The sequence below is a fragment of the Misgurnus anguillicaudatus genome, chromosome 8 (assembly GCF_027580225.2).
Source record: "Misgurnus anguillicaudatus chromosome 8, ASM2758022v2, whole genome shotgun sequence".
Taxonomy (NCBI): Eukaryota; Metazoa; Chordata; class Actinopteri; order Cypriniformes; family Cobitidae; genus Misgurnus; species Misgurnus anguillicaudatus.
In genome coordinates this window covers 44,733,367-44,805,455 of record NC_073344.2, presented here as the reverse complement: position 1 = coordinate 44,805,455, position 72,089 = coordinate 44,733,367, and positions in this window count along the sequence as shown.

Genomic DNA, 72,089 nt, shown 5'->3' with positions numbered 1-72,089 from the left:
GTGATTTTAATATTATAACAGTAAAGAGTTCTATTAATATTAGACTTAGTTAAAGAGTAATCATCATCTGTGTTTTCTGTGAGTGCTAATGTCAGCCAGTGATTGATCCTTTTCTGCCATCTAGTGGACAGTGTAGAGAAAATTGCACTGCACTGGCTTTACTGTTGTTGAGTGTAAGAACTGAAACATAACCAGTTACGTTATCTGAATGGTGGATGGTGTTATTAAATCGTGTCAATAACAAATATCATTTAATTTAGCAGATTCATGTTCATGTCCTTTAATCGAGTACCATGAAGGCTTTAATTTTTAATTAGGTAAATAAAGTAAAGTATGCCAGTTATTAAACCTTATTTATATTATTTATGGACAAAATGAACATGATAGCAGCTAGAAATAACTATAACTAGCTCACATAACCGTTTTAACATATAAACACAAACATGCTCTGCACATTTTGTATGTTTCTCTCATCTAAAACAGTCATTTTAGTTCATAGAGATCTATTCTGTAGGTCTTACTAAATTGTTGCTATGGTACTTTTATTTGATATTACTTCCACTGATGTTACTCTGAAGGCTGCTTACCAGTTTGAATCATTTAAATCAATCTTAAAGAATAAGCTACCACACACACACACACACGCACACACACACACACACACACACACACACACACACACACACACACACACACACACACACACACACACACACACACACACACACACACACACACACACACACACACACACAAACAAACAAACAAACACATACAAGTCATGTACATGCATACATGGACAGAATCATGGACCAGTTGCATACATCAAATCTTCACATACTATGCATGACACTCAGTTGCTAAGGATATACATAGCATCGACTATACCATATAAGGTTGCAGACAAGGCACAGTATGTTACTAATTGTTTAGCCCTCTTTTTGGGCATCCTAAGTTGTTGTAGCCCTGATACAACCAGCGTGTGTACATGACCTAAAACACACACAAACACACACACACATTTACAAAATCAATCAGAAATCGCAGTGTTGGACAATAAGGCTTAATACTCACATACAACAATATACACAGGAATAACATTGAGAACCACTGATCTAGGGGACAGTTAAGGTGACACCCGTTGTTCTAGATGCAAATATTTCCGGATTGGTGAGCCAAAAATCTTCACAGACACTTGAGATCATAAGACAAACAGGCCCATCAGTTTAGTTGTAATTACACACCATTATGCTTGACTCGTACATGGTTAATGCTGATTGACTGTTGGTCGCCATGTTTTCTTATATATGTAAATATCCTAATAGACCATTAAAAGAATCTGAAAGCAGATGTTATGTGCAAAATAACAAGTAGGTCGGAAAAATATTATCTGTCGTATACATATGCGATAGTCATCGTTCTTTGTTTTTAGGTTATAGTGCCACCTAGTGGACAATCTCTGCAATTTTTTGCATGTGACCTCGGCCTAGGTCTATACATATGTGTACCAAGTTTCGTGTTGATATCTCATTCCTATCATAAATGATAGCCATTGTAGTATTTGTGGCACCGCCTCTTCGTACTTTTGACCGTAGTGTTGCGACGATGAGTGCAAAGTTCAACTTTTTTTGATAGTTATTGATATTCAGTATCTAAGGAATATTCCAGCACTGGATCGGTTCAGATCGGTCAAAAAACCTAGCACTAGTTCGCAAAAGTAGGTTTAAAAGAAAATGATGAATATCTAACAAACGATTCGACTGAGACAAGTGCTGCTTGAGGAAAAGTTGTTCATTTTAAGTACCTCTATTAAATGATATGAGGACCTTGTTGATATCTGAAACACTGCATAATACACAATCACTTTAACAATGAAAAAACGTGATAGCGCCCCCCAGAGGCCGAATTTTTTCTTACTCTGCACAGACCTTCATGGCCAAGAGACAAACAGGCCCACCGCATTTCGTTTCGATCGGCCTCCGTTAACCCTGTCTAATAGCTGCTTTTTCTTGATTGGCCAATGGCGGCCATGTTTTTTGAGTTACGCAAAATTCCTTTTAAAAATAGAAAGTACCCCAGACCAGGAGCACACGTGCCAAATGTCAAGTTGATCGGTCCCATATTTCCGTAGTTACAGCCCTTTAAAGTTGAGGTGGTGTTATAGCGCCAACTAGTGGTTGCAATTTTTTGCACCTGACCTCAGAATAGTCCCCTGTATATGTGTACCAAATTTGGTGTCAATACCTCCTTCCATTCCTAAGTTATAGCCATTTAAGTGCAAGAGGCTCCGCCCATTGGGGGCGTTTTGGGCGTGGCTTGACGACGGTGAGTCGAAAGTTCACATTTTTTTTGATAACTTTTGATATTCACACTCCAAGGAATATTATGGCACTAGAACGGTTCCGATCGGATGAAAAACCTAGGACGAGTTCGTTTTTAATTTTTTCGACAAAATCGAAAATAGCGAAAAAAATTTCATGACGGAAATAAAATCGGAGATATACGTTTTGTTCGTCTTGACGCAAGGATTCTACTGATATAAGACACTTGACATTTGGCTAAGATTTGTGGAAGTTATGAGCATCAACGCGTTTGTTATCGTTATAGCGCCACCTATAGGCCAATCGGGTTGATACTCTATCAACCTCTCCCCAAATTGGGTCCTACCATTTGGCCAAGTTTCAAGTCTCTAGGCCTTACGGTTTGGTCTGCACGTTCCGTTTTAGTGCAAAATAATAATAATAACTAATAAATATAGCTGCAAGCAGCGATTACCGGGGTTCAAGCTATTTGGGATCACAAGATGTTTAAGGATATAGCCATATAGATATTCTGCATTGTACTAAGTACATGATTAAAAACAAGTTACCTACACACACACACACACACACGTTTACACGAGAAAGGAGAAACAACACAGTTAAATAATAAGACTTAATGTTGACATGCTTCTTACACACTCATTTGGTATGTCGTTTTGTTTTTATAAAAAACAAAAAATATCATTCTTACTGCAAATGTTGTGTAAGTGCCTCCAAAATGATGTTCACGTTTCACAGCTATCATGAAGTGACATGAGTGTTAAAACTGATAACTCAGAACAATTGAAGGGTAGTCTTTTACTAAATGTAATTTTAAAATTATAACAGTAAAATCATAAATGTAAACAGAGTTCTATTGATAGTAGACTTAGTTAAAGAGTAATCATCTTATGTGTTTTCTGTGATAGCAAATGTCAGCCAGTGATTGATCCTCTTCTGACATCTAGTGGACATAACGGAAAATTGCACCTAAAAACCACAATAAGGATTTGAGTATATTGCCTGATCTCAATAATACTTTGTATGCTTTGTCATGAGCATACAAATTCTCTACATTATACAGTGTAGATAAAATTGTTTTGGACTGGCTTTACTGTTGTTGAGTTTAAGAACTGAAACAATTTAATTAACCAGATATGTTATCTGAATGGTAAATCGTGTCAATAACAAATATCATTTCATTTAGCAGATTCATGTTTATGTCTTTTAATCGAGTACCATGAAGGCTTTCTGTTTTAATTAGGTAAATAAAGTGAGGTATGCAAGTTATTAAACCTTATATATATTTTTTATGGACAATAGGAACCTGACAGCTGCTACAAATGAAATAACATTATAATTGGCTTACATAACCGTTTAAACATATAAACACAAACATGCTCTGCACATTTTATTCATGTATTTGATACATATTTTGTTAAACAGGGTCCAGAAAAGTGTACTGCACTGGCTTGACAGTTGTTGAGTGTAAGAACTAGGACAATTTAATAAAACATAAATAAAGATATAAAATGTAAACATCTAAAGACTAGTTTTACTTGACTTATGTGGTTCTGGAGAAGATGTTGCTTAAAGAGCGGGACTCAAAATCTAAAAATTTGCATCAAGTCAGATTTATTTCAGTTAACTGAGAATTATACTTGCAATAAAGTTAGAATAATACTCAACATTATAATTGTTACTATTCTAAAATAAGAAAGTGTGTATGATTTCAGCAAATTGTATGTGACTTCCGAAGGATGCAAACTACAGTTTGAAAAATGTACATCTGTTTCATTTATACTTTGAGACAGTTCTGCTGAAAAAGACAATAAAACTATAACAGAAATTCTAATGGTTTCCATTAGAATACCAATAGGAACCATTCGCTTTTACTATTAAAACCACTACAAAATTCTTTTCTGTAGTTTGTTTTTGGACATATTCCATTAGGATTTAATGGCTCCACCAATAGAACTCAACAAATACTAGCAGAGACCAACAGAGACAAAAAGAGACCATTATTGTTTCTAATACAACAAATAAAATTCCCATTAAAACCATTATATCCAATAGACTTTCTGTCATGGTTTCTATTTTTTTTAACACTAAAGTAAATTCAGTTTCAAATGTATGAGACTTAGAATCATCACAATGGCAATTTTGGCTTTTCATGAAACTCCTAAGTGAAGTGTCTGCTTAAAAACGAGTACAAGCTGTATTAGTTAAACTATTGGTTTGGCTTTGGTTGTTTTGTTTTTAAATAGCATAGGTGATGTAACACGATAATGAATAATGAAGAGGATTTTTCTCAGTAGCCATTAAAACTTTTAACGTGCATGAATTTAAAAACAAGTATGAGTATAGTAATTATGAGTAAGTAAAACTAAAGAAAAGTCACTGTATAGCAGCAACCCATTGTGGTGTTGTTGCTCTGTTTGTTGCTGTGCTGTACAACGTAATACTAAACTTTGCTGGTGGAGTTAAAAGGAATTTTAAGATTAGTAATTTCTAAATTGGATGTGTTCAACGTTGTGGCAATGTAAGAATTGACATGCAAATGATGTCAAGTAAGTACATAGGGAGGGATTTGATATATTAGACTGACGTTTGATTTTTTTATTTGTTCTTGCGGTACTTTGATGTCATCTGTCTGTCAGTTATTTTAGCCCCGCATAAGTCGAACAAGCCTATTGCTAATTAAATGTAGATAAATTAAGCAGTTGAAGTAAGCAAAGTGTGAGCCATATGCAAGAGAAAGATTTAAATTATTTCAAACATTAAGAGAAATGGAAATGGAAGTCTTTTTATTGAACCATTATTAGATAATGTCCCAAAGTAATTTAAAATATAAGGTAGTTTTTTATAAGATATCATTTATTTGACAAGGTTTATGTCACTATTACTATAAACTTATTCACACTCCAATCCAGTAGGTGGCGGGAATGCACCATTTAGGTTTGCTTTGCAAACCACTTTTAAAATTTATTTTGCATTTAATTAATTACTTATTTATTCCTGAATTTATTTATTTCTACATGTATTTATTTATTTATATATGCATTTAAGTATTGATTCATGTATTTATTTATATACACTTAAGTCATTGGTAACACTTTATTATAATGTTCATTAATTAACATTAGTTAACTACATTAGTTAACATGAACTAATGATGAACTGCACTTGTGCAGCATTTATTAATCTTTATTAATGTTAATTTCAACAATTACTAATACTTTATTAAAATTTGGTTAACGTTAGTTAATGCACCGTGAACTAACATGAACAAACAATGAACAGCTTTATTTCTATTAACTAACATTAACAAAGATGAATAAATACTGTAACAAATGTATTGCTCATGGTTTGTTCATGTTAGTTAATACATTAACTAATGTTAAATCATGAACATTATAATAAAGTGTTACCAAGTCATTTGTTGCCTCCAAACATTTCCATATCAATTATGTAAATTCATAAATAACCTCCTCACTCTTTCCCTTACCCCTAGATAATATGACATGAATTTCAAATTATAATAAATATGTCTGCAAATACATTGTCATTATTGAGCTAGAAATCTTAACATATATTACTAAAGTGACAATGAGGCAAGGTTACAGTAAATAGGTATAAGATGTTACTCCTGCCTGCAATATCTAATAGTCATGTGCATTCAGCCTGACCCACAGAATAACACAGGTGAAGCTCAGGCATGATTTAACACTGACCCACATAATGACACAGGTGAAGCACAGGCATGATTTAAAACTGAGCCACAGAATAACATAGGTGAAACACAGCCATGATTTAACCTGACCCACAGAGTGACACAGGTGAAGCACAGACTTCATTTGGTGACACCCATTGAAACACAGACATGGCAGAGTGGTCAGAGATTTCCTATTATCAGTTTGAACCAGGTACATATTGAAATATAATTATAAATATATATTTCATAGTATCATTTTTATTTCTTAAACATGCACTTCATCCATCGTCTTCACCATATATGATGGCTACCTATAATGGTTAACAAGGCACAGTATTTTGTTACACAGGAATAACATTGAGAGTCACTGATCTAGGGAAAAGTTTACAGGACACTTGTTGTTCTAGATGCAAATATTTCCTGAATGATGAGCTAAAAATCCTCACAGACACTTGGGAACATGAGACAAACAGGCCCATCAGTTTAGTTGTAATCGCACACCATTACGCTTGACTCGTACATGGTTAATTCTAGTTAGCTGTTGGTTGGCATGTTTTCTAAGACATGTAATTATTCTAAAAGACCATTACAAGCATCTAAAAGTTGATATTATATGCAAAATAACAATTAGGTCAGACTAATACTTATATACTATATACATATGCTATAGGCATCATTCGTTGTTCTCATGTTATAGCGCCACCTAGTGGACAATCGCTTGACAATTTTTTGCATGTGACTTAGGCCTGGGTCTATACATATGTGTACCAAGTTTCGTGTTGATATCTCATTCCTATCATAAATGATAGCCATTTAAGTATTTGTGGCCCCGCCTCTTCGTACTTTTGACCGTGGTATTGCGACGACAAGAGCAAAGTTCAACTTTTTTTTGATAATTATTGATATTCAGTGTCTAAGGAATATTCTAGCACTGGATTGGTTCAGATCGATCAAAAAACCTAGGACTAGTTCGCAAAAGTAAGTTTAATAGAAAATGCTGAATATCTAACAAACGATTCGACTTAGACAAGTGTTTCTTGAGGAAAAGTTGTTCACTGTATGTACCTCTATTAAATGATATGAAGATCTTGTTGATATCTGAAACACTGCATAATACACAATCACTTAAACACTGAAAAAACGCGATAGCGCCTCCCGGAGGCCGAATTTTTTCTTACTCTGCACAGACCTTCATGGCCAAGAGACAAACAGGCCCAACGCGTTTCGTTTTGATCGGCCTCTGTTAACCCGTCTAATAGCTGCTTTTTCTTGATTGGCCGATGGCGGCCATGTTCTTTTAGCTACACGAAATTCCTTTTAGACATAGATAGTACCCTAGACCAGGAGCACCGGTGCCAAATCTCAAGTTGATCGGTCGCATATTTCTATAGTTACAGACCTTCAAAGTTGAGGTGGTGTTATAGCGCCAACTAGTGGTCAAGCGGCGCAATTTTTTGCACGTGACCCCAGAATAGTCCCCTGTATATGTGTACAAAATTTGGTTTCGATACCTCTTTCCAATCCCAAGTTATAGCCATTTAAGTCCAAGAGGCTCCGCCCTTTGGGGGCGTTTGGGCGTGGCTTTACGCCGGTGAGTCGAAAGTTCAATTTTTTTTTGATAACTTTTGATATTCACACTCCAAGGAATATTAAAGCACTGGAACGGTTCCGATCGGACGAAAACCCTAGGACTAGTTCGTTTTTATTTTTTTCGACAAAATCGAAAATAGCGAAAAAAATTTCATGACGGAAATGAAATCGGAGATATACGTTTTGTTCGTCTTGACACAAGGATTCCAGTGATATAAGACACTTGACATTTGGACAAGGTTTGTGGGAGTTATGAGCATCAACGCGTTTGTTATCGCTATAGCGCCACCTATAGGTCAATCGGGTTGATACTCTATCAACCTCTCCCCAAATTGGGTCCTACCATTTGGCCAAGTCTCAAGTCTCTAGGCCTTACGGTTTGGTCTGCACGATCCGTTCTACGGCAGAAGAAAAATAAATAGAATAAATATAGCTGCAAGCAGCGATTAGCGGGGTTCAAGCTATTTGGGATCACAAGACGTTTAAGGACATGGCCATATAGATATTCTGCATTGTATATTATACACATACACGTTTACCTGAGAAAGGAGAAACAAGACTGTTAAAGAACAAGACTTAATATTGACATGGTTACACACTCATTTTGTATGTAGTTTTTTTTAATAAAAAACATAAAAATATAATTCTTACTGCAAATGTCGTGTAAGTGCCTCCAAAATTATGTTCACGTTTCACAGCTATCATAAAGTGATATGAGTGATAAAACTGACAACTCAGAACAATTGAAGTGGTAGTCTTTCACTAAATTTGATTTTAATATTATAACAGTAAAATCATGAAGTTAAAGGTGCAGTGTGTACATTTTAGTGGCATCTAGTGGTGAGGTCACAAATTGCAACCAATGGCTTAGTCCACTACTCACCCCTCGCTTTTGAAACACATAGAGAAGCTACGGTAGCTGCGACCAGACAAACATGTCATCGTCGGAGACAACTTAGTAAAAAAAATTGTCAGTTAGGGGCTTCTGTAGAAAAATGGCGCCACAAAATGTTGACTTCCATGTAAGGGGACCTTGGTGTATGTAGATAAAAAGGTCTCGTTCTAAGGTAATAAACGCATACCGGTTCATTATGAAAGGTCTTTATACACCCATGATAATATAGTTTTGTATATCATTTTGCATTTCTGTCAAGAGATCTTTATAAAAATTACACACTGCAGCTTTAAATGTGAACAGATTTCTATTAATAGTAGAATTAGTTAAAGAGTAATCATCTTCTGTGTTTTCTGTGAGTTCAAATGTCAGCCAGTGATTGATCCTCTTCTGCCATCTAGTGGACATAACGGAAAATTGCACCTAAAAACCACAATAAGGAATTTGAGTATATTGCCTGATCTCAATAATACATTGTATGCTTTGTCATAAACTTTAGGGGCCGTTTGTCAGGGCCATTTTCAAAATGACTGTGTGATAGCTATACTTTTTCAAAGTTGTTTTTGTATTTGATATATATAAATATATATAAATTAATTCATACAGTGTAGAGAAAATTGTACTGCACTGGCTTTAATGTTGTTGAGTGTAAGAACTGAAACAATTTAATAAAACAACCAGATACATTATCTGAATGGTGGATGGTGTTATTAAATCGTGTCAATAACAAATATCATTTCATTTAGCAGATTCATGTTCATGTCCTTTAATCGAGTACCATGAAGGCTTTCTGTTTTAATTAGGTAAATAAAGTGAGGTATGCAAGTTATTAAACCGTATATATTTTTATGGACAAAAGGAACATATACACAAACATGCTCTGCACATTTTGTATGTTTCTCTCATCTGAAACAGTCATTTTAATTCATAGAGATCTATTCTGTAGGTCTTACTAAATGTTTGCTTGTTTAAATGTATTAGACTATTTTTTAACAAAAGTAATTGTTCTTATAGAACATATATATATTCTTTGACATAGATATTATGTGCAAACATACAAGTATTTCAGATGACAGCCTCTGTCGTATTATAGTAGGCCTAAAAATAGCACTAAAGCTCTGCATATTTTTATATTTAACCACTGGCTATGCCCATACATAATTGATCCAGATGTGTTGTTTATATCAAATGGAGTTAATAACAAATATGATGTCATTAAGCAAATGTCAGTCAGATTTGCTATTAGGCACTTATTAGTGTTCACACATGTGCTGTGCTAGAGTAAGTTTTCAGATAATCATTTACATTTAAAACAACCAATTGTATCATAACATTACAATTTCATTGCAATAATTCTATAAACAATTATTAAAAACTTTATAAGACACATCATGACATGTCATGGAAAATAGATTAGAATACTAAAGCTACTGATAACCAAATATATATTCTCTTTATGTATGATTATTAGTTATTATTTCTAATGTTGGCCTGTTCTTTAAGGATCCACATATTTACAGCAATCTTTTTCATACCTTTAGGATTTGAAGAATTCTAAGACAACATTTGAAGCTTTATAACTTTATTGGGTTGTTTCCCACAGGTTTAAATTGATGCATGACTAGCCATTAGTTATGTAAAAACATTTAGGTACTTTTTACAAACAAACCTTTTAAAAAACATTACTGGTGTAGATCTTAAGACAAAACTATGGCCCTGATATATTTAAAGAAAGGCCAGTGTAAGCTATTTTCAAGTAAGAAAACTAAAACATAAACCTAAATTTTAGTCTGTAACTACATTTAAACCAATGGTCAGTAACATTAATCTCTAAGACTAGTCTTAAAAGTTAGTCATACATTTTTGTCTTCATGATTGAACATAACTGCTTTAAGTATCATGTGAAAAAATATTTAAATTATTTAAATTATATTTAAATCCAAATAGTAAGACTGATTAGCCCTAACTAACTACTAGTTCTTCAGACTAGTCCTTAAAACACAGTCTTAACTTAATGGCTACTGTATGTTTATTTAACCAGCCCTAGTCTTGGAAAGACATATATTGTCTGATCTTAATAAAACTATTAATATTTTGTCATAAGCTTCAGATTACTAGTTAATTAGTTAGATATACTTAGTCTGGCCCATTTTGAAAATGCCACATTTCAAAATGCTTGAATTGATTACCTCAAGTCTTTTAGTTTTAATGAGGCAAATGACTGCAAATCATTGAATCTTATAATAATTTTCATGCAGATGCAAACCCATGGACAAAAGGAACATAACAGCAGCTACAAATTAAATAACGAATACAGGTTACAAATGGTGCCCACATCACTATGTGACATCACATCAAATCTTGGAATACGGCGGCAAAAGTTTATTTTATGTTTCATATTGATATTTGCCCAGATAGTACAGCAAATTCACAAAATTGCTTTTCATATAAACATAAACATCTAGAGCAGTACTTTCAACTCAGTGAACCACAGTGGTTTCTGGAGACCAATGCTCGGCACATTTTGTATGATTCTCTCATCTGACACAATCAGTTCAGTTCATACAAATCTCTACTGATGATTAAAGTGGATTTGTTTAAAATAGAAGACTTTGTATATGTGCAGAGCAGTGGGCATCCAGGAAAAGTTTTGAGAACCACTGATCTAGGGGACAGTTAACGTAACACCCGTTGTTCTAGATGCAAATATTTCCGGAATGATGAGCCAAAAATCCTCACAGACACTTGAGAACATAATACAAACAGGCCCATCAGTTTAGTTGTAATCGCAGACCATTACGCTGGACTCGTACATGCTTAATGCTGGCTGGCTGTTGGTCGGCATGTTTTCTAAGATATGTAATTATCCTAATAGACCCTTATAAGATTCTGAAAGCAGATGTTATGTGCAAAATAACAAGTAGGTCAGACAAATATTTATGTGTTGTATACATATGCTATAGTCATCGTTCTTTGTTCTTTGGTTATAGCGCCACCTGGTGGACAATCTCTGAAATTTTTTGCATGTTACCTCGGCCTAGGTCTATACATAGGTGTACCAAGTTTCGTGTTGATATCTCATTCCTATCATAAATGATAGCCATTTAAGTATTTGTGGCCCCGCCTCTTCGTACTTTTGACCGTGGTGTTGCGACCACGAGTGCAAAGTTCAACTTTTTTTTGATAATTATTGATATTCAGTGTCTAAGGAATGTTCTAGCACTTGATTGGTTCAGATTGCTCAAAAAACCTAGGACTAGTTCGCAAAAGTAGGTTTCAAAGAAAATGATGAATATCTAATAAACGATTCGACTGAGACAAGTGCTTCTTGAGGAAAAGTTATTCATTGTAAGTACCTCTATTAAATGATATAAAGATCTTGTTGATATCTGAAACACTGCATAATACACAATCACTTAAACACCGCAAAAACGTTATAGCGCCTCCCGGAGGCCGAATTTTTTCTTACTCTGCACAGACCTTCATGGCCAAGAGACAAACAGGCCCACCGCGTTTTGTTTCGATCGGGCTTCGTTAACCCTGTCTAATAGCTGCTTTTTCTTGATTGGCCGATGGCGGCCATGTACGCGAAATTCATTTTAGACACTGATAGTACCCTCGACCAGGAGCACCGATGCCAAATGTCAAATTGATCGGTCCAATATTTCTGAAGTTACAGACCTTTAAAGTTGAGGTGGTGTTATAGCGCCTACTAGTGGTCAAGCGGCGCAATTTTTTACACGTGACCCCAGAATAGTCCCTTGTATATGTGTACCAAATTTGGTGTCAATACCTCTTTCCAATCCCAAGTTATAGCCATTTAAGTCCAAGAGGCTCCGCCCATTGGGGGCGTTTGGGCGTGGCTTTACGATGGTGAGTCGAAAGTTCAAATTTTTTTTGATAACTTTTGATATTCACACTCCAAGGAATATTACAGCACTGAAACGGTTCCGATCGGACAAAAAACCTAGGACTAGTTCATTTTTATTTTTTTCGACAAAATCGAAAATAGCGGAAAATTTTTAATGACGGAAATGAAATCGGAGATATACATTTTGTTCGTCTTGACGCAAGGAATCCAGGGATATAAGACACTTGACATTAGGATAAGAATTGTGGAAGTTATGAGCATCAACGCGTTTGCCATCGCTATAGCGCCCCCCATAGGCCGATTGGGGTGACACTCTGTCAACTTCGCGCACGAATGAGACCTACCATTTGGCCAAGTCTCAAGTCTCTAGGCCTTACGGTTTGGTCTGCACGTTCCGTTTTACGGCAGAAGAAAAATAATAAATAGAATAATAAAAATCCATACAAATACAATAGGGTTTCAGCCCTTCGGGCTTGAACCCCTAATAATATAGCTGCAAGCAGCGATTAGCGGGGTTCAAGCTATTTGAGATCACAAGACGTTTAAGGACATTGCCATATAGATATTCTGCATTGTATATTATACACATACACGTTTACCTGAGAAAGGAGAAACAAGACTGTTAAAGAACAAGACTTAATATTGACATGGTTACACACTCATTTTGTATGTAGATTTTTTTAATAAAAAACATAAAAATATAATTCTTACTGCAAATGTCGTGAAAGTGCCTCCAAAATTATGTTCACGTTTCACAGCTATCATAAAGTGACATGAGTGATAAAACTGACAACTCAGAACAATTGAAGTGGTAGTTTTTCACTAAATTTGATTTTAATATTATAACAGTAAAATCATGAAGTTAAAGGTGCAGTGTGTACATTTTAGTGGCATCTAGTGGTGAGGTCACAAATTGCAACCAATGGCTTAGTCCAGGGCTATTCAATTGGCGGCCCGCGGGCCAAACCCGGCCCCCAAGGTAATTTGATCCGGCCCTTTATGTAGTCTGTAAAAAAGACATCTCTAAAATAAATTTTGTAAGTTAGACAACGGGCCGTACAGTTACGAGTTGATGCGCGTGCGTCTGTTTCATGCAGCATGAGCTGCAGAGCGCGTGTCACGTGACTGGTGCGAGCAGCTGTGTCACGTGATTATATTCGGGCTTTTGTCCACAAGTTCAAAGCGATCGCCTCCCCCGCTCGCGCCCGCGTCTTAAGACGCGATAGCTGATAGACAGTGGTGAGTTAAGAGACCGGACTCTATGGTTGTTTTAACTTTATTTGTTGTATTTTCAGCTTAAAACACTGCCTTTTCCGACAATTGTTGTCTGATATGTTTATGCTTATCCACAATGACATTAACGTTAGATAAAGGAAACTCGTTGAAACGATTTTGTGAACTAGACAAAAAGATCCTGCCGTTTCTCCAAAATTCAAAGCAGACAAAGGCTCAAATATTATGCGAGTCATCGTTCTCACACAAGAATGCAATTAAAACGAGTAACAGTTAGTCGCCCATCGCTCACAGCCCAGCACCTGCACCACTGTATGTGTATCATGCTGACAAACATACACCTGATTTTCTTGCGAAATCTAAAAACATATTCTGTTTATTAGAAGGTAGCCTAATGTTTGCCAGTTATTAAGATGGCTGTTGTAGTTTAAAAAGGGCTACTGTAATAATTAGCTTTTGACAAAAACAGCATAAAACAATTATGTTCCATATTATAAACTTTTTTGTTATGTGCACTGTAGTGAGTAACTGAGTTAAATTCTCAATGAGTGTGATATGGATCTTATTTACCTATTTAAATGTAAAATAAAGCTTACTTGGGCATCTTACTTATGTTGTTATGCAATTTTAAATACAACAAACATGTCTGGATGTAGAAAAATCCTACTTTGACATCTAACAATGCACTAATGTTGTTGAATGCAGTTTCAAAATACATGTTTGTAGAAAAAGCCTATTGTACAATGCACTGATTTTGTTATGCAGTTTTAAAATACAACATGAATATGTTTAAATGTAGAAAAATTTAGTCATCATCACTGTTATATCTCCGGCCCCTCATTTAAGATACTTTTTATGAACTGGCCCCCACGACAAACTAATTGAATAGCCCTGGCTTAGTCCACTACTCACCCCTCGCTTTTGAAACACATAGAGAAGCTACGGTAGCCGCGACCAGACAAACATGTCATCGTCAGAGACAACTTAGTAAAAAATTTGTCCGTTAGGGGCTTCTGTAGAAAAATGGCGCCAGAAAATGTTGACTTCCATCTAAGGGGACCTTGGTGTATGTAGATAAAAAGGTCTCGTTCTAAGGTAATAAACGCATACCGGTTCATTATGAAAGGTCTTTATACACCCCTGATAATATAGTTTTGTATATCATTTTGCATTTCTGTCAAGAGATCCTTCTAAAAATTACACACTGCACCTTTAAATGTGAACAGATTTCTATTAATAGTAGAATTAGTTAAAGAGTAATCATCTTCTGTGTTTTCTGTGAGTTCAAATGTCAGCCAGTGATTGATCCTCTTCTGCCATCTAGTGGACATAACGGAAAATTGCACCTAAAAACCACAATAAGGAATTTGAGTATATTGCCTGATCTCAATAATACATTGTATGCTTTGTCATAAACTTTAGGGGGCGTTCGTCAGGGCCATTTTCAAAATGACTGTGTGATAGCTATACTTTTGCAAAGTTGTTTTTGTATTTGATATATATAAATATATATAAATTAATTTATACAGTGTAGAGAAAATTGTACTGCACTGGCTTAAATGTTGTTGAGTGTAAGAACTGAAACAATTTAATAAAACAACCTGATACGTTATCTGAATGGTGGATTGTGTTATTAAATCGTGTCAATAACAAATATCCTTTCATTTAGCAGATTCATGTTCATGTCCTTTAATCGAGTACCATGAAGGCTTTCTGTTTTAATTAGGTAAATAAAGTGAGGTATGCAAGTTATTAAACCGTATATATTTTTATGGACAAAAGGAACATATACACAAACATGCTCTGCACATTTTGTATGTTTCTCTCATCTGAAACAGTCATTTTAGTTCATAGAGATCTATTCTGTAGGTCTTACTAAATGTTTGCTTGTTTAAATGTATTAGACTATTTTTTAACAAAAGTAATTGTTCTTATAGAACATATATTCTTTGACATAGATATTATGTGCAAACGTACACGTTTTTCAGATGACAACCTCTGTCATATTATAGTAGGCCTAAAAATAGCACTAAACCTCTGCATATTTTTATATTTAACCACTGGCTATGCCCATACATAATTGATCCGGATGTGTTGTTAATATCAAATGGAGTTAATAACAAATATGATGTCATTAAGCAAATGTCAGTCAGATTTGCTATTAGGCACTTATTTGTGTTCACACATGTGCTGTGCTAGAGTAAGTTTTCAGATAATCATTTACATTTAAAACAACCAATTGTATCATAACATTACAATTTCATTGCAATAATTCTATAAACAATTATTAAAAACTTTATAAGACACATCATGACATGTCATGGAAAATAGATTAGAATACTAAAGCTACTGATAACCAAATATATATTCTCTTTATGTATGATTATTAGTTATTATTTCTAATGTTGGCCTGTTCTTTAAGAATCCACATATTTACAGCAATCTTTTTCATACCTTTAGGATTTGAAGAATTTATAATTTTATTGGGTTGTTTCCCAAATGTTTAAATTGATGCATGACTAGCCATTAGTTATGTAAAAACATTTAGGTACTTTTTACAAACAAACCTTTTAAAAAACATTACTGGTGTACATCTTAAGACAAAACTATGGCCCTGATATATTTAAAGAAAGGCCAGTGTAAGCTATTTTCAAGTAAGACAACTAAAACATAAACCTATTTTTTTGTCTGTAACTACATTTAAAGCAATGGTCAGTAACATTAATCTCTAAGACTAGTCTTAAAAGTTAGTCATACATTTTTGTCTTCATGATTGAACATAACTGCTTTAAGTATCATGTGAAAAAATATTTAAATTATTTAAATTATATTTAATTCCAAATAGTAAGACTGATTAGCCCTAACTAACTACTAGTTCTTCAGACTAGTCCTAAAAAACACAGTCTTAACTTAATGGCTACTGTATGTTTAATCAACCAGCCCTAGTCTTGGAAAGACATATATTGTCTGATCTTAATAAAACTATTAATTTTTTTGTCATGAGCTTCAGATTACTAGTTAATTAGTTAGATATACTTAGTCTGGCCCATTTTGAAAATGCCACATTTCAAAATGATTGAATTGATTACCTCAAGTCTTTTAGTTTTAATGAGGCAAATGACTGCAAATCATTGAATCTTATAATAATTTTCATGCAGATGCAAACCCATGGACAAAAGGAACATAACAGCAGCTACAAATTAAATAACGAATACAGGTTACAAATGGTGCCCACATCACTATGTGACATCACATCAAATCTTGGAATACAACGGCAAACAATTATTTTATGTTTCATATTGATATTTGCCCAGATAGTACAGCAAATTCACAAAATTGCTTTTCATATAAACATAAACATCTAGAGCAGTACTTTCAACTCAGTGAACCGCAGTGGTTTCTCGAGACCCAATGCTCGGCACATTTTGTATGATTCTCTCATCTGACACAATCAGTTCAGTTCATACAAATCTCTACTGATGATTAAAGTGGATTTGTTTAAAATAGAAGACTTTTGTATATGTGCAGAGCAGTGGGCATCCAGGAATAGTTTTGAGAACCACTGATCTAGGGGACAGTTAACGTAACACCCGTTGTTCTAGATGCAAATATTTCCGGAATGATGAGCCAAAAATCCTCACAGACACTTGAGAACATAATACAAACAGGCCCATCAGTTAAGTTGTAATCGCAGACCATTACGCTGGACTCGTACATGCTTAATGCTGGCTGGCTGTTGGTCGGCATGTTTTCTAAGATATGTAATTATCCTAATAGAGCCTTATAAGAATCTGAAAGCAGATGTTATGTGCAAAATAACAAGTAGGTCAGACAAATATTTATGTGTTGTATACATATGCTATAGTCATCGTTCTTTGTTCTTTGGTTATAGCGCCACCTGGTGGACAATCTCTGAAATTTTTTGCATGTTACCTCGGCCTAGGACTATACATATGTGTACCAAATTTCGTGTTGATATCTCATTCCTATCATAAATGATAGCCATTTAAGTATTTGTGGCACCGCCTCTTCGTACTTTTGACCGTGGTGTTGCGACCACGAGTGCAAAGTTCAACTTTTTTTTGATAATTATTGATAATCAGGGTCTAAGGAATATTCCAGCACTGGATTGGTTCAGATTGGTCAAAAAACCTAGGACTAGTTCGCAAAAGTAGGTTTAAAAGAAAATGATGAATATCTATCAAACGATTCGACTGAGACAAGTGCTTCTTGAGGGAAAGTTGTTCATTGTAAGTACCTCTATTAAATGATATAAAGATCTTGTTGATATCTGAAACACTGCATAATACACAATCACTTAAACACTGAAAAAACGTGATAGCGCCTCCCGGAGGCCGAATTTTTTCTTACTCTGCACAGACCTTCATGGCCAAGAGACAAACAGGCCCACCACGTTTCGTTTGGATCAGCCTCCGTTAACCCTGTCTAATAGCTGCTTTTTCTTGATTGGCCGATGGCGGACATGTTTTTTGAGCTACGCAAAATTCCTTTTACACATAGATAGTACCCTAGACCAGGAGCACCGGTGCCAAATGTCAAGTTGATCGGTCCCATATTTCTGTAGTTACAGACCTTCAAAGTTGAGGTGGTGTTATAGCGCCAACTAGTGGTCAAGAGGCGCAATTTTTTGCAGGTGACCCCAGAATGGTCCCGTGTATAATTGTACCAAATTTGGTGTCAATACCTCCTTCCCTTCCTAAGTTATAGCCATTTAAGTCCAAGAGGTTCCGCCCATTGGGGGCGTTTGGGCGTGGCTTGACGACGGTGAGTCGAAAGTTCAATTTTTTTTTGATAACTTTTGATATTCACACTCCAAGGAATATTACAGCACTGGAACGGTTCCGATCAGACAAAAAACCTAGGACTAGTTCGTTTTTATTTTTTTCGACAAAATCGAAAATAGCGAAAAAAATTTCATGACGGAAATGAAATCGGAGATATACGTTTTGTTCGTCTTGACGCAAGGATTCCGGTGATATAAGACACTTGAAATTTGGACAAGATTTGTGGGAGTTATGAGCATCAACGCGTTGGTTATCGCTATAGCGCCACCTATAGGCCAATCGGGTTGATACTCTATCAACCTCTCCCCAAATTGGGTCCTACCATTTGGCCAAGTCTCAAGTCTCTAGGCCTTACGGTTTGGTCTGCACGATCCGTTCTACGGCAGAAGAAAAATAATAACTAGAATAATAATAAAAATCCATACAAATACAATAGGGTTTCAGCCCTACGGGCTTGAACCCCTAAATAGAACAAGCAGCGATTACCGGGGTTCAAGCGATTTGGGAACTTAAGATCTTTAAAGGCATACATGTATATATTTGCTGCATTGTACAAAATAAATGATGAAAAATAAGCTACCAGACACACGTGTTCAAAGTTATCAGGAAAAAAGTTGCTATCATTCAGTGAAATGTCTCCCTCTCTTCTCACGGAACATTGACAAATAGAACACTGAAGGAAATGTTTTTTGGTGCTTGCAGTGGCAAAACTCAGCTCACAAAATATTAAAATAGGGTTAATGAGTCAAAAGAGCCGAACCCCACGTTTCTACGATGTTCTGATACAGAGATACAGCTCTTGCTAAATGGTTGCTAGGGTATTCTCATTGGTTGCTAGGGAGTGAATTGCAATCCACCAAGGATTATACTTAAAGCCATGAAAGGCATAATCCATGATGACTCATGATTTTAGATGTAAGGTTGCAGTATTTTTATGTGAAAATAAAAAACCACTAGGTGGCGCTATGACAAACTCGTGCATGCAACCATAAATCATGACAGTTTTACATTTAGCTAGTATCATGGCTATATACTTTAGTTTAGTGAAAAAACAGTTGTATGACCATTGGGCTAGCTCAATGTCAAAGGTTTTGTTCAATTATGAGGCCAACTAGTGGTGCGTTCATACAATTTTTTTTGTATTGCCTCAGACTTTGCTCAGACATCAGTGTATCAAATCTGGTGTAAAAATGTAATTTCGTTGCAGAGTTATAACCATTTCTGTGTAAAAAACACAAAATTTGGAGGTAGTTTTTCGTTTTTTGCAATTTTCGGTCATTTCTGATGGAAATTTTAACATAACGCCAATAGAACTTTTTGTTCAGAAGGTAAGGTTAGTTTCTTCCTATGGTCGTTTCGAGTCGATCGGAATAACCCTTGCGGAGTTATTCGCGCATGTTTTTTAAGCGCTATTTTGCTGCACAGGGCTAACCAAAAGACAAAACCTGGCATGTTTGGTATCGTTGGACTCGGCAACAATTCAGGACTCCAAGGAAAAAAGTTGCATGAAAATACGTCAAACTCAGCCTAAGTTATAAGCATTTAAATGATTCGTCTGACCACTAGGTGGCGCTGTAACGAGACGAGGCACGCAACGTCAGGCCATGACTCTCATCACAAGTACCAAGTATCGTGTTGATACTTCATTTCTGTCCCCAGTTATAGCCAATAAAGTCCAAGTGGCTGCGCACACTTCAGACGTTTGGGCGTGGCATGCCGACCGTGAGTCGAAAGTTCGACTTTTTTTCAATAATTATTGATATTCAAACTCCAAGGAACATTTTAGCACTGGAACGATTCCGATCGAGCGAAAAACCTAGGACTAGTTCGTTTTTATTTTTTTAGACAAAATCGAAAATAGCGGAAAATTTTTAATGACGGAAATGAAATCGGAGATATACATTTTGTTCGTCTTGACGCAAGGAATCCAGGGATATAAGACACTTGACATTTGGACAAGAATTCTGGAAGTTATGAGCATCAACGCGTTTGCCATCGCTGTAGCGCCCCCCATAGGCCGATTGGGGTGACACTCTGTCAAGTTCGCGCACGAATGAGACCTACCATTTGGCCAAGTCTCAAGTCTCTAGGCATTACGGTTTGGTCTGCACGATCCGTTTTACGGCAGAAGAAAAATAATAAATAGAATAATAAATATAGCTGCTAGCAGCGATTATCGGGGTTCAAGCCATTTAAATCACAAGACGTTTAAGGACATGCCCATATAGATATTCTGCATTGTATTTTGTACACACACACGTTTACCTGAGAAAGGAGAAACAAGACTGTTAAAGAACAAGACTTAAAGGAATAGTCTACTGATTTTCAATATTAAAATATGTTATTACCTTAACTAAGAATTGTTGATACATCATTCTATCATCTGTGTGCGTGCACGTAAGCGCGAACTAGTCCTTGGGAGTACTTCGACTCGCCTGAAAAGTCCGCTCCCCTTCTCACTCTCATAATGGGAGGGGGAGGGTGTTACTGCGCCGAGTCGAAGTACTCCTAAATGTGCTATTACACCAACAAAAAAAATTTCCTCTTTTAAATCCGCTTAGAAAAGCGCTACGTTTTATTTTGTACCACCAAACTTGCTCGTATAACTACTCGTCTTAAATAGGAAAAACGTTGATGTGTTTGGTCACTTCTAACTGTATCTCTAAATGGAACCATTGAATGAATGGGGCTAAGCTAAATGCTATCGAAGCGTCGCAGCGCGCTCCAGCGCTTACGTGCACGCACACAGATGATAGAGGGATGTATCAACAATTCTTAGTTAAGGTAATAACATATTTTAATATTGAAAATGAGTAGACTATTCCTTTAATATTGACATGGTTATACACTCATTTGGTATGTAGTTTTTTTTATAAAAAACAAAAAATATATAATTCTTACTGCAAATGTCGTGTAAGTGCCTCCAAAATTGTGTTCACGTTTCACAGCTATCATAAAATGACATGAGTGTTAAAATTGATAACTCAGAACAACTGAAGTGGTAGTCTTTCACTAAATGTGATTTTAATATTATAACAGTAAAATCATGAAGTTAAAGGTGCAGTATGTACATTTTAGCGGCATCTAGTGGTGAGGTCCCAAATTGCAACCAATGGCTTAGTCCACTGCTCACCCCTCGCTTTTGAAACACATAGAGAAGCTACGGTAGCCGCCACCAGACAAACATGTCATCGTCGGAGACAACTTAGTAAAAAAATGTGTCTGTTAAGGGCTTCTGTGGAAAAATGGCGGCACAAAATGGTGACTTCTATGTAAGGGGACCCTCAGTGTATGTAGATAAAAAGGTCTCGTTCTAAGGTAATAAACACATACTGGTTCATTATGAAAGGTCTTTATACACCCCTGATAATATAGTTTCGTATATCATTTTGCATTTCCGTCAAGAGATCCTTTAAATGTGTACAGAGTTCTATTAATAGTAGACTTAGTTAAAGAGTAATCATCTTCTGTGTTTTCTGTGAGTGCAAATGTCAGCCAGTGATTGATCCTCTTCAGCCATCTAGTGGACATAACGGAAAATTGCACCTAAAAACCACAATAAGGAATTTGAGTATATTGCCTGATCTCAATAATACTTGTATGCTTTGTCATAAGCTTTAGGGGCCGTTCGTCAGGGCCGTTTTCAAAATGACTGTGTACTAGCTATACTTCTGCAATTTGTTTTTGTATTTGATATATATATATATATATATATATATATATATATATATATATATATATATATATATATATATATATTATACAGTGTAGAGAAAATTGTACTGCACTGGCTTTACTGTTGTTGAGTGTAAGAACTGAAACAATTTAATAAAACAAAACCAGATACGTTATCTGGAATGGTGGATGGTGTTATTAAATTGTGTCAATAACAAATATCATTTCAATTAGCAGATTCATGTTCATGTCCTTTAATCGAGTACCATGAAGGCTTTCTGTTTTAATTAGGTAAATAAAGTGAGGTATGCAAGTTATTAAACCGTATATATTTTTATGGACAAAAGGAACATATACACAAACATGCTCTGCACATTTTGTATGTTTCTCTCATCTGAAACAGTCATTTTAATTCATAGAGATCTATTCTGTAGGTCTTACTAAATGGTTGCTTGTTTAAATCTTTTAGACTATTTTTTATTAACAAAAGTAATTGTTCTTATAGAACATATATATTCTTTGACATAGATATTATGTGCAAACATACATGTATTTCAGATGACAGCCTCTGTCATATTATAGTAGGCCTAAAAATAGTACTAAAGCTTTACATTTTTTATATTTAACAACTGGCTATGTCCATACATAACTGATCCAGATGTGTTGTTTATATCAAATGGAGTTAATAACAAATATGATGTCATTAAGCAAATGTCTGTCAGATTTACTATTAAGCACTTATTTGTGTTCACACATGTGCTGTGCTAGAGTAAGTTTTCAGTAAATAATTTACATTTAAAATAACCAATTGTATCATAACATTACAATTTCATTGCAATAATTCTATAAACAATTATTAAAAACTTTATAAGACACATCATGACGTGTTTATGTCATGGAAAATAGATTAGAATACTAAAGCTACTGATAGCCAAATATATATTCTCTTTATGTATGATTATTAGTTATTATTTCTAATGTTGGCCTGTTCTTTAAGAATCCACATATTTACAGCAATCTTTTTCATATGTTTAGGATTTGAAGAATTCCAAGACAACATTTGAAGCTTTATAACTTTATTGGGTTGTTTCCCACAGGTTAAATTGATGCATGACTAGCCATTAGTTATGTAAAAACATTTAGGTACTTTTTACAAACAAACCTTTTAAAAAACATTATTTTTTGTTTTTACGCTCCTCCCCTTGTTTGTTGTCTTGGTGATTCATTGTTTCCGTTTACCCATTGGTCATTGTGTTGTTTAAATTCACTTCTGTTTCCCCTGTCTTGTACGGTTCATTGTTGCGTGTTCTACGTATGTTTCGGTGTTGCCCAGAGTTTCTCGTGTTTTGTTTTGTTTATATTTTCAAGTTGAATAAAATACTGCATATTGGATCCACTCTCTTCTGTCCTTACTCAATTGTGTGCAGCATCGTGACAAAGACTGAATAGCCCTAATTAGCTACTAGTTCTTCAGACTTGTCCTTAAAACACAGTTTTATCTTAATGGCTACTGTATGTTTATTCAACCAGCCCTAGTCTTGGAAAGACATATATTGTCTGATCTTAATAAAACTATTAATATTTTGTCATAAGCTTTATATTGCTAGTTAATTAGTTAGATATACTTAGTCTGGCCCATTTTGAAAATGTCACATTTCAAAATGCTTGAATTGATTACCTCAAGTCTTAGTTTTAATGAGGTAAATGACTGCAAATCATTAAATCTAATAATAATTTTCATGCAGATGCAAACCCATGGACAAAAGGAACATAACAGCAGCTACAAATGAAATAACGAATACAGGTTACAAATGGTGCCCACATCACTATGTGACATTACATCAAATCTAGGAATACAACGGCAAAAGTTAATTTTATGTTTCATATTGATATTTGCCCAGATAGTACAGTAAATTCACAAATAGTTTTTTTCATATAAACATAAACATCTAGAGCAGTTCTTTCAACTCAGTGAAACGCAGTGGTTTCTCGAGACCCAATGCTCAGCACATTTTGTATATTTCTCTCATCTGACACAATCAGTTCAGTTCATACAAATCTCTACTGATGATTAAAGTAGATTTGTTTAAAATAGAAGACTTTTGTATATATGCAGAGCAGCGGGCCTTCAGGAATAATTTTGAGAACCACTGATCTAGGGGACAGTTAACGTAACTCCCGTTGTTCTAGATGCAAATATTTCCAGAATGATGAGCCAAAAATCCTCACAGACACTTGAGAACATAAGACAAACAGGCCCATCAGTTTAGTTGTAATCGCACACCATTACACTGGACTCGTACATGGTTAATGCTGGCTGGCTGTTGGTCGGCATGTTTTCTAAGATATGTAATTATCCTAAAAGACCATTATAAGAATCTGAAAGTAGATGGTAAGTGCAAAATAACAAGTAGGTCAGACAAATATTTAGGTGTTGTATACATATGCTATAGTCATCGTTCGTTGTTCTTTGGTTATAGCGCCACCTGGTGGAAAATCTCTGAATTTTTTTGCATGTTAGCTCCGCCTAGGACTATACATATGTGTACCAAATTTTGTGTTGATATCTCATTCCTATCAAAAATGATAGCCATTGTAGTATTTGTGGCACCGCCTCTTCGTACTTTTGACCGTGGTGTTGCGACAATGAGTGCAAAGTTCAACTTTTTTTTGATAGTTATTGATATTCAGTGTCTAAAGAATATTCCAGCACTGGATCGGTTCAGATCGGTCAAAAAACCTAGGACTAGTTCGCAAAAGTAGGTTTACAAGAAAATGATGAATATCTAACTAACGATTCGACTGAGACAAGTGCTGCTTGAGGCAATGTTGTTCATTTTAAGTACCTCTATTAAATGATATGAGGATCTTGTTGATATCTGAAACAATGCATAATACACAATCACTTAAACGCTGAAAAAACGTGATAGCGCCCCCCGGAGGCCGAATTTTTTCTTACTCTGCACAGACCTTCATGGCCAAGAGACAAACAGGCCCACCGCGTTTCGTTTCGATCGGCCTCCGTTAACCCTGTCTAATAGCTGCTTTTTCTTGATTGGCCGATGGCGGCCATGTTTTTTGAGTTACACAAAATTCCTTTTAAACATAGATAGTACCCCAGACCAGGAGCACACGTGCCAAATGTCAAGTTGATCGGTCCCATATTTCGGTAGTTACAGCCCTTCAAAGTTGAGGTACTGTTATAGCGCCAACTAGTGGTCAAGCGGCGCAATTTTTTGCACCTGACCTCGGAATAGGACCCTGTATATGTGTACCAAATTTGGTGTCAATACCTCCTTCCATTCCTAAGTTATAGCCATTTAAGTCCAAGAGGCTCCGCCCATTGGGGGCGTTTAGGCGTGGCTTGACGACGGCGAGTCGAAAATTCAACTTTTTTTTGATAACTTTTGATATTCACACTCCAAGGAATATTACGGCACTGGAACCGTTCCGATCGGACGAAAAACCTAGGACGAGTTCATTTTTATTTTTTTCGACAAAATCGAAAATAGCGAAAAAAATTTCATGACGGAAATAAAATCGGAGATATACGTTTTGTTCGTCTTGACGCAAGGAATCCAGGGATATAAGACACTTGACATTTGGATAAGATTTGTGGAAGTTATGACCATCAACGCGTTTGTTATCCCTATAGCGCCACCTATGGGCCAATCGGGTTAAGACTCTATCAACCTCTCCCCAAATTGGGTCCTACCATTTGGCCAAGTTTCAAGTCTCTAGGCCTTACGGTTTTGTCTGCACGTTCCGTTTTACGGCAGAATAATAATAACTAATAATAATAAAAACCTTGGCAATTACAATAGGGTTTCAGCACTTCGTGCTTGAACCCCTAATAATAAAAATCCATACAAATACAATAGGGTTTCAGCCCTACGGGCTTGAACCCCTAATAATTAAAGCTGCAAGCAGCATTTACCGGGTTTCGAGCATTAATGCATGTCAAAGACGTCAGACATCGTCGACCAGGCTGATCCAGTCCCCACAAAAACAAAAGAGATGGTCAGAAACGGTTCATACAGACTATGTATGCTTAAACACACGTGCACCTATAGGACAAACATGTCACTTCCTTAATGTGAAGCTACCAGACACACGTGTTCAAAGTTGTCAGCAAAAAAAGGTGTTATCATTCAGTGAAATGTCTCCCTCTCTTCTCACGGAACATTGACAAACAGAACACTAAAGGAAATGTTTGTGGTGTTTGCAGTGGTAAAACTTGGGTCACAAAATGTTAAAATAGTGTTAATGAGTCAAAAGAGCCGAACCCCATGTCTCTACGATGTTCTGATACAGAGATACAGCTCTTGTTAAATGGTTGCTAGGGTATTCTCATTGGTTGCTAGTGACTGAATTGCAATCCACCAATGATTATACTCAAACCCATGAAAGACATTATCCATGATGACTCATGATTTTAGATGTAAGGTTGCAGTATTTTTAAGTGAAAAAAAAAAAACAAATAACCACTAGGTGGCGCTATGACAGACTCGTGCATGCAACCTCAGGTCATGACTGTGTTACTTGTAGCTAGAATCACGGCTATTCACTTTAGTTTAGTAAAGAAACAGTTGTATGACCATTGAGCTTACTCAATGTCAAAGGTTTTGTTCAATTATGAGGCCAACTAGTGGTGCAGGCATACCATTTTTTTTGTATTGCCTCAGACTCTGCTCAGACATCAGCGTATCAAATTTTGGTGAAAAAAATGTCATTTTGTTGCAGAATTATAAGCATTTATATCTAAAAAACACAAAAAATGAATGTAATTTTTCGTTTTTTTGCAATTTTCGGCCATTTCTGATGGAAATTTTAACATAACATCAATGGAACTTTTTGTTCAGAAGTTCAAGTTAATTTCTTCCTATGGTTATTTCGAGTCGATCGGAATAACCCTCGCGGAGTTATTCGGGCATGTTTTTTAAGCGCTATTTTGCTGTGCAGGGCTAACCGTAAGGCGAAACCTGGCATGTTTGGTATCGTTGGACTCGGCAACAATTCAAAACTCTTAGTAAAAAAGTCCCATGAAAATACGTCAAACTCAGCCTAAGTTATAAGCATTTACATGATTTGTCTGACCACTAGGTGGCGCTGTGACGAAACGAGGCACGCAACCTCAGGCCATGACTGTCATCACAAATACCAAGTGTCGTGTTGATACTTCATTTCTGTCCCCAGTTATAGCCAAAAAAGTCCAATTGGCTGCGCACACTTCAGACGTTTGGGCTTGGCATATCGACCTTGAGTCGAAAATTCAACTTTTTTTAATAATTATTGATATTCGAACTCCAAGGAACATTTTAGCACTGGAACGATTCTGATCGAGCGAAAAACCTAGGACTAGTTCGTTTTTATTTTTTTCGACAAAATCGAAAATACAGAAAAAATTTTATGACGGAAATAAAATCGGAGATATACATTTTTTAAGTTTGGAACCAGGGATTACAATGATACCAAACACTTGACTGTCTGATGTCCGGTTTAGGAGTTATAAGCACCAACGCGTCGGGCATTGCTATAGCGCCACCTATGGGCCGATTTGGCTGATTCACTGTATCTGAGTAGCCTGCTAATATACAACCAGTTGACCAAGTGGCAAGTTTCTACGACTTACGGTTTGGGCTGGGCAACGCGTTTTACCGTGGAAAAATAATAATAATAAAACAGACAAATACAATAGGTTTTCAGCACTTCGTGCTCGAAACCCTAAATATAGCTGCAAGCAACGATTACCGGGGTTCAAGCGATTTGGGACATTAAGACCTTTAAGGGCATGCCTGTGTAGATTTGCTGCATTGTACAAAATAAATGATGAAAAATAAGCTACCAGACACACGTGTTCAAAGTTATCAGCAAAAAAAGTTGTTATCATTCAGTGAAATGTCTCCCTCTCTTCTCACAGAACATTGACAAACAGAACAATGAAGGAAATGTTTGTGGTGCTTGCAGTGGCAAAACTCGGATCACAAAATGTTAAAATCGTGTTAATGAGTCAAAAGAGCCGAACCTCATATCTCTGCGATGTTCTGATACAGAGATACAGCTCTTGATAAATGGTTGCTAGGGTATTCTCAATGGTTGCTAGGAAGTGAATTGCAATTCACCAATTATTATACTCAAAGCCATGAAAGGCATAATCCATGATGACTCATGATTTTAGATGTAAGGTTGCAGTATTTTTAAGTGAAAATAACAAATAACCACTAGGTGGCGCTATGACAAACTCGTGCATGCAACCTCAGGTCATGACTGTGTTACATCTAGCTAGTATCACGGCTATTCACTTTAGTATAGTAAAGAAACAGTTGTATGACCATTGGGCTCACTCAATGTCAAAGATTTTGTTCAATTATGAGGCCAACTAGTGGTGCAGGCATACAATTTTTTTTGTATTTCCTCAGACTCTGCTCAGACATCAGCGTATCAAATTTGGTGAAAAAATGTTATTTCGTTGCAGACTTATAACCATTTATGTGTAAAAAACACCAAATTTGGAGGTAATTTTTCGTTTTTTGCAATTTTCGGCCATTTCTGATGGAAATTTTAACATAACACCAATAGAGTTTTTTGTTCAGAAGGTAAAGTTAATTTCTTCCTATGGTTGTTTCGAGCCGATCGGAATAACCCTCGCGGAGTTATTCGCACGTGTTTTTTAAGCGATATTTTGCTGCGCAGGGCTAACCGTTAGGCGAAAACTGGCATGTTTGGTATCGTTGGACTCGGCAACAATTCAAAACTCTAAGGAAAAAAGTCCCATGAAAATACGTTAAACTCAGCCTTAGTTATAAGCATTATTAGATTCGTCTGACCACTAGGTGGCGCTGTGACGAAACGATGCATGAAACCTCAGGCTGTGACTCTCATGACAAGTACCAAGTGTCGTGTTGATACTTCATTCCTGTTCCCAGTTATAGCCAATAAAGTCCAAATGGCTGCGCACACTACAGACGTTTGGGCGTGGCATGTTGACCGTGAGTCGAAAGTTCAACTTTTTTTTAATAATTATTGATATTCAAACTCCAAGGAACATTTTAGCACTGGAATGATTCCGATCGGGCGAAAAACCTAGGACTAGTTCGTTTTTATTTTTTTAGACAAAATCGAAAATAGCGGAAAATTTTTCATGACGGAAATGAAATCGGAGATATACATTTTGTTCGTCTTGATGCAAGGAATCCAGGGATATAGGACACTTGACATTTGGACAAGAATTGTGGGAGTTATGAGCATAAACGTGTTTGCCATCGCTGTAGCGCCCCCCATAGGCCGATTGGGGTGACACTCTGTCAAGTTCGCGCACGAGTGAGACCTATCATTTGGCCAAGTCTCAAGTCTCTAGGCCTTACGGTTTGGTCTGCACGATCCGTTTTACGGCAGAAGAAAAATAATAAAAAGAATTAAAGCTGCAAGCAGCATTTACCGGGTTTCGAGCATTAAAGCACGTCGTATATGTCAGACATCGTCGACCAGGCTGATCCAGCATCCACAAAAACAAAAGAGGTGGTCAGAAACGGTTCATACAGACTATGTATGCTTAAACACACGTGCACCTATAGGACAAACATGTCACGTCCTTAATGTGAAGTCATTCGCAGCTACCAGACACACGTGTTCAAAGTTGTCAGCAAAAAAGGTGTTATCATTCAGTGAAATGTCTCCCTCTCTTCTCACGGAACATTGACAAACAGAACACTGAAGGAAATGTTTGTGGTGCTTGCAGTGGCAAAACTTGGGTCACAAAATGTTAAAATAGTGTTAATGAGTCAAAAGAGCCGAACCCCATGTCTCTACGATGTTCTGATACAGAGATACAGCTCTTGTTAAATGGTTGCTAGGGTATTCTCATTGGTTGCTAGGGAGTGAATTGCAATCCACCAATGATTATACTCAAAGCCATGATGACTCATGATTTTAGATGTAATTTTGCAGTATTTTTAAATGTAAAAAACAAATAACCACTAGGTGGCGCTATGACAGACTCGTGCATGCAACCTCAGGTCATGACTGTGTTACTTGTAGCTAGAATCACGGCTATTCACTTTAGTTTAGTAAAGAAACAGTTGTATGACCATTGGGCTTTCTCAATATCAAAGGTTTTGTTCAATTATGAGGCCAACTAGTGGTGCAGGCATAACATTTTTTTTTTGTATTGCCTCAGACTCTGCTCAGACATCAGCGTATCAAATTTGGTGAAAAAATGTCATTTCGTTGCAGAGTTATAAGCATTTATATCAAAAAAACACAAAAAATGAATGTAATTTTTCGTTTTTGCAATTTTCGGCCATTTCTGATGGAAATTTTAACATGACGCCAATAGAATTTTTTGTTCAGAAGGTAAAGTTAATTTCTTCCTATGGTCGTTTCGAGTCGATCGGAATAACCCTCGCGGAGTTATTCGCGCGTGTTTTTTAAGTGCTATTTTGCTGCGCAGGGCTATTCGTAAGGCGAAACCTGCCATGTTTGGTATCGTTGGACTCAGCAACAATTCAAAAGTCTAAGGAAAAAAGTCGCATGAAAACATGTCAAACTCAGCCTAAGTTATAAGCATTTAAATGATTCGTCTGACCACTAGGTGGCGCTGTGACGAAACGAGGCACGCAACCTCAGGCCATGACTGTCTTCACAAATACTAAGTGTCGTTTTGATAATTCATTTCTGTCCCCAGTTATAGGCAAAAAAGTCCAATTGGCTGCGCACACATTAGACGTTTGGGTGTGGCATATCAACCGTGAGTCGAAAGTTCAACTTTTTTTTAATAATTATTGATATTCCAACTCCAAGGAACATTTTAACACTGGAACGATTCCGATCGAGCGAAAAACCTAGGACTAGTTCGTTTTTATTTTTTCAGACAAAATCGAAAATAGCGGAACAATTTTATGACAGAAATGAAATCGAAGATATACATTTTTTAAGTTTGGAGCCAGGGATTACAATGATACCAAACACTTGAGTGTATGATGTCCGGTTTAGGAGTTATGAGCCCCAACGCGTTGGGCATTGCTATAGCGCCACCTATGGGCCGATTTGGCTGATTCACTGTATCTGAGTAGCCTGCTAATATACAACCAGTTGACCAAGTGGCAAGTTTCTACGACTTACGGTTTGGGCTGGGCAACGCGTTTTACCGTGGAAAAATAATAATAATAAAACAGACAAATACAATAGGTTTTCAGCACTTCGTGCTCGAAACCCTAAATATAGCTGCAAGCAGCGATTATCGGGGTTCAAGCCATTTAGATCACAAGACGTTTAAGGACATGGCCATATAGATATTCTGCATTGTATATTGTACACACACACATTTACCTGAGAAAGGAGAAACAAGATTGTTAAAGTACAAGACTTAATATTGACATGGTTACACACTCATTTGGTATGTAGTTTTTTAAAATAAAAAAAGTCTTACTGCAAATGTCGTGTAAGTGCCTCCAAAATTATGTTCACGTTTCACAGCTATCATAAAGTGACATGAGTGTTAAAACTGATAACTCAGAACAATTGAAATGTTAGTCTTTCACTAAATGTGATTTTAATATTATAACAGTAAAATCATGAAGTTAAAGGTGCAGTGTGTAAATTTTAGCGGCATCTAGTGGTGATGTCACGAAATGCAACCAATGCCTTATTACACTGCTCACCCCTCGCTTTTGAAACACATAGAGAAGCTACGGAGCCGCCACCAGACAAACATTTCATCTTCGGAGACAACTTAGTAAAAAAAATGTCCGTTAAGGGCTTCTGTAGAAAAATGGCAGAACAAAATGGTGACTTCCATGTAAGGGGACCCTCAGTGTATGTAGATAAAAAGGTCTCGTTCTAAGGTAATAAACACATACCAGTTCATTATGAAAGGTCTTTATACACCCCTGAAATATATAGTTTTGTATATCATTTTGCATTTCTGTCAAGAGATCCTTCTAAAATTTGAACAGATTTAAATGTAAACAGAGTTCTATTAATAGTAGACTTAGTTAAAGAGTAATCATCTTCTGTGTTTTCTGTGAGTGCAAATGTCAGCCAGTGATTGAACCTCTTCTGCCATCTAGTGGACATAACGGAAAATTGCACCTAAAAACCACAATAAGGAATTTGAGTATAGTCATGTTCATGTCCTTTAATCGAGTTACCATGAAGGCTTTCTGTTTTAATTAGGTAAATAAAGTGAGGTATGCAGGTAATTAAACCGTATATATTTTTATGGACAAAAGGAGCATATACACAAACATGCTCTGCACATTTTGTATGTTTCTCTCATCTGAAACAGTCATTTTAGTTCATAAAGATCTATTCTGTAGGTCTTACTAAATGGTTGCTTGTTAAAATCTTTTAGACTATTTTTTCTAACAAAAGTATATGTTCTTATAGAACATATATATTCTTTGACATATATATTATGTGCAAACATAGAAGTATTTCAGATGACAGCCTCTGTCATATTATAGTAGGCCTAAAAATAGTACTAAAGCTCTACATTTTTTTATATTTAACAACTGGCTATTCCCATACATAACTGATCAAAATGTGTTGTTTATATCAAATTGAGTTAATAACAAATATGGTGTCATTAAGGAAATGTCAGTAAGATTGGCTATTAAGCACTTAAAATCATGTGTTCACACATGTGCTGTGCTAGAGTAAGTTTTCAGTCAATCATTTACATTTAAAACAACCAATTGTATCAGAATACTAAAGCTACTGATAACCAAATATATATTCTCTTTATGTTTGATTATTAGTTATTATTTCTAATGTTGGCCTATAATTGTTCTTTAAGGATCCACATATTTACAGCAATCTTTTTCATACCGTCAGGATTTTAAGAATTCTAAGACAACATTTGAAGCTTTATAACTTTATTGGGTTGTTTCCCACAGGTTTAAATTGATGCATGACTAGCCATTAGTTATGTAAAAACATTTAGGTACTTTTTACAAACAAACCTTATAAAAACATTACTGGTGTACATCTTAAGACAAAACTATGGCCCTGATATATTTAAAGGTAGGCCAGTGTAAGCTATTTTCAAGTAAGACAACTAAAACTTAAGCCTAAATTTTAGTCTGGAACTACACTTAAACCAATGGTCATTAACATTAATCTCTAAGACTAGTATTCAAAGTTAGTAATACATTTTTACCTTTTTGATTGAAAATAACTGTTTTAATTATCATGTGAAAAAATATTTAAATTATTTAAATTATATTTAAATCCAAATAGTAAGACTGATTAGCCCTAACTAACTACTAGTTATTCAGACTAGTCCTTAAAGTCTTAATTATATTTTTTATATTATATAGTTTTTTAAATAACATTACTAAAATAGTATGTATCATTTTTTATTACGAGTTGAATTTGAATCCTGAGCAGTTTTAACCTAACAGACATGTTACTATAACAACAACTTTAGGATGAGCTTCGAAGAACCAAATAATTCAACATGAAGCTAAATTGTCAACAATGAAATCCAGCTAACCGAGTAATCTACGTATGAACAACGGACCCAGCAGTGAAAGCTTTTAACAACTATAGTGTATACAGCTCTTGCTTTAGAAGTCCCACAATCAGTTATAAAAGAGGTGGATATTATTTTGTTTAATTTCATATGGAAGAACAGACCGCACTACATTAAAAAGTCAATTCTATGCAATCCAGTTGAGGAAGGAGTTTAAAATGTACTAGATTTTAATACTGCTAACTGTGTTTTTTTTAAATAAGTGGATAAAAAGTTACTGAAGTTGCAAAGGTAGTATATGGAACATCATACCAGAAATGATTTTTAAGAAATTGGGTGGTTTGGAATTTTTTTGCGATACAATTTTGATATAAACTTTTCTCCACATAGATCTGTTATTTGGAATAACAAGAATATTCTATACAAAAACAAATCCTTATTTTATAGAAATTGGTATGATAATAAAATAATATTAGTGAGGCAGTTATTTAAAGATGATGGTCACCTCTTTAATTATTGTGAATTCCTCAATCACTATAAGATTCCAGTAACTGCTAAGGAATTTGCAGTTGTATTTGATGCCATACCTAGTGGACTTATTCAACTATTTCAAGGTTATACATCTTATGATTGTAACTCCTTACATAATACTCAGTTATGTATCAATGGAGTAAATATTCTAGAAAAAAAATTAATAACTTTTTTATAAGAACACTATGTAGAAATGAATATTTGCCTAGATGTAAACCATACTGGAACTCCTTATATAGTCAACGTGTATGGAAAGAGGTTTGTAGTTTATCACATAAATACTGTCTCATGAATAAGGTTAAAGAAATTACTTATAAATTGGTTCATTTAATTTATCCAGTGAAACAAGTAGTCTTCAGATTCTAAAGAGATATAGAATTTACTTGCATTTTTTGCAATTTGGAAGTAGAATCCATAAAATATTTATTTTATCCATGTATATTTACTTAATCTTTTTGGATTGATGTGGAATACTTGATATTTAAACTCACAAAATAAAAATTCAGTTGGCGGGTAAGGATATATTTTTGTATTATAAAAGTAACTGTGTGGAGAAAGACTTGTTAATCAACTTATTGATTATATATGGAAAATTTCACATCCATAAACAAAAATGGGCAAATAATAAACCCAATAGCATTTTATTTAGAACGGAATTAAGAAATTATTTTGAAACTATTAAAAGTCTAAAAAATAAAAAAGCAAAGCAAATATATAACATTTTTTAAACCTTTTCTTTTATTGAATTATTGTAGAATATCCCCATGTTGTTGTTAATTTATTTATTATTTTTTTGTTTTATTTGATCCATTGTTATGTTGAATGTTAAATAAGCACATTATAAACCTCTTGTATGTATGCAATGTTTTTGATCTTGAAAAAAAAAAAGCTTTTAACAACTACCCAATTATTAATCCTCTACTGCCATCTAGTGGATAAAATGTCAAAGTTTGGATTTTAATGTTGGTCTAACTCTAATCTGCAGTTCAACCTTTAAACAAGTTTTAATTTAAACTATTTGATTTTAATATTATAGTAGTGAGTTTGTAAAATTAATATATATATAGAAATTATTCATATTTTAATTTGATAACAGAAGTGGAGATAATTAGATTTTATTTCAAGTTAATAGACACATTTGTCATTTAATACTATTGTTGTTTTTTTAAAAACAGTTTTAATACATTTTGATGATTTGATTATAAAATAAAACAAATATAAGATAGGTTATAAAAGTAAGATAGATGATAAAACATGTAAAGTCAGTCTAGAGTAAGATTTCTACTTCTTAGTTTTCATATTTCTATTCAGAAAGAAACCACCCTGCTGAAAAAAACAATAAAACCATTACAGAAAATTGTAATTGTTTCCATTAAAATACCAATAGGAACCATTAGCTTTTACCATTAAAACCACTACACTATAGTGCATTTTGGGCCATATTCTATTAGAAACAATACATAGAACCAACAAAACCAATACATAGAACCAATAAAACCAATACATACCATTAGAGACCAACAAAGACAAAACAAGGTTTTTTAGCAGGGCAAAGGTCAATTCCTACACAAGCATTATGTCAATACATCACCTTAATTACATAAATTTGTTTGCTTGTTTAAATATTTTAGACTATTTTTTAACAAAAGTAATTGTTCTTATAGAACATATATATTCTTTGACATAGATATTGTGTGCAAACGTACAAGTATTTCAGATGACAGAGTCTCTGTCATATTATAGTAGGCCTAAAATTAGTACTAAAGTACATATTTTTATATTTAACCACTGGATATGCACATACATAACTGATCCAGATGTGTTGTTTATATCAAATGGAGTTAATAACAAATACGGTGTCATTAAGCAGATGTCAGTCAGATTTGCTATCAAGCACTAATTAGTGTTCACACATGTGCTGTGCTAGAGTAAGTTTTCAGTAAATCATTTACATTTAAAACAACCAATTGTATCATAACATTACAATTTCATTGCAATAATTACATAAACAATTATTAAAAACTTTATAAGACACATCATGACATGTTTATGTCATGGAAAATAGATTAGAATACTAAAGCTACTGATAACCAAATATATATTCTCTTTATGTATGATTATTAGTTATTATTTCTAATGTTGGCCTGTTCTTTAAGGATCCACATATTTACAGCAATCCTTTTCATACCTTTAGGATTTGAAGAATTCTAAGACAACATTTGAAGCTTTATAACTTCATTGGGTTGTTTTCCACAGGTTTAAATTGTAAGACTAGTCCTTAAAATACAGTCTTAACTGAATGGCTACTTTATGTTTATTCAACCAGCCCTAGTCTTGGAAAGACATATATTGTCTGATCTTAATAAAACTATTAATATTTTGTCATAAGCTTCACATTACTAGTTAATTAGTTATATATACTTAGTCTGGTCCATTTTAAAAATGTCACATTTCAAAATGCTTGAATTTATTACCTCAAGTCTTTGAGGTAAATGACTGCAAATCATTGAATCTTATAATAATTTTTTCTGCAGATGCAAACCCATGGACAAAAGGAACATAACAGCAGCTACAAATGAAATAACGAATACAGGTTACAAATGGTGCCCACATCACTGTGACATCACATCAAATCTAGGAATACAACGGCAAAAGTTTATCTTATGTTTCATATTGATGTTTGCCCAGATAGTACAGCAAATTCACAAAATTGTTTTTCATATAAACATAGAGCAGTACTTTCAACTCAGCGAAATGCAGTGGTTTCTCGAGACCCAATGCTCGGCACATTTTGTATGATTATCTCATCTGACACAATCAGTTCAGTTCATACAAATCTCTACTAATGATTAAAGTAGATTTGTTTAAAATAGGAGACTTTTGTATATGTGCAGATCAGTGGGCCTCCAGGAATAATTTTGAGAATCACTGATCTAGGGGACAGTTAACGTAACACCCGTTGTTCTAGATGCAAATATTTCCGGAATGATGAGCCAAAAATCCTCACAGACACTTGAGAACATAAGACACACAGGCCTATCAGTTTAGTTGTAATCGCACACCATTACGCTGGACTCGTACATGGTTAATGCTGGCTGACTGTTGGTCGGCATGTTTTCTAAGATATGTAATTATCATAATAGACCCTTATAAGAATCTGAAATCAGATGTAATGTGCAAAATAACAAGTAGGTCATACAAATATTTATGTGTCGTATACATATGCCATAGTCATCGTTCTTTGTTCTTAGGTTATAGCGCCACCTAGTGGACAATCTCTGCAATTTTTTGCATGTGACCTCGGCCTAGGTCTATACATATGTGTACCAAGTTTCGGGTTGATATCGCATTCCTATCATAAATGATAGCCATTGTAGTATTTGTGGCCCCGCCTCTTAGTACTTTTGACCGTGGTGTTGCGACCACGAGTGCAAAGTTCAACTTTTTTTTGATAATTATTGATATCCAGTGTCTAAGGAATGTTCTAGCACTTGATTGGTTCAGATCGCTCAAAAAACCTAGGACTAGTTCGCAAAAGTAGGTTTCAAAGAAAATGATGAATATCTAATAAACGATTCGACTGAGACAAGTGCTTCTTGAGGAAAAGTTATTCATTGTAAGTACCTCTATTAAATGATATGAAGATCTTGTTGATATCTGAAACACTGCATAATACACAATCACTTAAACACCGCAAAAACGTGATAGCGCCTCCCGGAGGCCGAATTTTTTCTTACTCTGCACAGACCTTCATGGCCAAGAGACAAATGGGCCCCCCGCGTTTCGTTTCGATCGGGCTCTGTTAACCCTGTCTAATAGCTGCTTTTTCTTGATTGGCCGATGGCGGCCATGTATTTTTGACCTACGCAAAATTCCTTTCTTACACAGATAGTACCCTAGACCAAGAGTACCCGTGCCAAATCTCAAGTTGATCGGTCCCATATTTCTCTAGTTACAGCCCTTCAAAGTTGAGGTAGTGTTATAGCGCCAACTAGTGGTCAAGCAATGCAATTTTTTTCACGTGACCCCAGAATAGCCCGCTGTATATGTGTACCAAATTTGGTTTCGATACCTCTTTCCAATCCCAAGTTATAGCCATTTAAGTCCAAGAGGCTCCGCCCATTGGGGGCGTTTGGGCGTGGCTTGACGACGACGAACATAAAGTTCAACTTTTTTTTGATAACTTTTTATATTCACACTCCAAGGAATATTACAGCACTGGAACGGTTCCGATCGGACAAAAAACCTAGGACTAGTTCGTTTTTATTTTTTTCGACAAAATCAAAAATAGCGGAAAATTTTTAATGACGGAAATGAAATCGGAGATATACGTTTTGTTCGTCTTGACGCAAGGAATCCAGGGATATAAGACACTTGACATTTGGACCAGAATTGTGGAAGTTATGAGCATCAACGCGTTTGCCATCGCTGTAGCGCCCCCCATAGGCCGATTGGGGTGACACTCTGTCAACTTCGCGCACGAATGAGACCTACCATTTGGCCAAGTCTCAAGTCTCTAGGCCTTACGGTTTGGTCTGCACGATCCGTTTTACGGCAGAAGAAAAATAATAAAAAGAAATATAGCTGCAAGCAGCGATTACCGGGGTTCAAGCCATTTAGATCACAAGACGTTTAAGGACATGGCCATATAGATATTCTGCATTGTATATTGTACACACACATGTTTACCTGAGAAAGGAGAAACAAGACTTAATACTGACATGGTTACACACTCATTTGGAATGTAGTTTTTTTTATAAAAAACAAAAAAATATAATTCTTACTGCAAATGTTGTGTAAGTGCCTCCAAAATTATGTTCACATTTCACAGCTATCATAAAGTGACATGAGTGTTAAAACTGATAATTCAGAACAATTGAAGTGTTAGTCTTTCACTAAATGTGATTTTAATATTATAACAGTAAAATCATGAAGTTAAAGGTGCAGTGTGTAAATTTTAGCGGCATCTAGTGGTGAGGTCACGAATTGCAACCAATGACTTAGTCTACTGCTCACCCCTCGCTTTTGAAACACATAGAGAAGCTACGGTAGCCGCCACCAGACAAACATGTCATCGTCAAAGACAACTTAGTAAAAAAATTAATCGAGTACCATGAAGGCTTTCTGTTTTAATTAGGTAAATAAAGTGAGATATGCAAGTTATTAAACCGTTTATATTTTATGGACAAAAGGAACATATACACAAACATGCTCTGCACATTTTGTATGTTTCTCTCATCTTAAACATCATTTTAGTTCATAGAGATCTATTCTGTAGGTCTTACTAAATGGTTGCTTGTTTAAAGGTGCAGTATGTACATTTTAGCGGCATCCACTGGTGAGGTTGCGAATTGCAACCAACGGCTCAGTCCACTGCTCACCTCTCGCTTGTGAAACGCATAGAGAAGCTATGGTAGCCGCCACCGGAAAAACATGTAATTGACAGACAACTTAGTTTGTCCGTTAAGGGCTTCTGTAGAAACATGGCGGCACAAAATGGCGACTTCTACGTAAGGGGACCCTCTGTGTATCTAGATCAAAACGTCTCATTCTAAGGTAATAAAAACATAACGATTCATTATAAAAAGGTCTTTATGCACCCCTGATAATATTGTTTTGTATATTATTTTGCATTTCTGTCAAGAGGTCCTTCAAAAAATTACACACTGCACCTTTAAATCTTTTAGACATTTTTTTAACAAAAGTAATGGTTCTTATAGAACATATATATTCTTTGACATAGATATTATGTGCAAACATACAAGTATTTAAGATGACAGCCTCTGTCATATTATAGTAGGCCTAAAAGTAGTACTAAAGCTCTACATTTTTTTATATTTAACCGCTGGCTATGTCCATACATAACTGATACAGATGTGTTGTTTATATCAAATGGAGTTAATAACAAATGATGTCATTAAGCAAATGTCAGTCAGATTTGCTATTAAGCACTTATTAGTGTTCACACATGTGCTGTGCTAGAGTAAGTTTTCAGCAAATCATTTACATTTAAAATAACCAATTGTATCATAACATTACAATTTCATTGCAATAATTCTATAAACATTTATTAAAAACTTTATAAGATACATCATGACATGTTTATGTTCTGGAAAGTAGATTAGAATACTAAAGCTACTGATAACCAAATATATATTCTCTTTATGTATGATTATTAGTTATTATTTCTAATGTTGGCCTATTATTGTTCTTTAAGGATCCACATATTTACAGCAATCTTTTTCATACCTTTAGGATTTGAAAAATTCTAAGACAACATTTGAAGCTTTATAACTTTATTGGGTTGTTTCCCACAGGTTTAGATTGATGCATGACTAGCCATTAGTTATGTAAAAACATTTAGGTACTTTTTACAAACAAACCTTATAAAAAACATTACTGGTGTACATCTTAAGACAAAACTATGGCCCAGATATATTTAAAGGTAGGCCAGTATAAGCTATTTTCAAGTAAGACAACTAAAACTTAAGCCTAAATTTTAGTCTGGAACTACACTTAAACCAATGGTCAGTAACATTAATCTCTAAGACTAGTATTCAAAGTTAGTCATACATTTTTATCTTTACGATTGAACACAACTGTTTTAATTATCACGTGAAATTTTTTTAAAATTATTTAAATTATATTTAAATCCAATAGTAAGACTGATTAGCCCTAACTAACTACTAATTCTTCAGACTAGTCCTTAAAACACAGTCTTAATTATGTTTTTTATATTATATAGTTTTTTAAATAACATTACTAAAATATTAAATGTATCATTTTTTATAACGAGTTGAATTTGAATCCCGAGCAGTTTTAACCTTACGGACATGTTATTATAACAACTACTCTAGGATGACCTTCGAAGAAACAAATAATTCAACATGAAGCTAAATCGTCAACAATGAAATCCAGCTAACTGAGTAATCCATGTATGAACAACAGACCCAGCAGTGAAGCACTACATTAAAAAGTCAATTCTATGCAATCCAGTTGAGAAAGGAGGATACATTTTTTTCACTAGATTTTAATACTGCTAACTGTGTTTTTAAAAATAAGTGGATAAAAAGTTACTGAAGTTGCAAAGGTAGTATATGGAACATCATACCAGAAATGATTTTTAAGAAATTGGGTGGTTTGGAATTTTTTTTGCGATACAATTTTGATATAAACAAGTTTCCCATAAAACTGTCAGGTTTCCATAAACAGGTTTGTTTTTCTTGGATGCTCATATATAAACATAACTTTTCTCCACATAGATCTGTTATTTGGAATAACAAGAATATTCTATACAAGAAACAGATCCTTATTTTATAGAAATTGGTATGATAATAATATAATATTAGTGAGGCAGTTATTTAAAGATGATGGTCACCTCTTTAATTATTGTGAATTCCTCAATCACTATAAGATTCCAGTAACTGCTAAGGAATTTGCAGTTGTATTTGATGCCATACCTAGTGGACTTATTCAACTCTTTCAATGTTATACATCTTATGATTGTAACTCCTTACATAATACTCAGTTATGTATTAATAGAGTAAATATTCTAGAAAAAAAAATTAATAACTTTTTTATAAGAACAGAAATGAATGTACAAATGAATATTTGCCTAGACGTAAACCATACTAATCTGCAGTTCAACCTTTAAACAAGTTTTAATTTAAACTATTTGATTGTAATATTATAGTAATGAGTTTCTAAAATTAATATATATATATATATATTCAACTCATTGAAACGCAGTGGTTTCTCGAGACCCAATGCTCGGCACATTTTGTATGATTCTCTCATCTGACACAATCAGTTCAGTTCATACAAAGCTCTACTGATGATTAAAGTAGATTTGTTTAAAATAGAAGACTTTTGTATATGTGCAGAGCAGTGGGCCTCCAGGAATAACTTTGAGAACCACTGATCTAGGGACAGTTAACGTAACACCCGTTGTTCTAGATGCAAATATTTCCGGAATGATGAGCCAAAAATCCTCACAGACACTTGAGAACATAATACAAACAGGTCCATCAGTTTAGTTGTCATTGCAGACCATTACGCTGGACTCGTACATGGTTAATGCTGGCTGGCTGTTGGTCTCATGTTTTCTAAGATATGTAATTATCCTAATAGACCCTTAGAAGAATCTGAAAGCAGATGTTAAGTGCAAAATAACAAGTAGGTCAGACAAATATTTATGTGTCGTATACATATGCTATAGTCATCGTTCTTTCTTCTTAGGTTATAGCGCCACCTCGTGGACAATCTCTGAAATGTTTTGCATGTGACCTCGGCCTAGGTCTATACATATGTGTACCAAATTTCGTGTTGATATCTCATTCCTATCATAAATGATGGCCATTTAAGTATTTGTGGCACCGCCTCTTTGTACTTTTGACCGTGGTATTGCGACGACGAGTGCAAAGTTCAACTTTTTTTTGATAATTATTGATATTCAGTGTCTAAGGAATATTCCAGCACTGGATTGGTTCAGATCGGTCAAAAAACCTAGGACTAGTTCGCAAAAGTAGGTTTATTAGAAAATTATGAATATCTAACAAACGATTCGACTGAGACAAATGCTTCTTGAGGGAAAGTTGTTCATTATAAGTACCTCTATTAAATGATATGAAGATCTTGTTGATATCTGAAACACTGCATAATACACAATCACTTAAACATTGAAAAAACGTGATAGCGCCTCCCGGAGGCCGAATTTTTTCTTACTCTGCACAGACCTTCATGGCCAAGAGACAAACAGGCCCAACGCGTTTCGTTTTGATCGGCCTCCGTTAACCCTGTCTAATAGCTGCTTTTTCTTGATTGGCCGATGGCGGCCATGTTTTTTGAGCTACGCGAAATTCCTTTTAGACATAGATAGTACCCTAGACCAGGAGCACCGGTGCCAAAGGTCAAGTTGATCGGTCGCATATTTCTATAGTTACAGACCTTCAAAGTTGAGGTGGTGTTATAGCGCCAACTAGTGGTCAAGCGGCGCAATTTTTTGCAGGTGACCCCAGAATAGTCCCCTGTATATGTGTACCAAATTTGGTGTCGATACCTCTTTCCAATCCCAAGTTATAGCCATTTAAGTCCAAGAGGCTCCGCCCATTGGGGGCGTTTGGGCGTGGCTTTACGATGGTGAGTCGAAAGTTCAAATTTTTTTTGATAACTTTTGATATTCACACTCCAAGGAATATTACAGCACTGGAACGGTTCCGATCGGACAAAAACCTAGGACTAGTTCGTTTTTATTTTTTTCGACAAAATCGAAAATAGCGAAAAAAAATTATGACGGAAATGAAATCGGAGATATACGTTTTGTTCGTCTTGACGCAAGGATTCCAGTGATATAAGACACTTGACATTTGGACAAGATTTGTGGGAGTTATGATCATCAACGCGTTTGTTATCGCTATAGCGCCACCTATAGGCCAATCGGGTTGATACTCTATCAACCTCTCCCCAAATTGGGTCCTACCATTTGGCCAAGTTTCAAGTCTCTAGGCCTTACGGTTTGGGCTGCACGTTCCGTTTTACGGCAAAATAATAATAATTAATAAAAATAAAAATCTTAACAATTACAATAGGGTTTCAGCCCTACGGGCTTGAACCCCTAATAATAAAAATCCATACAAATACAATAGGGTTTCAGCCCTTCGGGCTTGAACCCCTAATAAAAATCCATACAAATACAATAGGGTTTCAGCCCTTCGGGCTTGAACCCCTAATAATAATAATTAAAGCTGCAAGCAGCATTTGCCGGGTTTCGAGCATTTAGGCACATCAAAGATGTCAGACGTCGTCGACCAGGCTGATCCAGCATCCACAAAAATGAAAGAGATGGTCAGAAACAGTTCATACAGACTATGTATGCTTAAACACACGTGCACCTATAGGACAAACATGTCACGTGCTTAATGTGAAGTCATTCGCTTGGGTTCAAGCGATTTGGTATCTTATGACCTTTAAGGGCATGCCTGAGTAGATTTGCTGCATTGTACAAAATAAATGATGAAAAGTAAGCTACCAGACACACTTGTTCATAGTTGTCGTCATAGCCGAACCCCATGTCTCTAAGATGTTCTGATACTGAGATACAGCTCTTGCTAAATGGTTGCTAGGGTATTCTCATTGGTTGCTAGGGAGTGAACTGCAATCCACCAATGATTATACTCAAAGCCATGAAAGGCACAATCTATGATGACTCATGATTTTAGATGTAAGGTTGCAGTATTTTTAAGTGAAAATAACAAATAACCACTAGGTGGCGCTATGTCAAACTCGTGCATGCAACCTCGGGTCATGACTGTGTTACATGTAGCTAGTATCACGGCTATTCACTTTAGTTTAGTGAAGAAACAATTGTATGACCATTAGGCTTACTCAATGTCAAAGGTTTTGTTCAATTATGAGGCCAACTACTGGTGTAGGCAAACAATTTTTTTGTATTGCCTCATACTCTGCTCAGACATCAGCATATCAAATCTGGTAGAAAAATGTCATTTCATAGCGGAGTTATAACCATTTATGTGTAGAAACACAAAAAATGAATGTAATTTTTCGTTTTTTGCAATTTTCGGCCATTTCTGATGGAAATTTTAACATAACGCCAATAGAGTTTTTTGTTCAGAAGGTAAAGTTAATTTCTTCCTATGGTGTTTTCGAGTCGATCGGAATAACCCTCGCGGAGTTATTCACGCATGTTGTGTAAGCACAGTTTTTGCAGTGCAGAACTAACCGTAAGGCAAAACCTGGTATGTTTGGTATCGTAGGACTTGGAAACAAATCAGGATGATAAAAAAACAACTCCCATGAAAATCTCTTGACCACAGATAAAATTATAGGCGTGAAAGTTGTAACCATTGCATAATCACAGTATTTAGTGCCATTTTCCCCGTTATAGCGCCATCTAGTGTCCGATCGGCGAGCTTTTTATATCACGGCCTTAGACCGATGGCCTACAAATATGATTCAAGCCCCGTGATGATATCTCAAACGACTCTCGAGTTATGGCCGTTTTAATGTTTTAAGCTCCGCCCAGTTTGGTTTTTGGCCACTCCTTGCGTGATTGAATGTAAATTTCAATTTTTTTTGATAATTATTTATAGTCACACTCCACAGAATCAATCAGCCTTGGTTAGGTTCAGATCGGGCGAAAAACCACGGACTAGTTCGCAAAAGTAGGTTTGAACGTTATCGCCAATAACTCACAAACCGTTTGATTGACAGCAACGCTTCCAGAGGCAAAGTTTTTCGTCATGAGCCGATCTATCATATGATGTCATGTTTGTTTGTGTACGTCAAACGTCACGTGAAACAGGCACCGAAATACGGTATTACGCCCCCTAGTGGCCAAATGACACCAAAATTCTTACAGGCCTTCAGGAGCAGTACACGAAGAAGCACAGTGCGTTTCGTTCCGATAGACCTTTGTTAACCCTGTCAAATCAGTCCTCAACCATCATTGGCCGACGACGGCCATGTTTTTGAAGATACGCCAATGTCCTTCTAGACCATCATGGTACATTGCACAAAGACATAGAATACAAAATATTAAGTGTATCGGGCTAACGGTTGTGTAGTAATAGCCATTCCCGATCTCAAGCCTGTTACAGCGCCACCTAGTGGTCAAAATCCGCATCTTTTTTACTGTGATCCCGGAGTGAGCTGGTACATATGTGTACCAAACCTCGTTAAGATATCTCAAACCGTTCACGAGTTATAGCCATTTCAGTGACGATAGGCTACTTCCTGTATTAAGTCTTGGCGCCCCCTAGTGACCCTGAAGCGAAATTTCAAAATCTGTTCGATAATTATTTACCTACTCACTCCACAGATTTCTCCTGCATTGGAACGATTCCGATCGGGCGAAAAACCTAGGACTAGTTCATTTTGGCTTGAAATGCATATTATGCAAATTAGCGAAAAAATTTGCATACCGGAAATGAAATCTGAGATATACATTTTTTAAGTTTGGAGCCAGGAATTAGAATGATATAAAACACTTGAGCGTATGATGTCCGGTTTAGGAGTTATGAGCCCCAACGCGTCGGGCATTGGTATAGCGCCACCTATGGGCCGATTTGGCTGGTTCAATGTATCTGAGTAGCCTGCCCAGATACAACCAGTTGACCAAGTGGCAAGTTTCTACGACTTACGGTTTGGGCTGGGCAACGCGTTTTAAGGCGGAAAAATAATAAATAATAATTAAAGCTGCAAGCAGCATTTACCGGGTTTCGAGCATTAAAGCACGTCAAAGACGTCAGACATCGCCGACCAGGCTGATCCAGCATCCACAAAAACAAAAGAGGTGGTAAGAAACGGTTCACACAGACTATGTCTGCTTAAACACACGTGCGCCTATAAGACAAACATGTAACGTCCTTAATGTGAAGTCATTTGCAGCTACCAGACACACGTGTTCTAAGTTGTCAGCAAAAAAGGTGTTATCATTCAGTGAAAGTGGTGCTTGCAGTGGCAAAACTTGGGTCACAAAATGTTAAAATACTGTTAATGAGTCAAAAGAGCCGAACCCCATGTCTCTACGATGTTCTGATACAGAGATACAGCTCTTGTAAATGGTTGCTAGGGTATTCTCATCGGTTGCTAGGGAGTGAATTGCAATCCACCAATGATTATACTCAAAGCCATGAAAGACATAATCCATGATGACTCATGATTTTAGATGTAATTTTGCAGAATTTTTAAGTGAAAAAAACAAATAACCACTAGGTGGCGCTATGACAGACTCGTGCATGCAACCTCAGGTCATGACTGTGTTACTTGTAGCTAGAATCACGGCTATTCACTTTAGTTTAGTAAAGAAACAGTTGTATGACCATTGGGCTTACTCAATGTCAAAGGTTTTGTTCAATTATGAGGCCAACTAGTGGTGCAGGCATACCATTTTTTTTTTGTATTGCCTCAGACTCTGCTCAGACATCAGCGTATCAAATTTGGTGAAAAAATGTCATTTCGTTGCAGAGTTATAAGCATTTATATCTGAAAAACACAAAAAATGAATGTAATTTTTCATTTTTTGCAATTTTCGGCCATTTCTGATGGAAATTTTAACATAACACCAATAGAACTTTTTGTTCAGAAGGTAAAGTTAATTTCTTCCTATGGTTGTTTCGAGTCGATCAGAATAACCCTCGCGGAGTTATTCGCGCATGTTTTTTAAACGCTTTTTTTTGCGCAGGGCTAACCGTAAGGCGAAACCTGGCATGTTTGGTATCGTTGGACTTGGCAACAATTCAAAACTCTTAGTAAAAAAGTCCCATGAAAATACGTCAAACTTAGCTTAAGTTATAAGCATTTAAATGATTCGTCTGACCACTAGGTGGCGCGGTGACGAAACGAGGCACGCAACCTCAGGCCATGACTCTCATCACAAATACCAAGTTTCGTGTTGATACTTCATTTCTGTCCCCAGTTATAGCCAAAAAAGTCCAATTGGCTGCGCACACTTCAGACGTTTGGGCTTGGCATGTCGACCGTGAGTCGAAAGTTCAACTTTTTTTTAATAATTATTGATATTCGAACTCCAAGGAACATTTTAGCACTGGAACGATTCCGATCGAGCAAAAAACCTAGGACTAGTTCGTTTTTATTTTTTTTGACAAAATCGGAAATAGCGAAAAATTTTTAATGACGGAAATGAAATCGGAGATATACATTTTTTAAGTTTGGAGCCAGGGATTACAATGATACAAAACACTTGAGTGTCTGATGTCCGGTTTAGGAGTTATGAGGCCCAACGCGTCGGGCATTGCTATAGCGCCACCTATGGGCCGATTTGGCTGATTCACTGTATCTGAGTAGCCTGCTAATATACAACCAGTTGACCAAGTGGCAAGTTTCTACGACTTACGGTTTGGGCTGGGCGACGCGTTTTAAGGCGGAAAAATAATAATAATAATAAAACAGACAAATACAATAGGTTTTCAGCACTTCGTGCTCGAAACCCTAATAATAATAAAACAGACAAATACAATAGGTTTTCAGCACTTCGTGCTCGAAACCCTAATAATAATAATAAATATAGCTGCAAGCAGCGATTGCCGGGGTTCAAGCCATTTAGATCACAAGACGTTTAAGGACATTGCCATATAGATATTCTGCATTGTATATTGTACACACACACATTTACCTGATAAAGGAGAAACAAGACTGTTAAAGAACAAGACTTAATATTGAAATGGTTACACACTCATTTGGAATGTAGTTTCTTTAATAAAAAACAAAAAAATATAATTCTTACTGCAAAATGTCGTGTAAGTGGCTCCAAAATTATGTTCACGTTTCACAGCTATCATAAAGTGACATGAGTGTTAAAACTGATAACTCAGAACAATTGAAGTGTTAGTCTTTCCCTAAATGTGATTTTAATATTATAACTAAATATTATATTAAATGTGCAGTGTGTAAATTTTAGCTGTGTAAATTTTAGCGGCATCTAGTGGTGAGGTCACGAATTGCAACCAATGGCTTAGTCCACTGCTCACCCCTTGCTTTTGAAACACATAGAGAAGCTACGGTAGCCGCCACCAGTCAAACATGTCATCGTCGGAGACAACTTAGTAAAAAAATGTGTCCGTTAAGGGCTTCTGTAGAAAAATGGCGCACCCAAAATGGTGACTTCCATGTAAGGGGACCCTCGGTGTATGTAGATAAAAAGGTCACGTTCTAAGGTAATAAACACATACCGGTTCATTATGAAAGGTCTTTATACACCCCTGATAATATAGTTTTGTATATCATTTTGCATTTCTGTCAAGAGCTAAAAATTACACACTGCACCTTTAAATGTGAACAGAGTTCTTTTAATAGTAGACTTAGTTAAAGAGTAATCATCTCTGTGTTTTCTATGAGTGCAAATGTCAGCCAGTGATTGATCCTCTTCTGCCATCTAGTGGACATAACGGAAAATTGCACCTAAAAACCACAATAAGGAATTTGAGTATATTGCCTGATCTCAATAATACTTTGTATGCTTTGTCATAAGCTTTAGGGGCCGTTCGTCAGGGCCGTTTTCAAAATGACTGTGTGATAGCTATACTTCTGCAAAGTTGTTTTTGTATTTGATATATATATATTTATACAGTGTGGAGACAATTGTACTGCACTGGCTTTAATGTTGTTGAGTGTAAGAACTGAAACAATTTAATAAAACAACCAGATACGTTATCTGAATGGTGGATGGTGTTATTAAATCGTGTCAATAACAAATATCATTTCATTTAGCAGATTCAAGTTCATGTCCTTTAATCGAGTACCATGAAGGCTTTCTGTTTTAATTAGGTAAATAAAGTGAGGTATGCAAGTTATTAAACCGTATATATTTTTATGGACAAAAGGAACACATGCTCTGCACATTTTGTATGTTTCTCTCATCTGAAACAGCCATTTTAGTTCATATAGATCTATTCTGTAGGTCTTACTAAATGTTTGCTTGTTTAAATGTATTAGACTATTTTTTAACAAAAGTAATTGTTCTTATAGAACATATATATATTCTTTGACATAGATATTATGTGCAAACGTACAAGTATTTCAGATGACAGCCTCTGTCATATTATAGTAGGCCTAAAAATAGCACTAAAGCTCTGCATATTTTTATATTTAACCACTGGCTATGCCCATACATAATTGATCCAGATGTGTTGTTTATATCAAATGGAGTTAATAACAAATATGATGTCATTAAGCAAATGTCAGTCAGATTTGCTATTATGCACTTATTTGTGTTCACACATGTGCTGTGCTAGAGTAAGTTTTCAGTAAATAATTTACATTTAAAACAACCAATTGTATCATAACATTACAATTTCATTGCAATAATTCTATAAACAATTATTAAAAACTTTATAAGACACATCATGACATGTTTATGTCATGGAAAATAAATTAGAATACTAAAGCTACTGATAACCAAATATATATTCTCTTTATGTATGATTATTAGTTATTATTTCTAATGTTGGCCTGTTCTTTAAGGATCCACATATTTACAGCAATCTTTTTCATACCTTTAGGATTTGAAGAATTCTAAGACAACATTTGAAGCTTTATCATTTTATTGGGTTGTTTCCCACAGGTTTAAATTGATGCATGACTAGCCATTACTTATGTAAAAACATTTAGGTACTTTTTACAAACAAACCTTTTAAAACTATGGCCCTGATATATTTAAAAAAAAGGCCAGTGTAAGCTATTTTCAAGTAAGACAACTAAAACATAAACCTAAATTTTAGTCTGTAACTACATTTAAACCAATGGTCAGTAACATTAATCTCTAAGACTAGTCTTAAAAGTTAGTCATACATTTTTGTCTTCATGATTGAACATAACTGCTTTAAGTATCATGTGAAAAAATATTTAAATTATTTAAATTATATTTAAATCCAAATAGTAAGACTGATTAGCCCTAACTAACTACTAGTTCTTCAGACTAGTCCTTAAAACACAGTCTTAACTTAATGGCTACTGTATGTTTATTTAACCAGCCCTAGTCTTGGAAAGACATATATTGTCTGATCTTAATAAAACTATTAATATTTTGTCATAAGCTTCAGATTACTAGTTAATTAGTTAGATATACTTAGTCTGGCCCATTTTGAAAATGCCACATTTCAAAATGCTTGAATTGATTACCTCAAGTATTTTAGTTTTAATGAGGCAAATGACTGCAAATCATTGAATCTTATAATAAATTTCATGCAGATGCAAACCCATGGACAAAAGGAACATAACAGCAGCTACAAATTAAATAACGAATACAGGTTACAAATGGTGCCCACATCACTATGTGACATCACATCAAATCTTGGAATACAACGGCAAAAGTTTATTTTATGTTTCATATTGATATTTGCCCAGATAGTACAGCAAATTCACAAAATTGGTTTTCATATAAACATAAACATCTAGAGCAGTACTTTCAACTCAGTGAACCACGGTGGTTTCTCGAGACCCAACGCTCGGCACATTTTGTATGATTCTCTCATCTGACACAATCAGTTCAGTTCATACAAATCTCTACTGATGATTAAAGTGGATTTGTTTAAAATAGAAGACTTTTGTATATGTGCAGAGCAGTGGGCATCCAGGAATAGTTTTGAGAACCACTGATCTAGGGGACAGTTAACGTAACACCCGTTGTTCTAGATGCAAATATTTCCGGAATGATGAGCCAAAAATCCTCACAGACACTTGAGAACATAATACAAACAGGCCCATCAGTTTAGTTGTAATCGCAGACCATTACGCTGGACTCGTACATGCTTAATGCTGGCTGGCTGTTGGTCGGCATGTTTTCTAAGATATGTAATTATCCTAATAGACCCTTCTAAGAATCTGAAAGCAGATGTTATGTGCAAAATAACAAGTAGGTCAGACAAATATTTATGTGTTGTATACATATGCTATAGTCATCGTTCTTTGTTCTTTGGTTATAGCGCCACCTGGTGGACAATCTCTGAAATTTTTTGCATGTTACCTCGGCCTAGGACTATACATATGTGTACCAAATTTTGTGTTGATATCTCATTCCTATCATAAATGATAGCCATTTAAGTATTTGTGGCACCGCCTCTTCGTACTTTTGACCGTGTTGTTGCGACCACGAGTGCAAAGTTCAACTTTTTTTGATAATTATTGATATTCAGTGTCTAAGGAATATTCTAGCACTTGATTGGTTCAGATCGGTCAAAAAACCTAGGACTAGTTCGCAAAAGTAGGTTTAAAAGAAAATGATGAATATCTAACAAATGATTCGACTGAGACAAGTGCTTCTTGAGGAAAACTTGTTCGTTGTAAGTACCTCTATTAAATGATATGAAGATCTTGTTGATATCTGAAACACTGCATAATACACAATCACTTAAACACCGCAAAAACGTGATAGCGCCTCCCGGAGGCCGAATTTTTTCTTACTCTGCACAGACCTTCATGGCCAAGAGACAAACAGGCCCACCGCGTTTCGTTTCGAGCGGCCTTCGTTAACCCTGTCTAATAGCTGCTTTTCTTTGATTGGCCGATGGCGGCCATGTTTTTTGACCTACGCAAAATTCCTTTTAGACATTGATAGAACCCTAGACCAAGAGCAACCATGCCAAATTTCAAGTTGATCGGTCCCATATTTTTGTAGTTACAGCCCTTCAAAGTTGAGGTGGTGTTATAGCGCCAACTAGTGGTCAAACGCCGCAATTTTTTTCACGTGTCCCCAGAATAGTCCCCTGTATATGTGTACCAAATTTGGTTTCGATACCTCTTTTCATTACCAAGTTATAGCCATTTAAGTCCAAGAGGCTCCGCCCATTAGGGACGTTTGGGCGTGGCTTGACGACGGCGAGTCTAAAGTTCAACTTTTTTTGATAACTTTTTATATTCACACTCCAAGGAATATTACATCACTGGAACGGTTCCGATCGGACGAAAAACCTATTACTAGTTTGTTTTTATTTTTTTCGACAAAATCGAAAATAGCGAAAAAAATTTAATGACGGAAATGAAATCGGAGATAAACGTTTTGTTCGTCTTGACGCAACGATTCCAGTGATATAAGACACTTGACATTTGGACAAGATTTGTGGGAGTTATGAGCATCAACGCGTTTGTTATCGCTATAGCGCCACCTATAGGCCAATCGGGTTGATACTCTATCAACCTCTCCCCAAATTGGGTCCTAACATTTGGCCAAGTCTCAAGTCTCTAGGCCTTACGGTTTGGTCTGCACGATCCGTTCTACGGCAGAAGAAAAATAATAAATAGAAATATAGCTGCAAGCAGCGATTAGCGGGGTTCAAGCGATCTGGGACCTTAAAGGGGTCATAGCGTGAAAATCTGACTTTTTCCATGTGTAAGTGCTATAATTGGATCCCCAGTGCTTATATCAACCTAGAAAACATGAAAAAGATAAAAAATAAAATAATCGAGAGCACAATTGAGTTTCAATTACACAAAACCACCATCACTGTGATCAGTGTTTGCATTTCATCCGCTCATTTGCATTTTAAATGAAACACCCAAAAACGGCACACTTTTGCTCAGGCCTACTAAGTGTCAATTTTAACATGCTATAATAAATTAGCTGTGGAGTATTTTCAGCTAACACTTCACATACACACTCTGGGGACACCAACGATTCATTTTACATCTTAAAAAAACTCATAATATGACCCTTTAAGGGCATGCCTGTTTAGATTTGCTGCATTGTTATCAAATATACTTAGAATATGAAATACTAACATGTTACCAATTAGGTAAATTAGGTAAAAGAGAAAATGATGTGGTGCATGCCGTTGCAAGATTTGCCACACAAAATGTTTCAAAAATTGTTAACATGAGACAAAACAGCCCACCACAATTTCTCTATGATGTTCTAATATAGAGATATAAGTCTCACAGGGCTAACCTATAACACAGCAATGATTTAGAATAAGCTAACACACATACATGCATTTACACACAGAAGCAGAAATGGCAGAGTTAGGAAATAAGACTTTGAAATAAATGAACAATCTCCATATGCTTGATGTCCTTCAAGAGTTCATCAACCTATTTAAATGTTTCGCCTTTGTCAGAATGTCGCTTGACTGTAAAAACAGATACCGTCAGAATGATTGATAAAATGTTTATTTAAAGCTCACGTAACACACGCTGTTTCTGCATTTCTGATATCAATCTGGAGTACCTATAGAGTAGTATGACATCCTTTATATCTCTGAAGAGTCTTTAGTTTAATCAGATTTATAAAAGAAAGATTAGCTTTACCGAATCTTTCCGATAACGTACGAAAAAATGAAGGAGGAGTTATAACACGGGAGGAGCGAGTACGAGTCATACAACACTATACAACACTGTTTAACTTATGATTCACTACATGTTCGTGTCATTTATATAATATACACGCGCCTATTTCCAACATAAGACAGAAGTCTTAGTTACCACGTGTAACTCGTCATGACCCGGTTCTGAAAATCCACCGCATCAAACGCACATGCAAAACTCTGCTGCTAATCCGGATAATAAACTATATCCATTGTTTCCATAAGGCTGGATGTCTTCTCCTTACATCCAAAAACACACTTCTTGTTGTGCCATTGTTGACTTTTGAAATTAAACAAAGCTGAGTGGCGTGATAAGCTGTTAGCAAGCTCTAGCGTCTCCCGCTGACTGACGGCTGGGCGGGGTTTTCCGGGGGAAGTTTTCCGGCGGAAGCCCATATAAAGAAGTGATACGTATCGAAAACCCCTGAAACGTCAGTTAGAACCATAATCGAAAAAAATTAGCCGAAACTTGTACGAACCCTGGCGAAGTGCATTCGGCACAGAAATACTCTGAAACACGCCCAACTGCATTTTTGACACTTTGCCTACGTTTAGCATGAGGAAACAACTCTATAACTGTGTTCATAAGTCAGAATGCTTGAAATACCATTAAACCCCCCCTTTATTTAACATAATAATAAATGACTTCATAAGGTTAAATCATGTATCCATTGATGAAACGTGAACACAATTTCATTGGGTATACATTTTTTAATAATAAATAATAATTTTACAATTAATTTAACATAAAATTAGTAGTGAATATTGTAAAGGAAAAAAGATAGACACATTTTTAATTCAAATCCTAATAAGCATGCTCTTAAGTATGTTAATGAGGGTCTGTGTTTCACACAGAGAGTATATAAGAGAATACTGATTTTTGGATTTGGAAACAATAAAGCAATGTTACATATTTTAATAGAAACATTTTTAGGCTGTCATGTTAAATTGTCAAATAGTGGTATAGCTCTGCAATCATTGGCATGTGATTTTAGGGTGGGCCAATACATAACTTATCCAGATATGTTTTCAATATCAAATTGTGTCAATAACAAATGTCATGTCATTTAGAAGATTTGCAGCATATTTGCTGGTGAGCATTTGACTGTGTTCACTTTCATAAAGTGCAACTATTTAGTTGGGTTCTAGCAGGTCATGTATGTGAATAATAACCAATTGCATAATTACATGAAGTTTTGGGTGCAATATTTTAAAAAGAACGTATAAAAATGTAACTATATTATACATCATGTCAGGACACGTTTATGTCATGGAAGGTAGAATAGAATACTAATGCTACTGATGTAAATACAGCCAGAGATATATCCTCTTGATAGCAGCAATTCATTTCTGATGATGCTCAGAGTTTTGGGTAAAATGGAAAACTTTAATCCATATCTTTATGATTTCCTATAAACATGCGTGCTGCAATTCAGTCGTACAAATGACACCTACACCACTGTGTGACATCACATGAAATCTTTGCATACAACAGCAGGTATTCAAATTCATTACATTTTGTATTTGATATATCTTTACACACAAAGGACAGAAAAAATGTACTATACTGATTTTATTGTTGTTGACTGAAAACCCTAGGAGTAATTTTGAAAAGTTGTTTTTGTAATTCAAACTTAAACAACTAAAGGAATAAGACTTACAATTGGTGATCACAATTTGGCATTTATATTGTCTCACAGACTACAGGAAATTGTACTGCATTGTCTTTACTGTTGTTGAGTGAAAAACCAAGTATTAGTTAACAAAATAGTTTTTTCATATAAACATAAACATCTAGAGCAGTGTTTCTCTACTCCATTTCTGGTGGACCACTGCTCTGCACATTTTGAATGTTTCTCTCATCTGACATAATCAGTTTAGTTCATAGAGATCTCTACTATTGTGCTAATTATTTGAAGCAGGTGTGTTGAGAACCACTGATCTAGAGAACTTTTGCTTCACACACATTTTTTCAGAAAGATGAACCTGAAAGTAGATTTTATATGCAAATAACAACTACGTCAGACCAATACTTATATATCATATACATATGCTATAGACATTGTTCATTGTTCTCATGTTATAGCACCACCTATTGGACAATCTCTGCCATTTTTTGCAGTTGCTATGAATATAAATGGCATCGACTTTACCATATATGGTGGCAGACAAGGCACAGTATGTTGCTAATTGTTTAGCCCTCTTTTGGGGCATCCTAAGTTGTTGTAGCCCTGATACAACCAGCATGTGTATATGGCCTAAAACACACACACACACACACACACACACACACACACACACACACACACACACACACACACACACACACACACACACACACACATTTATAAAAGCAAGCAGAAATCGCAATGTTGGACAATAAGACTTAATACTCACATACAACAATATACAAAGGAATAACATTGAGAACCACTGATCTAGGGGACAGTTAACGTAACACCCGTTGTTCTAGATGCAAATATTTCCGGAATGATGAGCCAAAAATCCTCACAGACACTTGAGAACATAAGACAAACAGGCCCATCAGTTTAGTTGTAATCACACACCATTACACTGGACTCGTACATGGTTAATGCTGGCTGGCTGTTGGTCTCATGTTTTCTAAGATATGTAATTATCCTAATAGACCCTTATAAGAATCTGAAAGCAGATGATAAGTGCAAAATAACAAGTAGGTCAGACAAATATTTATGTGTCGTATACATATGCTATAGTCATCGTTCTTTGTTCTTAGGTTATAGCGCCACCTAGTGGACAATCTCTGCAATTTTTTGCATGTGACCTCGGCCTAGGTCTATACATATGTGTACCAAGTTTCGTGTTGATATCTGATTCTTATCATAAATGATAGCCATTTAAGTATTTGTTGCACCGCCTGTTCGTACTTTTAACCGTGGTGTTGCGACAAAAAGTGCAAAGTTCAACTTTTTTTTATAATTATTGATATTCAGTGTCTAAGGAATATTCCAGCACTGGATTGGTTCAGATTGGTCAAAAAACCTAGGACTAGTTCGCAAAAGTAGGTTTAAAAGAAAATGATGAATATCTAACAAACGATTCGACTGAGACAAATGCTTCTTGAGGGAAAGTTGTTCATTATAAGTACCTCTATTAAATGATATGAAGATCTTGTTGATATCTGAAACACTGCATAATACACAATCACTTAAACACTGAAAAAACGCGATAGCGCCTCCCGGAGGCCAAATTTTTTCTTACTCTGCACAGACCTTCATGGCCAAGAGACAAACAGGCCCAACGCGTTTCGTTTTGATCGGCCTCTGTTAACCCTGTCTAATAGCTGCTTTTTCTTGATTGGCCGAATGTCTAGCTACGCGAAATTCCTTTTAGACATAGATAGTACCCTAGACCAGGAGCACCAGTGCCAAATCTTAAGTTGATCGGTTCCATATTTCTCTGGTTACAGCCCTTCAGAGTTGAGGTGGTGTTATAGCGCCAACTAGTGGTCAAGCGATGCAATTTTTTTCACGTGACCCCAGAATAGTCCGCTGTATATGTGTACCAAATTTGGTTTCGATACCTCTTTCCAGTCCCAAGTTATAGTCATTTAAATCCAAGAAGCTCCGCCCATTGGGGGCGTTTGGGCGTGGCTTGACGACGACGAGTATAAAGTTCAACTTTTTTTTGATAACTTTTTATATTCACACTCCAAGGAATATTACAGCACTGGAACGGTTCCAATCGGACAAAAAACCTTGGACTAGTTTATTTTTATTTTTTTCGACAAAATCGAAAATAGCGGAAAATTTTTATGACGGAAATGAAATCGGAGATATACATTTTGTTCGTCTTGACGCAAGGAATCCAGGGATATAAGACACTTGACATTAGGACAAGAATTGTGGAACTTATGAGCATCAACGCGTTTGCCATCGCTATAGCGCCCCCCATAGGCCGATTGGGGTGACACTCTGTCAACTTCGCGCACGAATGAGACCTACCATTTGGCCAAGTCTCAAGTCTCTAGGCCTTACGGTTTGGTCTGCACGTTCCGTTTTACGGCAGAAGAAAAATAATAAATAGAATTAAAGCTGCAAGCAGCATTTACCGGGTTTCGAGCATTAAAGCACGTCAAATACGTTAGACATCGTCGACCAGGCTGATCCAGCATCCACAAAAACAAAAGAGGTGGTCAGAAACGGTTCATACAGACTATGTATGCTTAAACACACGTGCACCTAAAGGACAAACATGTCACGTCCTAATGTGAAGTCATTCGCAGCTACCAGACACACGTGTTCTAAGTTGTCAGCAAAAAAGGTGTTATCATTCAGTGAAAGTGGTGCTTGCAGTGGCAAAACTTGGGTCACAAAATGTTAAAATAGTGTTAATGAGTCAAAAGAGCCGAACCCCATGTCTCTACGATGTTCTGATACAGAGATACAGCTCTTGTAAATGGTTGCTAGGGTATTCTCATCGGTTGCTAGGGAGTGAATTGCAATCCACCAATGATTATACTCAAAGCCATGAAAGACATAATCCATGATGACTCATGATTTTAGATGTAATTTTGCAGTATTTTTAAGTGAAACAAAACAAATAACCACTAGGTGGCGCTATGACAGACTCGTGCATGCAACCTCAGGTCATGATTGTGTTACTTGTAGCTAGAATCACGGCTATTCACTTTAGTTTAGTACAGTTGTCACCAGTCAACAGTTGTATGACCATTGGGCTTACTCAACGTTAAAGGTTTTGTTCAATTATGAGGCCAACTAGGGGTGCAGGCATACCATTTTTTTTGTATTGTCTCAGACTCTGCTCAGACATCAGCGTATCAAATTTGGTGAAAAAATGTCATTTCGTTGCAGAGTTATAAGCATTTATATCTAAAAAACACAAAAAATGAATGTAATTTTTCGTTTTTTGCAATTTTCGGCCATTTCTGATGGAAATTTTAACATAACACCAATAGAACTTTTTGTTCAGAAGGTAAAGTTAATTTCTTCCTATGGTTGTTTCGAGTCGATCAGAATAACCCTCGCGGAGTTATTCGCGCATGTTTTTTAAGCGCTATTTTGCTGCGCAGGGCTAAGCGAAAGGCGAAACCTGGCATGTTTGATATCGTTGGACTCGGCAACAATTCAAAACTCTTAGTAAAAAAGTCCCATGAAAATACGTAAAACTCAGCCTAAGTTATAAGCATTTAAATGATTCGTCTGACCACTAGGTGGCGCGGTGACGAAACGAGGCACGCAACCTCAGGCCATGACTCTCATCACAAATACCAAGTGTCGTGTTGATACTTCATTTCTGTCCCCAGTTATAGCAAAAAAAGTCCAATTAGCTGCGCACACCTCAGACGTTTGGGTGTGGCATGTCGACTGTGAGTCGAAAGTTCAACTTTTTTTTAATAATTATTGATATTCGAACTCCAAGGAACATTTTAGAACTGGAATGATTCAGATCGAGCGAAAAACCTAGGACTAGTTCGTTTTTATTTTTTTCGACAAAATCGGAAATAGCGGAAAATTTTTAATGACGGAAATGAAATCGGAGATATACATTTTTTAAGTTTGGAGCCAGGGATTACAATGATACCAAACACTTCAGTGTCTGATGTCCGGTTTAGGAGTTATGAGGCCCAAAACGTCGGGCATTGCTATAGCGCCACCTATGGGCCGATTTGGCTGATTCACTGTATCTGAGTAGCCTGCTAATATACAACCAGTTGACCAAGTGTCAAGTTTCTACGACTTACGGTTTGGGCTGGGCGACGCGTTTTAAGGCGGAAAAATAATAATAATAATAAAACAGACAAATACAATAGGTTTTCAGCACTTCGTGCTCGAAACCCTAAATATAGCTGCAAGCAGCAATTGCCGGGTTTCGAGCATTAAAGCACGTCAAAAACGTCAGACGTCGATCACCAGGCTGAGGAGTTGCACCCGAATACAGACACAATGAATGATAGACCACCTCGCTCCAGAAAAACGAAAGAGATGGTCAAAAACGGATCATACAGACTATTTATGCTTACACACAGGTGCACCTATAAGACAAACATGTAATGTCCTTAATGTGAAGTTATAAGGATAATTTGTTAACGAGAATAAGTTATTCAGATTTATACGGAAACATACAATTCAGAAATGGCTGTGTTTAGTTTAACTAAAAGGCCATTGAGTCGTGGTATGGTCATCAATGGTTCAAACAGACTGCGGACGTGCATATAAGACACAAACAGCAGCGCAGCAGACCGCAAAGACTTACAGTGGACAGCACATCAAAGATGTCAGACGTCGTCAACCAGGCTGATCCAGCATCCACAAAAACGAAAGAGATGGTCAGAAACAGTTTATACGACTATGTATGCTTAAACACACGTGCACCTATAGGACAAACATGTCACGTGCTTAATGTGAAGTCATTCGCTTGGGTACAAGCGATTTGGGATCTTATGACCTTTAAGGGCATGCCTGAGTAGATTTGCTGCATTGTACAAAATAAATGATGAAAAGTAAGCTACCAGACACACTTTTTCATAGTTGTCGTCATAGCCGAACCCCATGTCTCTAAGATGTTCTGATACTGAGATACAGCTCTTGCTAAACGGTTGCTAGGGTATTCTCATTGGTTGCTAGGGAGTGAACTGCAATCCACCAATGATTATACTCAAAGCCATGAAAGGCACCATCTATGATGACTCATGATTTTAGATGTAAGGTTGCAGTATTTTTAAGTGAAAATAACAAATAACCACTAGGTGGCGCTATGTCAAACTCGTGCATGCAACCTCGGGTCATGACTGTGTTACATGTAGCTAGTATCACGGCTATTCACTTTAGTTTAGTGAAGAAACAATTGTATGACCATTAGGCTTACTCAATGTCAAAGGTTTTGTTCAATTATGAGGCCAACTACTGGTGTAGGCAAAAAATTTTTTTGTATTGCCTCAGACTCTGCTCAGACATCAGCATATCAAATCTGGTAGAAAAATTCGTTTTTTGCAATTTTCGGCCATTTCTGATGGAAATTTTAACATAACGCCAATAGAGTTTTTTGTTCAGAAGGTAAAGTAAATTTCTTCCTATGGTGTTTTCGAGTCGATCGGAATAACCCTCGCGGAGTTATTCACGCATGTTTTGTAAGCACAGTTTTTGCAGTGCAGGACTAACCGTAAGGCAAAACCTGGTATGTTTGGTATCGTAGGACTTGGAAACAATTCAGGATGATAAAAAAACAACTCCCATGAAAATCTCTTGACCACAGATAAAATTATAGGCGTGAAAGTTGTAACCATTGCATAATTACAGTATTTAGTGCCATTTTCCCCGTTATAGCGCCATCTAGTGTCCCATCGGCGAGCTTTTTATATCACGGCCTTAGACCGATGGCCTACAAATATGATTTAAGCCCCGTGATGATATCTCAAACGACTCTCGAGTTATGGCCGTTTTAATGTTTTAAGCCCCGCCCAGTTTGGTTTTTGGCCACTCCTTGCGTGATTGAATGTAATTTTCAAATTTTTTTTTGATAATTATTTATAGTCACACTCCACAGAATCAATCAGCCTTGGTTAGGTTCAGATCGGGCGAAAAACCAAGGACTAGTTCGTAAAAGTAGGTTTGAAGGTTATCGCCAATAACTCACAAACCGTTTGATTGACAGCAACGCTTCCAGAGGCAAAGTTTTTCGTCATGAGCCGATCTATCATATGATGTCATGTTTGTTTGTGTACGTCAAACGTCACGTGATACAGGCACCGAAATACGGTATTACGCCCCCTAGTGGCCAAATGACACCAAAATTCCTACAGGCCTTCAGGAGCAGTACACGAAGAAGCACAGTGCGTTTCGTTCCGATAGACCTTTGTTAACCCTGTCAAATCAGTCCTCAACCATCATTGGCCGACGACGGCCATGTTTTTGAAGATACGCCAATGTCCTTCTAGACCATCATGGTACATTGCACAAAGACATACAATACAAAATATTAGGTGTATCGGGCTAACGGTTGTGTAGTAATAGCCATTCCCGATCTCAAGCCTGTTACAGCGCCACCTAGTGGTCAAAATCCGCATCTTTTTTACTGTGATCCCGGAGTGAGCTGGTACATATGTGTACCAAACCTCGTTAAGATATCTCAAACCGTTCACGAGTTATAGCCATTTCAGTGACGATAGGCTACTTCCTGTATTAAGTCTTGGCGCCCCCTAGTGACCCTGAAGCGGAATTTCAAATTCTGTTCGATAATTATTTACCTACTCACTCCACAGATTTCTCCTGCATTGGAACGATTCCGATCGGGCGAAAAACCTAGGACTAGTTCATTTTGGCTTGAAGTGCATATTATGCAAATTAGCGAAAAAATTTGCATACCGGAAATGAAATCTGATATATACATTTTTTAAGTTTGGAGCCAGGGATTAGAATGATATAAAACACTTGAGCGTATGATGTCCGGTTTAGGAGTTATGAGCCCCAACGCGTCGGGCATTGGTATAGCGCCACCTATGGGCCGATTTGGCTGGTTCAATGTATCTGAGTAGCCTGCCCAGATACAACCAGTTGACCAAGTGGCAAGTTTCTACGACTTACGGTTTGGGCTGGGCAACGCGTTTTAAGGCGGAAAAATAATAAATAATAAATATAGCTGCAAGCAGCAATTGCCGGGTTTCGAGCATTAAAGCACGTCAAAAACGTCAGACGTCGATTACCAGGCTGAGGAGTTGCACCCGAATACAGACACAATGAATGATAGACCACCTCGCTCCAGAAAAACGAAAGAGATGGTCAAAAACGGATCATATAGACTATTTATGCTTACACACATGTGCACCTATAAGACAAACATGTAATGTCCTTAATGTGAAGTTATAAGGATAATTTGTTAACAAGAATAAGTTATTCAGATTTATACGGAAACATACAATTCAGAAATGGCTGTGTTTAGTTTAACTAAAAGGCCATTGAGTCGTGGTATGGTCATCAATGGTTCAAACAGACTACGGACGTGCATATACGACACAAACAGCAGCGCAGCAGACCGCAAAGACTTACAGTGGACATCACATCAAAGATGTCAGACGTCGTCGACCAGGCTGATCCAGCATCCACAAAAACGAAAGAGATGGTCAGAAACAGTTCATACACACTATGTATGCTTAAACACACGTGCACCTATAGGACAAACATGTCACGTGCTTAATGTGAAGTCATTCGCTTGGGTTCAAGCAATTTGAGATCTTATGACCTTTAAGGGCATGCCTGAGTAGATTTGCTGCATTGTACAAAATAAATGATGAAAAGTAAGCTACCAGACACACTTGTTCATAGTTGTTGTCATAGCCGAACCCCATGTCTCTAATATGTTCTGATACTGAGATACAGCTCTTGCTAAATGGTTGCTAGGGTATTCTCATTGGTTGCTAGGGAGTGAACTGCAATCCACCAATGATTATACTCAAAGCCATGAAAGGCACAATCTATGATGACTCATGATTTTAGATGTAAGGTTGCAGTATTTTTAAGTGAAAATAACAAATAACCACTGATGGCGCTATGTCAAACTCGTGCATGCAACCTCGGGTCATGACTGTGTTACATGTAACTAGTATCACGGCTATTCACTTTAGTTTAGTGAAGAAACAATTGTATGACCATTAGGCTTACTCAATGTCAAAGGTTTTGTTAAATTATGAGGCCAACTACTGGTGTAGGCAAACAATTTTTTTTGTATTGCCTCAGACTCTGCTCAGACATCAGCATATCAAATCTGGTAGAAAAATGTCATTTCATAGCGGAGTTATAACCATTTATGTGTAGAAAACACAAAAAATGAATGTAATTTTTCGTTTTTTGCAATTTTCGGCCATTTCTGATGGAAATTTTAACATAACGCCAATAGAGTTTTTTGTTCAGAAGGTAAAGTAAATTTCTTCCTATGGTGTTTTCGAGTCGATCGGAATAACCCTCGCGGAGTTATTCACGCATGTTTTGTAAGCACAGTTTTTGCAGTACAGAACTAACTGTAAGGCAAAACCTGGTAAGTTTGGTATTGTAGGACTTGGAAACAATTCAGGATGATAAAAAAACAACTCCCATGAAAATCTCTTGACCACAGATAAAATTATAGGCGTGAAAGTTGTAACCATTGGATAATCACAGTATTTAGTGCCATTTTCCCCGTTATAGTGCCATCTAGTGTCCGATCAGCGAGCTTTTTATATCACGGCCTTAGACCGATGGCCTACAAATATGATTCAAGCCCCGTGATGATATCTCAAACGACTCTTGAGTTTTAGCCGTTTAAATGTTTTAAGCTCCGCCCAGTTCGGTTTTTGGCCACTCCTTGCGTGATTGAATGTAAATTTCAAATTTTTTTTGATAATTATTTATAGTCACACTCCATAGAATCAATCTGCCTTGGTTAGGTTCAAATCGGGCAAAAAACCTAGGACTAGTTCGCAAAAGTAGGTTTGAACGTTATCGCCAATAACTCACAAACCATTTGATTGACAGCAACGCTTCAAGAGACAAAGTTGTTCACCATGAGCAGATCTATCATATGATGTCATGTTTGTGTGTGTATGTCTAACGTCACGTGATACAGGCACCGAAATACGGTATTACGCCCCCTAGTGGCCAAATGACACCGTAATTCTTACAGGCCTTCAGGAGCAGTACACGAAGAAGCACAGTGCGTTTCGTTCCGATCGACCTTCGTTAACCCTGTCAAATCAGTCCTCAACATTCATTGGCCGATGACGGCCATCTTTTTGGAGATACGCCAATTTCCTTCTAGACCCTCATGGTACATTGCACAAAGACACACCATACCAAATTTTAAGTGTATCGGGCTAACGGTTGTGTAGTAATAGCCATTCCCGAGCTCAAGCCTGTTATAGCGCCACCTAGTGGCCAAAATTCGCATCTTTATTACTGTGAACCAGGAGTGAGCTGGTACATATGTGTACCAAACCTCGTTAAGATATCTCAAACCGTTCACGAGTTATAGCCATTTCAGTGACGATAGGCTACTTCCTGTATGGAGTTTTGGCGCCCCCTAGTGACCCTGAAGCGGAATTTCAAATTCTGTTCGATAATTATTTACCTACTCACTCCACAGATTTCTCCTGTGTTGGAACGATTCCGATCGGGCGAAAAACCTAGGACTAGTTCGTTTTGGCTTGAAATGCATATTATGCAAATTAGCGGAAAATTTTGCATACCGGAAATGAAATCGGAGATATACATTTTTTAAGTTTGGAGCCAGGGATTACAATGATACCAAACACTTGAGTGTCAGATATCCGGTTTAGGAGTTATGAGGCCCAACGCGTCGGGCATTGCTGTAGCGCCACCTATGGGCCGATTTGGCTGATTCACTGTATCTGAGTAGCCTGCTAATATACAACCAGATGACCAAGTGGCAAGTTTCTACGACTTACGGTTTGGGCTGGGCAATGCGTTTTAGCGTGGAAAAATAATAAATAATTAAAGCTGCAAGCAGCATTTACCGGGTTTCGAGCATTAAAGCACGTCAAATACGTCAGACATCGTCGACCAGGCTGATCCAGCATCCACAAAAACAAAAGAGGTGGTCAGAAACGGTTCATACAGACTATGTATGCTTAAACACACGTGCACCTATAGGACAAACATGTCACGTCCTTAATGTGAAGTCATTCGCAGCTACCAGACACACGTGTTCTAAGTTGTCAGCAAAAAAGGTGTTATCATTCAGTGAAAGTGGTGCTTGCAGTGGCAAAACTTAGGTCACAAAATGTTAAAATTGTGTTAATGAGTCAAAAGAGCCGAACCCCATGTCTCTACGATGTTCTGATACAGAGATACAGCTCTTGTAAATGGTTGCTAGGGTATTCTCATCGGTTGCTAGGGTGTTGTAATCCACCAATGATTATACTCAAAGCCATGAAAGACATAATCCATGATGACTCATGATTTTAGATGTAATTTTGCAGTATTTTTAAGTGAAAAAACAAATAACCACTAGGTGGCGCTATGACAGACTCGTGCATGCAACCTCAGGTCATGACTGTGTTACTTGTAGCTAGAATCACGGCTATTCACTTTAGTTTAGTACAGTTGTCACCAGTCAACAGTTGTATGACCATTGGGCTTACTCAATGTCAAAGGTTTTGTTCAATTATGAGGCCAACTAGTGGTGCAGGCATACCATTTTTTTTGTATTGCCTCAGACTCTGCTCAGACATCAGCGTATCAAATTTGGTGAAAAAATGTCATTTCGTTGCAGAGTTATAAGCATTTATATCTAAAAAACACAAAAAATGAATGTAATTTTTCGTTTTTTGCAATTTTCGGCCATTTCTGATGGAAATTTTAACATAACACCAATAGAACTTTTTGTTCAGAAGGTAAAGTTAATTTCTTCCTATGGTTGTTTCGAGTCGATCAGAATAACCCTCGCGGACTTATTCGCGCATGTTTTTTAAGCGCTATTTTGCTGCGCAGGGCTAACCGTAAGGCGAAACCTGGCATGTTTGGTATCGTTGGACTCGGCAACAATTCAAAACTCTTAGTAAAAAAGTCCCATGAAAATACGTCAAACTTAGCCTAAGTTATAAGCATTTAAATGATTCGTCTGACCACTAGGTGGCGCGGTGACGAAACATGGCACGCAACCTCAGGCCATGACTCTCATCACAAATACCAAGTGTCGTGTTGATACTTCATTTCTGTCCCCAGTTATAGCCAAAAAAGTCCAATTGGCTGCGCACACTTCAGACGTTTGGGCGTGGCATGTCGACCGTGAGTAGAAAGTTAAACTTTTTTTTAATAATTATTGATATTCGAACTCCAAGGAACATTTTAGCACTGGAACGATTCCGATCGAGCGAAAAACCTAGGACTAGTTCGTTTTTATTTTTTTCGACAAAATCGGAAATAGCGGAAAATTTTTAATGACGGAAATGAAATCGGAGATATACATTTTTTAAGTTTGGAGCCAGGGATTACAATGATACCAAACACTTGAGTGTCTGATGTCCGGTTTAGGAGTTATGAGGCCCAACGCGTCGGGCATTGCTATAGCGCCACCTATGGGACGATTTGGCTGATTCACTGTATCTGAGTAGCCTGCTAATATACAACCAGTTGACCAAGTGGCAAGTTTCTACGACTTACGGTTTGGGCTGGGCGACGCGTTTTAAGGCGGAAAAATAATAATAATAATAAAACAGACAAATACAATAGGTTTTCAGCACTTCGTGCTCGAAACCCTAATAATAATAATAAAACAGACAAATACAATAGGTTTTCAGCACTTCGTGCTCGAAACCCTAATAATAATAAAACAGACAAATACAATAGGTTTTCAGCACTTCGTGCTCGAAACCCTAATAAATATAGCTGCAAGCAGCGATTACCGGGGTTCAAGCGATTTGGGACCTTAAGACCTTTAAGGCTCTGTTTACACGTACATGGTTATTTTTAAAAACTGAGAGATTTACCTTCGTTTGTGCCCCTCGTTTACACGCAAACGGAGAACTCGCCTCTGAAACCGATTGTTTCTAAAAACTCCGGCCAGAGTGGAGATCTTGAAAATCTTTGGTTGCACGGTTGCATGTAAACTGAGACAAATGGATGTTTAAGCAGGCAAAGTCACAAAGTATGCGCCAGAGCTCGCACCTACGTCAAAAGTGCGACCCATGTTTACATCTGACTGCTACTCTGAATGCTTCCAAGATCACATTTATGTTCGTGCAAACTCGTTTTGTGTGTTTGTATTTGCAAATACAGCTGCTCCATTATGTTGAGGAGCAGAGACGAGTGCTCGGAGATCAGCAATTTTACGTGTGTTTGACTTCATGCGGCGCTGAAAGAACCGACGGATGGATGATGTCAAAGTACCGCGAGAGCGATTCGAAATTAGACCTCTACGTGTGATTCCTCAACTCGCTCTCGCGGTACGTTGACGTCATCAATCACCTACTGCAACAACTCCTCCCTCCAACACGAAGAACCAGTTCACGTCACCACCAGCGCTGCCGGTGATTGGCTTACGTGGGCTTGAGCATCTCTTGACGGCAAATATGCACGGGTACGTGTAAATAAACACTTTTCTGAAAACTGACATGTGTGCACGATATTATTTTTGAAACCGGAGAGGTTGAAATGTCCGTTTATGAAAATAGCCGTCCACGTGTAAACATAGCCTAAGGGCATGCCTGTGTAGATTTGCTGCACTGACCAAAATAAATGATGAGAAATAAGCTACCAGACACACGTGTTCAAAGTTATCAGCAAAAAACGTGCTATCATTCAGTGAAATGTCTCCCTCTCTTCTCACGGAACATTGACAAATAGAACACGGAAGGAAATGTTTGTGGTGCTTGCAGTGGCAAAACTCTGGTCACAAAATGTTAAAATAGTGTTAATGAGTCAAAAGAGCCGAACATCACGTCTCTACGATGTTCTGATACAGAGATACAGCTCTTGCTAAATGGTTGCTAGGGTATTGTCCTTGGTTGCTAGGGAGTGAATTGCAATCCACCAATGATTATACTCAAAGCCATGAAAGGCATAATCCATGATGACTCATGATTTTAGATGTAAGATTGCAGTATTTTTATGTGAAAATAAAAAACCACTAGGTGGCGCTATGACAAACTCGTGCATGCAACCATAAGTCATGACGGTTTTACATCTAGCTAGTATCACGGCTATACACTTTAGTTTAGTACAAAAACAGTTGTATGACCATTGGGCTAGCTCAATGTCAAAGGTTTTGTTCAATTATGAGGCCAACTAGTGGTGCAGGCATATAATTTTTTTTGGATTGCCTCAAACTCTGCTCAGACATCAGTTTATCAAATCTGGTGGGAAAATGTCATTTCATTGCAGAGTTATAACCATTTATGTGTAAAAAACACAAAGTTTGGAGGTAATTTTAAATTCTTTGCAATTTTTGGCCATTTCTGATGGAAATTTTAACATAACGCCAATAGAGTTTTTTGTTCAGAAGGTAAAGTAAAGTTCTTCCTATGGTCGTTTCAAGTCGATCGGAATAAACCTCGCGGAGTTATTTGCGCGTGTTTTTTAAGCGCTATTTTGCTGCGCAGGGCTATCCGTAAGACAAAACCTGGCATGTTTGGTATTGTTGGACTCGGCACCAATTCAGGACTCCAAGGAAAAAAGTTGCATGAAAATAAGTCAAACTCAGCCTAAGTTATAAGCAGTTAAATGATTCGTCTGACCACTAGGTGGCGCTGTGACGAAACGAGGCACGCAACCTCAGGACATGACTCTCATCACAAATACCAAATGTTGTGTTGATACTTCATTTCTGTCCCCAGTTATAGCCAATAAAGTCCAAGTGGCTGCGCACACTTCAGACGTTTGGGCGTGGCATGGCGACCGTGAGTCGAAAGTTCAAAATTTTTTGATAACTTTTCATACTCACACTCCAAGGAATATTACAGCACTGGAATGGTTCCGATCGGACGAAAAACCTAGGACTAGTTCGTTTTTATTTTTTTCGACAAAATCGAAAATAGCGGAAAAAAATTCATGGCGGAAATGAAATCGGAGATATACGTTTTGTTCGTCTTGACGCAAGGATTCCAGTGATATAAGACACTTGAGATTTTGATAAGAATTGTGGGAGTTATGAGCATCAATGCGTTTGTTATCAGTATAGCGCCACCTATAGGCCGATTGGGGTCATACTCTGTCAACCTCACCCCAAATTGGGACCTACCATTTGGCCAAATTTCAAGTCTCTAGGCCTTACCCTTTGGTCTGCACGATCCGTTTTATGGCAGAAAAATACCTTCTATATAAATATAGAAGGAGATATTCACGCGTGTTTTTTAAGCACTATTTTGCTGCCCAGGGTTAACCGTAAGGCGAATTCTGGCATGTTTGGTATCGTTGGACTCGGCAACTATTCAGAACACCAAAGAAACAAGTCCCGTGAAAATACGTCAATCGGAGCCAAAGTTATAGGCGTGTAATACATTAATCTGACCACTAGGTGGCGCTGCAACGAAACTGTGCATGCACCCTCAGTTCCTGACTGGCATCACAAGTACCAAGTGTCATGTCAATAGGCCTAAGTTTGACGAAGATACAGCCTAAAATCAGTTTTTTTGCACTCTATGTAAAATTTGTTAAGGCGGTATACGACAACGGATTGGTGTATTGAAATTCTTTTGATAACTTTTTGCCATGAGTGTCTCTAGATGCTACGTGCCGATTTTCGTGGCAATCGGACAAAAGCTCTAGGACGAGTTCGAAAAAGTAGGTTTTACGAATAATTCAAAATAGTGGAAAAATTTTCATGACGGAAAATTATGTCATAGGGTCCTTTCGAATCGTCTTGAGCCAAGGAATCAGAGGAAATGAGAATTGTGTTTCTAGGACATACGGACCAGAAGTTATAAGCAAAAACATAAGTGCAACTTTGGACTGTTGGTGGCGCTAGCGGGTTAGACATAGAGACTCCAAATTTGCTGTGGGGACACACTGGAGTGTCCTTTATCAGTGTGCCAAATTTCATAACTTTCCTACGTACGGTTCTATGGGCTGCCATAGACCGCAATGGCGGAAGAAGAATAACTAATAATAAATATAGCTGCAAGCAGCGATACCGGGGTCAAGCCAAACATGGCAAAAAATAATTCATACGTGATGACTGTCATGATTTAAGATCTAAGTTTGCATTATTTTTATGAAAAAAATAGCCATTTTTTCGTATCTTGAGACCACTAGGTGGCGTTGTGCCGAAACAATAGATGGTGCCTCAGGTCATGACTGTGATGACACATACCAAATTTAGTGTAAATACGATAAAGCGATACGAAGATATAGCCTTAAATACCTTGACCACTAGGGGGCTCTGACCAAACAATAAATTGTGACTCAGGTCTTGATTGTGATGACACCCACCAAATTTGGTGTAAATATGATAAAGAGATGCAGAGATATAGCTTCAAATCTCTTGACCACTAGGGGGCGCCGAAAAGTCTACAAGTCCTCCCAGAACATGTTGCTGATGAACCATACCAAGTTTCATAACAATACGCAATTGCGTTTCTGAAATACTTGAACTTAAAGAAAAAATTCAAAATGGCCGACACACAAAATGGCCGACCAAAAACCATTTGGTATCCTTTGACTCGGCATGCCTCACAAAATCTAACAAGACTACTCTCATAATTTTACATTCAAGTTTGCAGTAGTTATAAGCAAAAATAGATTTTTTTTATATCTCGTGACCAGTAGGGGGCAGTGTGACGAAATGGTGCATGCACCCTCAGGTCATCACTCTTATGACATATACCAAGTCTCATATTAATACGCAAAAGTTTTGCGAAGATACAGGCTCAAACACATTTTGGCGTGCTCGCCCTCGCATTCTTTGATGCGTTATACGACAACGGATAGGTTTACCGAAAAGCTTTTGATAACTTTTTGTCTAGAGTGTCTCTAGATGATGCCTACCAAAATTCAAGCCAATCAAACAAGCGCTCTAGGAGGAGTTCGAAAAAGTAGGTCTTCAATATAATTCAAAATGGCCGACAGGAAGTAGGTTTGACTCAGACATATTTGGTACAGTCGGACTCAGCATGAGCCAAGGAATCAATAGAGTGAAGTCTTATGTCAGTGTGGCAATTGAATCAAATGCTATAAAGATTTTAAACAATTTCTTAACACATCCTGACCACTAGGTGGCGCCGTCCTAAAGATTTATAGGTGCTATCAGAACATGTCACCGATGAACCATGCCAAATTTCGTAGCGATACGCCATTCTGTTTGTGAAATACTAAACCTAATGAGGAAATTCAAAATGGCCGACACCCAAAATGGCCGACCGAAAAACTTTTGGTACCGTTTGACTCGGCATGCCTCAAGAAATCTAACAAGACCACCTTCATGATTTTAGACTCAACTTTGAAGTAGTTATAAGCGAAAATAGGCATTTTTCGAATCTTGTGACCACTAGGTGGCGCTGTGACGAAACGTTGCAGGCACCCTCAGGTCATGACTGTAATGACATATACCAACTTTCGTGTCGATACAATAAAGTTTTGCGAAGATAAGGCCTCACGTCCGTTTTGGCGTGCTCGCCGCCATATATGTTGTCAATTTATATGAGAACGCAATTGTCTATCAAAAAGCTTTTGATAACTTTTTGTCT